This window comes from Mustela erminea, chromosome 20 (assembly GCF_009829155.1).
Source record: "Mustela erminea isolate mMusErm1 chromosome 20, mMusErm1.Pri, whole genome shotgun sequence".
Classification (NCBI taxonomy): Eukaryota; Metazoa; Chordata; class Mammalia; order Carnivora; family Mustelidae; genus Mustela; species Mustela erminea.
Genome location: NC_045633.1, coordinates 36,251,379 through 36,323,197, shown reverse-complemented (window position 1 = coordinate 36,323,197; position 71,819 = coordinate 36,251,379). Strand labels below are relative to the sequence as shown.

The window sequence follows — 71,819 nt, the reverse complement described above, 5'->3', positions numbered from 1 at the left end:
ATCTAACATGGACAGACTGAATAATTATATTTCCATCTTTACTTTGGGAGGAGTTTGTTTATGTATTGCTTTGGTTAAGAATGCTAGAAACCCGGAACGCTCTACGGTGGTATTCACCTTTGTCAGATAAATGTATTTCCTAAGATTCTATTGATTTTTGTCTCACAAGCACACTCATCGAGTGATTGCTCTCAGTCTTAGAGTCAGATAAATTTAGCGTTCAATTTAAGCTTTGGGAATGGTTAAGTCCTTCCGTGAAGAAAATCCACCAAGAAATCATATTGATAATCAGTTGTTTATGTGCTTTATAGTTTACAAAACATTTAAAAAATCCCTGACGTGGTTTGATTCCCTCCCAAACCCTCGAAGTAAGAGACCAAATTTGCCATGAATTTTTTTTAAGGTTCTGCAGCCACGATTCCGTCCGTGTGTGCTTTCCCACCCATTTGTATCCAAATTTGTTGTGGATGTGCAACTCCTGAGAATCGTGTCCCTTCACAGAAGAGACTTTATTAACCCAAACTGAACCAGGAGAGGCTATGTTTCATGCTCTATTTACAGGCGGAGGTCAATTAAATTAAATGAGTGGATATCAAAATGGCTAGCATTTCACTTTTCAACTTCTTGATTCATTCATTCCTCAAGTGTGTATTTTTTTTTTAAGATTTTACTTATTTGCCAGAAAGAGAGAGAGACAGAGCACAAGCAGAGGGAGCAGCAGGCAGAGGGAGAAGCAGGCTCCCCGCAGAGCAGGGAGCCCAATGGGGGACTCGATCCCAGGACCCCAGGATCATGACTGGAGCTGAAGGCAGACACTTAACCGACTGAGCTACTCAGGCGCCCCTCCTGAAATAAGTATCGAGGATCTATTATGTAAGTGGGTGTTTCTTTCCAGCTATAATAGCTAAAATCTTGAGGCCATATTGGTGTGGGCGTGAAGAACCCAGGCTTCGGTACTCACGGATCTGGCCGGGGACCCCTCCTCAGCCATTTGTCTTGTGGCCCTGTACATGCTGCTTTTCCTCTTCTGGGTTTGGCTTCCTTTCCTGTAAAATATGGATAACAAAGGACCCAACACCATTTTGAGCGGGGGACAAGAATTTTAAAAAATACCATATAGGGTACTTAGGACAGCACCTAGTATTTAAAAGGGGCCCAATACATTATGCACTAAAATATTCCTCTACCGTGAAAGCTGCTGTTCAGAAAGTTGACCTCAGCCAGGAAGGGCAGCTTTGGCTGCTCAATAGTCTCTTATCAAGTAAAATAAAATGAGTGCGGCAGCCATGAGCCCCACGTCTCCCCGGGGCCAGGACTAGGCCGAAGGCATTGAGGCTCTCCCCTCGGATGCAAGACTTAAATGGGCACCAAAACACTCAGTAGTCGAGATACAGAATATTGTCATGTTCTAGGTAAGCAAGTAACGGTTAATGCAAAAGTCCATGACGAACAACATGTCAAAGATTTTTAAAGTTTTATTTTATTTTAAGTGATCTCTACCCCCAACATGGGGTTCCCAGTAGGTCCTGCTAACATCTCTCTTTTTTTTCTGGGCCCTCGCCACGTTCTGCTTCATCTGAGAACCGAGTGGTGTGGCCAGAGGAATGGAATCTTCCCACTGGCTTCAGTTACTGAGAACCCAGCTATGAAGCTGGGGGTAGGGTCAGTCCTATTGTCCCCGGTTGGCTGTGACTGGGAGAATTGGCCACAGAAAGAAGGACCAAGAAAAATCAGGATATTGTCGCTCTAGGAAGGGACCATGTGTCTCAGGTGTCACTCAAGTCATTAATTAACTGATTCCATCTTTTCTCTGGTCTCCCCAGTAATCTGTTATTTACCTCAACTACTATAAGTGGATACTTACCATGACTATCAGAAAAGCCCGTGTTCTGATTATTTTGCTTTCATACCCCCAGCGTGGATGTTTGGTTTTAACGGGGTCAGGAAGGAAGAGGTGACCAGTGGGGAGGGGAGCTCTGGATGTCTCTCCACTGTTAGAGCATGTGTAGGGGAGCACGGATATGGCCGCCCACCACACCATCTCTGGGTCTGTGTGTCGTCCTGGGAGCAGTAGGGGTGTGCGTGTGTGTGTGTGTGTGTGTGTATGTGTGTGCTTGGGCACAAACACAAACATGGGTCTACACATAACAGGCAGGCTCATGTTATAGGCAGGAAGTGAGTTTTCCTCAACAGAGCAATCCAGACTGCCTAGCTCAGGGGGAACTCTGCCCTGGGGCACAGCGGCGACTGTCACCAGCACATTCTCACGGAGGTCCTCGCTGAGCGGCTCTGACGACACAGGTGCTGTTCAGAGTGGACCCTTGGGGGTGTGTGTGTGTGTGTGTGTGTGTGTGTGTGATCATATATACAAGGTGTTTTCAGGTGCAATAGCTTAGCTCCTTACGCAAGGCTGGTGTTTTTACTCCCTAACGGAAAAATAAAAATAAAAAAAAAGATACAGGCTTTGATGTGTTGCAGGAAGATGTGACACCAAAGACCAATACGTAGAGAGTGGCTGAGCTCAGACTGGGATCCAGGTCATTCTGGCCCCGAGTTTCAGCTCCTTTTGCTGCGCCTGGCCCCACAGATACTAGACCCAGAGTCAGGAGGCCAGGTCTACTCCCAGATGTGCACCTCGCCGTCCTGCCTCGGGCAGGTGGCATTCCCTGTCCGGGCCTTGTGTTCCAGTGTACACCACGAGCGTCCCTTTCAAGTTCTGTTTTGCCTTACCAGCTCAGCAGCCCTTTCTCACCCGGGAGCTCTCGGACACCCGAGGGACTCCTGGGGGTGACAGTGGACATGGTTTATAAGCCACCTCGCTGGACAAAGTCCTTTCCGGTTCTGCCGTTTCCCGGTCACAGTCCTGAGTGTTCTTGGAAGGAACCAGAGAAGCAGGGAAATGAAGGAACAGGAGGCGGAAAGTGAATGAAGAGAGAAGAGAGACCATGTGGGAGCCCCTGCCGGCAAACGTGATGGAAACCCAAGCCGTTTAGAAGGAGCTGGAGGGCCCACCGTGAACTTTATGGCCAGAAACTTATCACGGTGGCAGTTTCCTGCCTTACTCTCTGAAAACCTTTTTCTTTTTACCCTTTCCTTTCCTTTTTTTTTTTCTTTTCTTTTTTTTTTTTTAAGTGTGGAGAGGGGCAGAGGGAGAGGGAGAGGGAGCGAACCCCCAGCAGACGGCAGGCTCAGCTCGGAGCCCAAGGCAGAGCTCGATCTCCCGACCCTGAGATCATGACCTGAGCTGAAATCAAGCGTCAGTTGCTTAACCCACGGAATCATCCAGGTGTCTCCTTTTTTCCTTTTTTGCGTACAGCTTTCGTACTGTTCTAGAACACTGCCACTGTCCCGTCTGCTGAGTTCGGACTCAGGATAACATTAGGATAAATGTTAAAGTCGGTGTGACTGGGGAGGGCATAATGAGGAGATTAAACCGGTTTAAAAATGGGTTGGTTTCCAGAGCTGCAAGGAGTTGGTAAATAAAAAAAAAGGGGGTGGGTGGGTGGGAAACCCTTTCTTTTTAGTTTTAAAACGAAATCCATAAAGGCTTTTCTTCATAAACTGAAATTATTTTTAAATAGCATTGATGAATAATTTAAAGATCCACTGGGTGAGGCAATTAGTTTTTGTTTTTTTTTTTTTAAAGATTTTATTTATTTATTTGACAGACAGAGATCACAAGTAGGCAGAGAGGCAGGCAGAGAGGATAAGCAGGCTCCCTGCTGAGCAGAGAGCCCGATGCGGGGCTCGATCCCAGGACCCTAGGATCATGACCCGAGCTGAAGGCAGTGGCTTTAACCCACTGAGCCACCCAGGCGCCCCGAGGCAATTAGTTTTAAGTGTGAATTAATTGCTTTCTTGATCATCTTCCATATTACTTTTTTTTTTGGCTTAATATGGACAGATATTTTATCTTCTTTAAAAAAATATTTGGTGTTTTCTAAAGTACTCTGATAGGTGAAAAAGTAAGTTCTGTAGCTTTTATAAAATGTGAAGCACATGATTTTGAGTCTGTGCCCACCCCTGCTTGGGGCACACTAACAAAATCCTGGAGTTTTCTCTTCCCCTCCGGTAACCCAGTAGGCATTACCGCTGACATGGCCATCAGCCTTCTGGGAATGTGACCCTCAGTGAGAAATTGTGGTCCAGTACAAATACCTACACAGACACATTCACACAAAAGTTACAGAGAACAGAAGCTCTTTCTTTTTCTTTTTTTTTTTTTTTTTAAAGATTTATTTATTTATTTATCTGACAGATCACAAGTAGGCAGAGAGGCAGGCAGAGAGAGAGGAGGAAGCAGGCTCCCCGCTGAGCAGAGAGCCCGATGCGGGGCTCGATCCCAGGACCCTGAGATCATGACCTGAGCCAAAGGCAGCGGCTTAACTGACTGAGCCACCCAGGCGCCCCAAAGCTCTTTCTTTTAAAATATATATATATTTAAAGATTTTATTTATTTATTTGAGAGAGAGAGATAAAGTAAGAAAGAGCGTGAAAGGGGAGAAGTTCAGAGGGAGAAGCAGACTCCCCCTGGAGCTGGGAACCCGATGCGGGACTCGATCCCAGGATCGTGACCTGAACCAAAGACAGTTGCTTGACCAACTGGGCCACCCAGGCGCCCCTAGAACAGAAGTCCTTGATTACCGTACTTCAACTCTATTGCATGTCCACTAGTGTTTTCCACTCTACGCAACTTAAAATGCGGTCCAGCATGGTCCCTTCTGGAGGAAGGAGGGAGGTCCCGGGGCTGCGGTGACTGGCTGAGTTCTATTTCTTAACCTGGACGGTAGTTAGAGGGACGTTCACTTTGTAATAATAAGTCACTAGGGGTACGGTCATTGCATATAGTTACCTGTCCTTATGTCTGATTTTGCTATGTAAAGGTTAATAATGTATATTCCAGCAGCTTGAAAGACACTGTACTAGGAGTGCGGAAACCTGAATGAATAGTATCCCAGCTCCCTGACAATCGCTGTTTTGTTCTTTATTCTTTTCTTTTCTTTTCTTTTCTTCCTTCCTTCCTTCCTTCCTTCCTTCCTTTCTTTCTTTCTTTCTTTCTTTCTTTCTTTCTTTCTTTCTTTCTTTTTTTTCTTAAGATTTATTGATTTGAGAGACTGAAAGTGAGAGAGGTCACAGAGGGAGAGAGGGAAGCAGGCTCCCCACTGAGCAGAGAGCCCGATGCGGGACTGGATCCCAGGACCCCGAGATCATGACCTGAGCCGAAGGCAGAGGCTCAACCCACGGAGCCATCCAGGTGCCCACAGGAGTCTCACTTTCTGACCCAAGTGTGTCCCCAACTAGTGGCTTTCCTGAGTCATTGGTCAGGTCAGGCACTTAGGTTGGGGCCTGTGGTTTCTTTGGAAGGGGGCATCCATACACAGAAGAGAGAGCGAGACACTGAGAGACAAAAAGAGGGCATTTTACTGCCATCGACTTCAAACTTTGTGTTTTCTCCCATTCAGAAAGAAATACACTCTCTTTAATCTCTCTGTGCCAATCCGTTTCCTCCAGTGGGTGCCTGTGAGGGAGCCCTGTGTACTTATTTCCCTCATTTTACTGACCTGTTCTGAAATGGTCTTAAAGGACCAGTCGACCTTAGGGTACCGTGTCTGTAGCATGCTGGGAACTGAAGGCTTGGGTTCTAGCCTGGGTCCTGACCTGCAGTCGCTTTGTGGTCTTGGACTGCTTCATCAGTCAGAAGCAATCAATTTTCCTATTTTTGTTCTCCAAGGACACAATGGCATGGGCTTTCATCTCCCAAGTAGCACAGTTTTTATTTAGTGTTGAGAAAAATAACTCAGAACCTGGAAACAAGGCCAATAGGCGAGCGGCATGTCCTTCAAATGTCACGCATGGCTCCAGACCCACCAGAGACGGACAAGGTATTTTGTTCAGCACTCTGCTTACGACAGGTTCAAGGTCCAGACATGTTAGCATGGAGGCTTTTGTCCTGCAGAGATACAAATAATTTCTGTCTGATTGAACCGATGACCCCAAATGTTCACAGTTTATTACCTTGTTGAACTTTAAATGGTTTTGTGTCTAACCCAGAAATCATACCCTAACATTTCTCTGGTTAAATATCCAGCCCTCCCCGTGTTCTCCGAGCGAATCTTCATGTGTTACTGGTTTCTTCATTAATTAATGAATTGAGTCAAACCTTTGACATGTGTTCATTTTATATTTACACAAGAGTCAAAGTTTTCTTTTCTTGAAAATTATGCTTTTTGTAAGTTGCCGTACAGAGATGCCTGGGAGGGTTAACCTGACAGAGTCGATTACGTTGGGTTGCCTGAGACGTGCATCTCAAGGGCCGTGTGAGCCCAGGCTCGTCTAGTCTCGCTTCCAGAATGAATCCCAACTGACGAGAGAACTCTAACTTGGCTTGCTTTCGGTTTCTCTAGATTTCTTCTTTTTTTCCTACCTACAGATGCTGTCTGTCTGTTTAGATTCTCGTTGTTAATCCCGTGGGTGGGCGCCGTGGCTAGCGATCTCTTGCAAGTAGACGAGGGGAATCTAGTCTCTGGAGGTGAGACAGACATTCTCATTTGATAGCCTTTAAAAAAAAACATGTGGTCATTTGTGAGCACAAGTAAATTAAGAATTCCAAGCTTCTTAGAAAGAAGAGTTGAAATCTGGGCCAATGCATTTTAAAAAACTAATTTATTTATTTGAGAGGGAGAGCATGAGTGGGGGTGGGCAGGGGGAGAGGGAGAGAGAGAGGGAGAAAAACTCAGGCAGACTCCCTGCTGAGGGTGAAGCCTGACGTGGGGCTGGATCTCACCAGCCTGAGATCGTGACCTGAGCTGAGATTAAGAGTTTGTCGCTTAACTGACCGAAAGAACCCGGCACCTCCGAACTAGTTGACTTTTGTGTTTCTGGGATTATTTTTCGCCGGAGGTTGGATGACATTGGATGAGGTTGGATGAGGCCACGTGCTCTCTCTGCATCTGGAGGTCTACGTGTCTGTGGTTCAGAACAGGCTTCAGTATCTCATTGTTCAAGTATGAAAGGTTTTCTTACTTCTAGATTAATTGTTACATCTTAAAATCAAGAAGTTGCAATCCAACTCGTTTTCTGAAATTGATGAATCTTATGTAAATTTCCTATTTTCCAAATTTACAGAAAATAAAGAAACCTCACTTTCAAGTACTAGATTTGTAAAAATGTTCCAAATGGTGAGGGCCTCTCCCTGTCACTCTCCCTCTGTGCTCGCTCCCCCCCAAATATATAAATAAATGGCAATGTGAGCTCATAAATGCTTTATTTTATTTTTCTTAAAGATTTTATTTATTTATTTGACAGGGAGAGAGATCACAAGTAGACTGAGAGGCAGGCAGAGAGAGAGAGAGGGAAGCAGGCTCCCTGCTGAGCAGAGAGCCCGATGCGGGACTCGATCCCAAGACCCTGAGATCATGAGCTGAGCCGAAAGCAGAGGCTCAACCCACTGAGCCACCCAGGCGCCCTTCATAAGTGCTTTAATATAAGAATCTAACTTTACGTAGTTAAGATAAATCTTCAGAAAAATTAGACTGGCTTAGTAATTTTGATTTAAAAATAAGAAATAAGTAAACGCCCTTTCCTCAATTTTGTTAGTATTGAGATTTTGCTAAATATTCTCATGAACTTCCTAACCCTTTAATACTGGTTTACTGATCAAATAATCTAACCCTATGCCTACATGACATTTAAGATTCTGAAAAATGTAAATTTTGTTTCACGAACTCGAAACGATAATTTTCACAAATGTTTCCATCACAGTATTTCCGCTCTGTAGTATGTCAGCTTGGACATAACTTTATAACATCATCAGGTAACTGGAAACCCTGAATTACATTACATTGAGTTCATTGATAATTGTCGTTTACCTACATAATTTGTAAGGAAGGATGAATAATTGAAACATGAATTTCTAAGCATAATTTTAAAGTTATATACTTGGCTTATTATTTTTACATGCTAAAGAATGGCACAGGAAACTTGCTTATTTTTATCACATGAAGAAGGAGCAAAGACGCATGTAGGTATAGATAGTTCTGTTATATATTTTTGTGAACTTTGATAGTTTACCATAATGATTATACACAACAGTGGCTTTTTGATTACCTTTCTTCTAGTTTTGTCTGTGAAATTATTTTGGTGAAAGTGAGGTATTTTGATTAAGAGCTATGATTTGTATTGACAGTGGCAGTTCTAACCCTTCCCCTTCAACATCTTCCTGGAGGTGTTAGCGCAAGAAAAAAATCAACAAGAGGAAATAAAAGACATATCGATTAGAAATAAATGTCTTCACTCTCAAATGGCAAGGTTGCCTACATGGAGGATCCAAAGATGCTCCTAAGACTAATAAATGAGTTTAGCAAGGATGGAGGTCACAGGGTCAATATGTAACAATCTGTTGCACTTTCATAGGTATTAGTAATGAACATTTGAAATTAAATTGAAAAAGCACTACCATTTACATTGGCTCCCGAAACTAAGAAATACATGGGTATAAATCTAACAAGTGAAGTTAAACATCTGTTTGCTGGAATTGTAGTACAATGATCGAATAGAATAAAAGAAGAAATAGATAGATGCTAATGGATGGGAAGACTCAGTCTTGTCAGGATGTCACTTCTTCCCAAACTGAATCAGACCCAGAAGGATTAGTGTAGAAGTTGTCAAGCTGATTCTAAAATTAACAGAGAAAGGCAAAGAATATAGAAAAGCCAAATTATATTTTAAAAATAACAAAGTTGGAGGACTCACAGTACACTAATCAGGGGTGCCTGGGTGGCTCAGTGGGTTAGGCGTCTGCCTTCGGCTCAGCTCATGATCCCAGGGTCCTGGGATCGAGTTGAGCATTGGGCTCCCTGCTTAGCAGGGAGTCTGCTTCTCCCTCAGTGCTCAGTCTCTCGTTCTCGCAAATAAATAATAAAATCTTTCAAAAAATTTTAAAAATCTATGTTAATCAAAACAGGGCAGTTTGGCAAAAGTATAGACACATAGATCAATAGGGAGTTCATTGGAAGACCCTTACTTTTGTGGTTAATTGAGGCTGATGAAAGTGGAAAGGCAATACTAAAGAAACCACCATCTCTCCAACAAACGTCGTAATAACCGGACATCCGCATGTGGAAGAATGACCCCCAGTCTATTCCTTGTCTGAAGCGCAAACTGTAAAACTTCTAGAAGAAAACATGGGGGAAATCTTTGTGATCTTGGGCGAGGCAATAATTCTTCGATGTGACGCCTGTCAACTATGAATCCCACAAGAACAAAAAGGGTAAGGCATACTTGGTCGGAAGTAAACACGTTTGCTTTCCGAAGGCACTATAAAAAGAATGAAAATGCCAGGCACGTATTAGCAGAAAACGTCTGCCAAACACATATCTGGTAAAAGACTTGCATCTAGAATATATAAGAACTCTCTAAACTCAACAAAATGGGAAAGAAACAGCCCAAATAGAAAATGGTCAAAAGCATCGAACGGACATTTTACTAATGAAGATATATGGAAAGCAAATATGCATATGAAAAGATTCTCGTCATCATTAGTCTCTAGGGATATGCAAATTGAATCCGTCCAAGATACCACTGTGTAATTATTAGCACAGCTGAAATACCACCACCAACCATAATGGGAACCAACTGAGGAAAAACAACGAAAACCTGATAATATCACGTGCTGGTGCAGGTGTGAAGCAACTGGAACCCTTCTGTGTTGTGGTAAGAATGCAAAATAGTACAGTCACACAAGAAGTATTTTGCAATTAAACATCGACTGACCATAAGACCCAGCAGCCTCATTCCTAGATATACCTGTGTAACTGCAAAACTTAGGTTTACATAAACATTTGTACGTGGATGTTTCTTGAGCCTTTACTCATAATTGCTCAACAAGGGAAAAACCCAAGTATCTTTCAGTCCATGAAGGGATATACAGTTGCACATCTCTACAGTAGAATACGGCTTGGCGGTGGAGAGGAACGAACTATGGAGACACCCAACCCTATGCACGTAGGGACGTGCATTGCATTGAATGAGGGAGGTGAAACTCAAAAGGCTGCAGGCTGGCTTGTAAGATTCCATTTGTAGAACATTCTAGAATAAGCAGAACCGTAGGGGCAGAAAACACATCAGGGGCTGCCAGGGGCTGCGAGTGCAATGATGAAGGGTTAATTGGAACAGGGTGTGACGGGACTTGGGGGTCTGTGTAAAGAACTGTTGTATGTCTTGACCGTGGTGGTGGTTACCCCACCAAGTGCATATCCTGTGTTGGAACTACAGGGCTGTCCACGAAGAAACGGTGTCTCTGACTACACAAGTTACACCTCAGAAAACAGAACCAGTGCTCGAAACCGTACAGGGAGCATGAGTGATGGAGAAGTTGACCTCTGTGTGCGACGTGATGGGATTAGGCTTTTGTTTTCTCGAGAAAAACAGACCGTTGTTGATTTGTCCTGAAATGTCAGTTTGTTCCAGAATACAAGAGCTTAGTGAGTATGTGCAGCAAGATGTACAGGATAGGAAAGCAATGGATTTTATTTGTCTGGGTTTTATCATACCAGAGTCTGAAAAGAGGATACAAAAATGTGTTGAAATTTTGGCAAAGTATGCTCAATTTTGATGGGCTTATTCAGAAGATTATGTAAAAGAAAACAAAAAAAACTCACGAAGGTTCTTCTGCTACTGCTATACTAACTCAGACTTCTATTTGGCATTCTCTCTGTGAAAATAATAAATCGGTTTTACAGCCCTTATCCGTCTAGATAGTCAAGATGCTGGGTCCCACTGGAATAATTTGCTGGCCTTTGTGTTGATGTTACTTTATCTTTGATTATTTATAAAAACTAATAATAAAAAAGAACAGAATGTCTTCACCATAAATAAGCTTGGGTTACCTACAATCACCGTCCCTTTAAAATATATACAAATATCATATTGTCACCTTGATTAAATAGGTAGCCAAATTGTTTCCCTGGGGCTCCCATGAACCTATCTTAATCAAGTTACTGCATCTTTGATTTGGCCTGAGTCTGGCCCACGTTTGAACCCTTAATTGAGAAAAATAAAATGACATTCCCAGGATATTTCTTTAAATCAGAAATACTATTTTAGATTTTCAAGAGGTCCCCTGGAAATCATAAAAGTGTGTGATTTCACCTTCTAAAAACAGATGCTAGAAATAATTAGGGTGTTTTTTGTCTTGCTTTACCCTATAGCTTTCGATCAGTTCAAGATGATCCTAAGAGCTGCCTGGGAAAAACTGTCAGATCAAAAGATGTCCAGCCTTCCCTAGGTTAAGTGTCCATAGCTGAAAGTCTTATCAATTCAAATATTTCAGAGGCTGTACACTTTACAGAAATACCCTGGAGCCTGGTCGATACCCTTACTATCCATACCATGTTCTTACCCTCGGGGGAAACAGCAGTCAAAGTCTGATGAGATAGTTATGCACTCTACCCTAGCAGAGAATTTTCTTCTCCATTCTGATATTATTGATTACTGTAATGAATTAACCATGGTCATTCAGTTTCATAATCAGAGAACCTCTGCCTCCTTCTGATGCTTGCCCAAAGGTCGTACAGCCTAGCTTTTGTGTCTTCAACAGCAAAGGTCAGCCACAGAGCCTCCAGGAAAGGGATTGTACCAAATGCACAACTATCGATAGGTCTAAGAATAGCTTTGGGTACCGGTCTGAGTGGATGTCACCGAAACAGCTTTCAGATTGTATCAGTAGAGCAAGTCGGAATTTCAAGGTCTCTCTAAAGAAGTCTACTGTGTGAGATCCGGTTGCTCACGCACGCCCAGCAGAATGAGAATGAATCATATGGGGCCACACGGACTGATGAGGGAAATTTAATTGGGGTAGTGTGTTTGTAATACTGTTGACGTTGCTTTAATGTTCTATATTTTGCCTATTTTGTGGGCATAGATGAAAACGTGAGAAAGCCTTTTCTCCTATTTTCTTCACTAACCCTCGATTTGGTAGACTATTTTTAAACCCAAGGGAAACTTTTAATGGTCTCTTATTCGTGCCTTATTTCTCAGAGTTCAGAAATAAATACTTTTACTGAGTCTCCTTATTTTTCTTTTTTTACGACCACATAGTTTTTGCATGAATTCATAAGAATCTGGCCTCTTGTTTACCAGACTGTAATTGGACAGATCAAGTGTATAACCGAGGCCATAACTAGATGTCAGATTTGAGGAGGATTCTCTTTCATTTTTTAATTTTTTTTAAAGATTTGATTTATTTGACAGAGAGAGAGCACAAGTGAGACAGAGCACAAGCAGGGGGAGCAGCAGAGGGAGAGGGAGAAGCAGGCTCCCCACCAAGCAGGGAACCAGATGCAGGACTTGATCCGAGGACCCTGAGATCATGACCTGAGCCGAAGGCAGACTCTTAACCTTCTGAGCCACCCAGACGTCCTGAGAAGGATTCTCTTTAATTAAGTGTGACAAACCCACGATTAAGGAAAATTACTGCCATGCTTATTTTAGGGTTGTCCCATGGGGTACTTAGGTTAAGCACTATCTCTGGGTGTGTCTGTGAGGGTGTTTCTGGGTGAGATTAGCATTTGAAGCAGTGGACGCAGTCAACTAGATCTCCTTCCCTGGTGTGAGCCGTACCCCCCATTCTGCGGAGAGCCCGAGTCAAAGAAAAGGCAGAGGAAGGAAGAATTCATCCTCCTTTTGTTCCCAGTCTGCCCACGGGAGCTGGGACACCCGCTTTCAGCCCGGCTCTGGGATTTAACCGTAGACTCCCCCTCACATTCAGACTCAAATGACACCACCAGCTTTTTTGAACTTCTGGATTTAGACCTTGTGATCACGGAACTTCCTTATCTCCATGATTACATGAACCAATTCCTAGAATCAGTCAATCAATCCATCTATCTGTCTATCATCTATCTATCTATCTAATCTATTGGTTCTGTATCTACAGAACCCTGCTAATACAATTACGGACCTGCTAAGTGAAGCAAATGCCAATGTGTACAAATCCCTCCCAAGGAAACCAGTGGGGTATCGGGCGTAGAGTCTCCATGTCACAGTAGGGAAGGAAGACCACCTCCTGGGGGCAGGGGGTCGTCATAGATTCTGGAGGTCTCAAGAAGAGAGCAATTCACCCCAAAATACAGGTGCATACCCCACTGGGTAAAGTCTGGTTGAGACAGTGCCTTGTACTTTCTTTCCTTAGGCTTAGGATAAAAGAGCAAATTAACAGAGGTTTTCAAAAACCCAGTCAAGTGTTTTTTTATTAGAAATCTCCACACAGAAGTTGCACCCTACCGAAGGAGTCTAGATTTGCCGAGCAAATTTAAGGAGTCAGGCATCAGTAATAAACACCTTTTCTGCACATCTGTGAGCAGTCGGGCCAAACATACCGACAGCAGCCTTTCGGGGAATTATTTTTGATACTGGGACAATGGTAGAGAGACTGCTGAGTTATCTAAAAGTTGGAAATAACATCAAAAAGAGGGTGATGTGTCCTTTCAATGTCCTACAGGAGCACAGACCCACACACATTTAGAGGGGTTTATCTTGTTCGATCTGTTCCTCAATATTGATTAAAGTTTAGATTTACTGAAGTTACATGTTAACTTTTATAGATTTTTGTCCAGTAGAGATACAAATGATTCCTGTCCAATGGAACAGATAACTCCAAAGTTTATAGCTTGTCGCCCTCATGGATGGATGTTCAAGGGTTTGTGTCTAGTCCAGAAATTTTATCCTAATAACCGTTTAATTAATTGCCCATAAAGACGTGGTGCCTTTGATGCTATTTGAACCAGTCCCAACATCTCACTTGTTCCCTCAGTAATTAATGAGTAGAATAAAATCTTTGACAAGTGTTCATTTTATATTTGCATGAGTTATGATTTTAAAATTCTGAAAATTATACTTTAACATAAATACAGATCCGTCTTTTCCTTCGTTGTAATCCCAGAAACAGAGGAACGGATCCCAGTGTGAGTGTAATTAAACTGACGTACTTTCAGGCAAAAGCGCAGAAATTTAAAGCCGGTAGCTTTTGCCACAGTCATTGTATGGGTTTGGCTAATTTTTTTGGTAATATGTATTTAAAAAAATCATTCAGGCGTGTCTTGGTGGCTCAGTCGGTTAAGTGTCTGACTTTGGGTTGGGTCATGAGCTCAGGGTCCTGGGATCGAGTCCCAAGTTGGCTTCCCTGCTCAGCAGGGAGCCTGCTTGAGGTTTTCTCTCTCCCTCTCCCTCTGTCCCTCCTTCCACTCTTGTCCCCTCTCTCTCTCTCAAATAAATAAAATCTTAAAAAAAAAATCATTCAGGGGCACTTGGGTGGCTCAGTTGGTTAAGCGCCTAACTCTTGATCTCAGCTCAGGTCTTGATCTCAGCGTTCATGAGATCAAGCCCTATGTTAGGCCCTACACTGGGTGTGGCACCTACCGAAATAATAATAATAATGATGATGATAATAATAATAGTAATTTTAAAAATAAAATAAAATAAACCATTCATAGACTACCTTCACCAACCATCTAGAGGTCTCAAAATGAGATACCACTAATCATAGATGGGGCATGAAGCTTAGGGTTCTTTTGGCTGGACGAGATATCCAAACCATAGTCTGACACTGAGATTTGAAAGGATTCATAGCAAATCCTAAAAATCCCTGTTGAGTAAGTGTCACACAGGCTGAGTGCCCTCTAGAAGTCGGGAGTTCCTCTTCTCCCAGACTCTGTAATTGGACCCCGCGGCCGTTCTGTTCATCTTTTCCAGAACCGAGTTGGCCATACGCTCCTGGACACGTTCTCTTGTTAGCCTGGCTTGACACACGGGGCCCACTTCTCTGGCCTTTCATCATCTTTGACTGATTCCGATTCACTCCTTTTCCCCGGGCCAGACCTTCCAGCGCAGCCCATTGCTCTGAAGGCATCGTGTGGGAAGGCACAGGCGCCCACAAATGCACAAAGAGCTGAGCACGTTATCCCTTGATGAGGATCGCGTACTGGAGGCAGAGTGAGGACAGCTGGGCTCAGGTTCTCCTCCAGTTTGCAAAAATGACCAAATCGACTCAGTCCTACCTGTTCTGTTCTCAATATAGGAAAATAAAGTGGCACCACTTAACTATGAGGTTGAGCGCTCTTGAGGGCACAGTTTTTAGAGAAACTTTAGGTTAAAGTCTGGTCACTTCAGAGGAGCAAATTAAATTGCATTCAAATGCTCAACAAGAAGCCTGCCTTGGTTTAGGAGGAGGCTGTTACGGGTACCCAGGAGGCAGGGCGTAGTGGTTTGGACCAGGCTTATAGCTGCGGAGCGTGGTGAAAAATGTCAGGTTCGATAATACATGTTTTGGAGGTACAGCTGAAGGACGTTGTTGATGAACCTGATGCAGGGCTTGAGAGAAGGAGAGGAATCCAGATGATGTCTAGGTGTGTGGCCCGACACGCAATTGTGGGTGACACACAACGGCAGTGCCCTTTCCTGACACGGGCTGGTGGGAGCACAGGGACGTGAGCAGACGGGAAACACATTTCTGTCTAGGATTGTCCCTTCGAGATGCTGTTGAGACATCCGTGTGGAAGCGTAAGGACAGCCGGAGCTCGGAGGCTCGGTCCCGACGGGGAGAGAAATGCGGGCTGGCCTTCCGTTCGAAGCTGCAGGAGAACCGTTGCGCCCTACGGAAAAGGTGTTGGTAGGAAGAGAAGAGTGTGAGAATAGGGGCCTGGGGATGTGCTACCTGTAGGCTTCTGAGTAAGGAGGGGTCCTGCCTAAGGAAGCCGAGAAGGAGTGACCTCTCAGGTAGTAGGGGAACCAGGAAAAGGTGACATCCCAAAGCCTCGAGAGGAACATAGAACAAGGAGGGGTGTTCAGCACCGTCCGATGCTGCTGAGAGCTGAGCGAGGGGCTGAGGAGAGAGAACTGACCGTTCCCTCGGGCTTTGGCCTGATGTAGGTCGTCGGTGACATTGCGAAGGATCCTATCATTGCTCTGAGATAGGGAGACAAACACAGATTGCTTAATAATACAGGTTTTTGGAATTAGCCAGAAGACGGTAATAGCTACCATCCATTATGACTTGGTATGTCCCAGGTGTTTTATGAAAATTACCTCATCTCATCCTCTAAACAACTCTGTGAGGCTGACAGGGGCTGCCAGAGTCACTTTACTGATGAAGAACTCGAAATGAAAGTATTTCAATGAACTAGAGTCATACCCCGTCAGGGGCAAAGCCAGGATCCACACAGAAGCTGTTTGACTGCAGAGCCATACCTTGCCCGTCTTGATGAAATATTTCTCACAGTGAGTCTGAAGTCCAGGTGTCCTGCTGGCCATCTGAGTGATGTTGGGTGCACTCCACTTCTCTAAGACTCAATTCCCTACGTTTTTCATAAAATGGATTATCTTACAGAGAGAGAGGGTTTGTGAGCATTAATTGAGTTATTGTATGCAAAGCCTGACACGCGGTTACCGTCTGGTGCAACCACCTCATTTCACAGAGAAGGAAGCCCAAGCCCCAGAGAACTTGTCTCAGGCACATGGAGTGTCTGAGGGAAGACCGTGCAGATATCCTGACCATCTCCAGAGCTCTGGGCTTTAAGGACCTTTGACCAGCTCTCTTTCTTGGAAGCTCCCTACCTAGGGACCAAAATACCCTTGGATGTAGTTCCAATGCACTTGACAGCCACTCAAAATCATCCCCGTTCAGGCAACAGATAACTCACCATGTCATTCCCCGCCAGATGCCTTTTGAAGCAGCGCTGTTCCCAAGAGTGCTCCGTCACTAGAGTGACAGTCCCTCATGTTGTACATCTCCCCAAAGCTGACACTCTGCTTTTGTGTTTTCAAATGCCCGAGACAGATCACAGAAAGTGCCAGTGCATTCCAGAAGGCAGGAGAGTACCCTTTAGGCTTTCCTCCGGCTACATGGGAGGAAATGTCTGATGATGTTTGCTTGTTTGTTCATTTATTTATTTCCTTTCCAATCTTCCGCAGCCACGGTTTGGTGAGGGAGAAAGTTCTGAAAGGCAGAGTTGGGTTTTGAATCTTGGAAACTTTTGTGGTGCCTTAGACTCAGAATCACAGACAGCAACCGTAGAAGGGACTCAGAGAGTGGCCTTTATACTTGGGGTTGTCAGGGGACTATGAGACCCTTCAGGAGTCCCAGTGTGGCAAGGGGAGGCTGGGTTAGGACTCTGGCTTCTAACCCAGCCTTTATCTGAATAACTTTGTCTTTATCAGCTTCACACACAGGGCTTACTGTAGACAACTTCTAGGAGAAGGCTTCTCATTTAAAAATCATTGATCTAATCTACCTTTATTATCTTACAGATAGGGAGACTGAGGTCCATATAGGGGAATGGATTTGTCCCATCTACAAGAGCAAGCCCATCCCAGAACTTGTGCTGAGGCTCCTGTCCCCAACATCCCACAGAGTGTGTGTCCCCACTCAGTTGAGATGTACAGGTTGACTTTAACTTTTGACCTAATTTCCAGCATGGGGATCAGTGAAACTTTGCTCTGTAGGATTAAATCATAAAGATTTTTCAGTTTTACAGGCTTGTCAGTCTCTGTCCTTATAGTGCAAAGCAGCCACAGACAATATGTGCATGGTTAAACACCCCTGCGTTCCAGCAAAATGCTCTAAATATAGGCGTTAGGGTTGGTGTGGGCGGTAGCTTGTTGACTGTGCTGTAGCGCAGTAAGAAAGCAAGCAGTGGGGTATGGGTTGGTAGCAAGAGATCACACACACACACACACACACACATGCACAGGCATGCGCACACACACACAAGAAGAATGGATTATTGATTTATTTGAGAGCTCAGGGTGTTGGAGGGATGGACAGCAGACCTAGTCACAAAACAGTGGGACAGCTGATAACAGATCAGGGCAGGACAGATAACAGGGCAGGACAAATTCTGCCTGAAGTCATGGATGGGGTATCTGGAAAGGCTTCCTAAAGAGAACTTTGAGTTGGCCTGGCATCATTTTACTAAACCCAAAAGAGGAAGAACATCTCAGTTGGAGGAAATGAGGGGTTCATCAGTTGGAGGAATTACAGGGGCTGGGGAAGGACTAAGAGGTGTGAGAGGCTGGGGACAGATGGTGAAATTTCTGTGAGACCCATTGAGAAGACTGAACTTTATTCTTACGGACAATTGGGAGCTGTGTAAGGGTGCAGCATGAAAATGAGGCATTTCATGGATTGCTACGGCACCTTGGGGTGAATGGAGCATTGAGGTTTGGGGCAGGGAGATACATGAGGAAGTTATTGAAACCATCCAGGCGAGAGATGATGGGTCAGCGTTCATGGCTGTCTGCACGGTGGCCACTTCCCCACAGACATGCCAGGCAAGAAGGGTCCATGTACCAGAATGTATTTTTTTCCAGAGAAGGTATTTAAATGGCCATCGGGTACATGAAAAGATACTCAACCTCACTGGTCCTCAGGGAAATGCAAATCAAAGCCAGAATGAACTATCAGCTCACACCTGCTGGGATCGCTATTATTAAGAACAAAAACAAAACAAGAGATAAGAGTTTTGGTGAGGATGTGGAGAAAGGGAACCCTGTGCACCATTGGTAGGAGTGTAATTGGTGCAACCACTGTGGAAAACATTATTAGGTTCCTCAGAAATTACAAATAGATCTACTGTATGATCGAGCCATTCTACTGCGGGGTGTACATCTGAAGGAAATGGAGTCACCATCTCCGTGAGATATCAGCAGTCCAGTGTGCATGACGGCCTGTTCACAACAACCCAGATACGGAAACTAAGTGTCCATGGACAATTGGGTGAAGAAAGGGTGGTATATGTGTATAACAGACTATGAAAACCACAAGAAAGAAGGAATTCCTGCTATTTGTATCAGTGTAGATGAAGCGTGAGGGCATTAGGCTGAAAGAAATAAATCCAAGAAGGACAAATGCCATAGGATCTCACGTACCTGTGAAATACAAAGAAGCCAAACTCATAGAAACAGAGAACAGACTGTTGGTTGCCCGGGGTGAGGGGAAATGGATGAATGTGGTCCAAGGGTTCAAAATTCCAGTTACAGATGAGTTAGTTCCGGGGAGGTAACGGGGAGCTCAGTGATTATTGTTAATGATACAGTGTATCATTGCAAGTTGCTAAGAGAGTACTTTTAAGAGTTCTCACTGCCCACACAAAACAATTGTTAACTAAAACTTGGGAGAGGAGGGCCTGGGAGGCTCAGCCCATTAAGGTCTGCCTTCAGCTCAGGTCATGATCTCAGGGTCCTGGGATGGAGCCTTGCATCGGGCTCCCTGCTCAGTGGGGAGTCTGCTTCTCCTTCTCCTTCTCCCTCTGACCCCTGCTTGTGCTCTCTCTCTTTCTCTCTGTTGCTCTCTCTACCATAAATAAATATATAGATAGATAGATAGATAGATAGATAGATAGATAGAGGTGCCTGAGTGGCTCAGTGGTTTAAGCCCCTGCCTTTGGCTCAGGTCATGGTCTCAGGGTCATGGTATCGAGCCCCGCATCAGGGTTTCTGCTCAACAGGGAGCTTGCTTCCCCCCCCCTCTCTCTGTGTCAAATAAATAGCTAAAAATCTTAAATAAATAAATAAATAAATAAATATCTTAAAAAATAAAAATAAAAACATTGAAGTGATAGATATATTCATTAAGCTTATGGTAATCTTTTTGCAATATACACATATATAAAGCCATTATGTTGTATTGCCTAAACCTACACAATGTTACCTGTCAATTACATTGAAGTAGAGCTGGGAAAAAAAAAAAAAGATAAAAGAGAAGGGTCTCTGTATATAACTGGTAAGGCATGTTCGTTGCTTTCTTATTGATTATTGGTTGACTCAGAGCCCGGAGACTTAAATTTAATGCCTAGCTACTTCTCATGAGCCATGTGAGGTTGGGAATGTCATTTAGCCTCTCTGAACTTCAGGCAGTTCCTCTTCTGAGTGACGATTATATACCGACTGCAGAAGATTGTTGTGAAGATTAAGCGGGATAATGTATGAAAGCTCCACTTGAAATCTTTGTTTTTTTAATGTACGAATACATAGCAAAGTGTTTTTCTTCTAACATAAATGGAATTCGCGAAGAGATTAGGCCTGAAGAGAGATTTATCCTTGCGGTGATAGGCACTGTTCTTGAAGTTGTAATCCACTGTGGAAGTCAGGGATCATTTTGACATTTCTCATGGATCCTCAGGATCGTCTCCAAGGCTAGAGAATGGGTTTAAAGATGTCTCCAAGGCTGGAATTTTAATAAAATGTGCGTTCCTTGTAAATGACACTGCTTGCGTGAAAATTTGCTAGATGCTTCATATAGAGATTGTTGCTAACCCGGATGCCCCATGAGGATTGCATTATTTTAAATTTGATTGATGCCATTCTCTTGTGCATTCCTGAAAGAAATACAGTGAGGTCAGGTGACTCCCCGCCAGACTTAAGCGATACTTAGCACGATGGTTATTCAGTAAAGATGTTCTTCTGAAATGTGTAGGAGGCACCCGTGCAACCAGATTCAGTCGCACACGGAAGGGTCTGCATATTCATTTTTCCCAATTGTTACCGAGAGTCCAATTTTAATTTGTTTGCTATTTCTGCTAATACCAAGCCCTACTTAGTATACCCACTGGAAGTCCTTAAGAATATTAACAGGGAATCCTCCTAGAATTGCTACAGAGTTTCTCAATATTTGTGAATTACCCTGACAGGCTTTTAGTTTTAACTCATATTAAGTAGATTTCATTATTAACAAGAATATGTGCAAATTAAAATGAGTCCATTAACATCTTAAATACACAGCATTTTTTTTTTTAAAGAAAGCAAGTGGGGAAAAAATTGAGAGAAGGCGTTTTGCAAAAACAAAGTTGCCAAAAATAGAAAAAAGAAGCCAAAGTTAACCATACTAATAAGGACATACTGAGTATGTTTTTCACCAAGTACTGAGAAATATTATGTAGAAGAAAGTAGATTGGATCAGAAATCTGGGGCCTGGGTTTCAGTTTTCAGTTCCAGTTTTCAAAAAAAACCAATCTGCCAACAGACAGACAATTGGTCTAATTCACCATATAGTCAACTTGTCAAAGGACAATTTCAAAGAATTTACTCAGAATGTATTTATTTTAAGCTGTTGGATGATTTTTAAAAAATGTTTAGAAGATTTCAGTGAAGTTTTAGGAGATAGGCTTTCATTTTGCCTCCAAAACAAGATTTTTTTTTCTTAAGATTTTACTTGAGGGAGAGAGAGAGAGAGAGATCGAACAAGCAGAGGGGAGTGGGAGAGGGAGAAGCAGAATCTCTGCTGAGCAGAGAGCCTGACCCAGGGCTCAATCTCAGGACCCTGAGATCATGACCTGAGCTGAAGGCAAGGCTTTAACCGACTGAGCGCCCAGGCGCCCCAGGAATGAGATTTTAAGGACTGTCCTTTCCGAGCTGCCGGTGGATGGGGTTCGGTTGCAGAATCAATGGCAGGTGCCCTGCGGGGAGGGAGGAGAGCTTGAGCCTTGCCGCCCCAGATCAACCAGGCCTGCCCGTGTTTACCCTATAAGGTGTTCTTTTGGGGGGAGAAAAGGTTCCACTGTTAAAAGCAACAGAAACGCATTTTGAAATCAAACGACTTAAAAAGACAGTCACGCGTTCTTGGGAATGATTGGTTAAGACTTTGGGAGCACTTACTATGTCTGTCCCAGAGAGTGAGTCCTCACTCCTGCCCTTTTGAGGAAGGGGACTGTCATCCTCACCTTACAAGTGAGAACAAGTGCTCCGAGTGGCACCCAGCCGGGCCTCTGACTCTCTGTAGAAAACCACACATTCCAGAATATCTCTAGGAGAGATGCAAATGATCTGGTGAGGCTCTTTTGATCTCATGCATCTGGAGACCATCTCGGGGATTTGGGACCGCCTTTAGGACCACTTTGCAGCTTGACCTTGAGCTGTGATCACCAGAGGCTACAGCTGCCCCCACATAAGCCTGGTCAGACCCCTCACCTGGGCTCTTCCTGTTCCCGAATGGGTCTCCCTGCCTCACCTGCCTCCTTCCCACTCATTCCGGGAAAACACGTATACTGAGAACCACAGCTGTGGTGCAGGAAAGAGCTAGAAGCAGTGCACTGACCAACAAAAACTCTGCAATCGGCAATCACCCAGCCCCTAGGTCACCAGTTCTGCCCGATGAGTGCGTTCTAAGAGAACATCCTGGAGTTCTGGGCTGCACCACTGTGCCTACAGCAACAGCACTGGATCGGACACTTACCGATCCGTGACGAGGGCAGATCTTCTGTTAAATTCTTACCACGAAAGAACAAAAACAGACACAAACAAACACGAGCGCAGAGCCTGCGCACTGGGATCCCCACACTGGGCTTGCCTCAACACGTATAACCTGAGAGCTCTGTGGTCGCAGACAGGACCGAGGTACGGGAGTTGAAGTTACTGCCCGAGGTGCACAGATGGTCACTCCCGACCACTTGTTGCCTCCCCGCCTCTCCTTGCTGAGCCCTTGCCTGTCCATCCCCAGACCCCAGGACCTGCCACCTCTTCCAAACCCCTGACTCTGAGAGCAGCTCAGCTCTTCGGCTCCCGGACGAGTGTGTCTGCAGTTCTGAGTTCGCTTTCCGGAGTGTACTTCTTCCCTCTCCTGCTAGGGCATGAGGCTTCCCTCGTGCTGTTCCTCCAAGCCGTCCCCCAAGGACTGGACGCGTTCCTCTGCCGTTTCGGCCAGCCCGGAGGCCATTTCTTCCCGGTAAGTTCAGTCCTTCCATTTGTTCTTACTGATCGCGCTGGGGGCGTGTTTGCCGTCGTGCTCCAGAATTGTCTTCGTGGGGTAACCACAGCCGTGTGGCGGGGCCGGTGCGTACCCCGTCTGCCTGCTTAGGATCCTTCCCAGCTGTCTTTCATCAACCTGCCAGCCGCTCGGAGCCCAGATGCTCCCCTCCCGGACCCTCCTCCCCTGGCAGCCCACCTTGCCCTTGCCCCAACACAGGGCTAGTTGTCTGGGTCCATCTCCTTAATGCCGGACCCCACCTCCTTGTGGGCTAGCCCTGCTCTAGGGGCTACTAATCATTGCTATTTGGGGCAGAGATTGGGGAAAAGACTGCGGGTCACATTTTCCCCCTACATGAGGATGTACTTCAGCCAACTGCCGGATATCCAAGAAGGCCAGAGGGGTCCATGAGGCTGAGGGCCAGGAGAGGCTGTATGTGCTTCTGGGCACAAGGAGGAGGAGTCAGAGCAGAAGTGCTCCCTGCACCCCCACTTCTCTTCCTCCTCAGGAACACCTGCCTGCCTAGGCCGCTCTGTCTGCCCTGCTAGAGAGCACCGTGGCTCCCTAGAGACGCCCCCATCCTAATCTCTGGGACCTGTGGGTTTGTTAGTTAACATGTCAGAGAGGAATTAAGGGTACAGATGGAATTAAAGTTGTTAATAAGGAGATTATCCTGGATGAGCGGAGGGCCCCTCGTGAACGGTGTCCTTAAAAGTAGAAGAGAGAATTGGAAGAGCCGTCAGGAGAAGGACTCTGCTCCGTGTTGCTGGCTTTGAGGAAGAAGGGGACCTTCAGGCAAGGGACGCAGGCAGCTCGTGGAAGCTTGAAAAGACAAGAAAAGGAACCCCCCCCCCCGCCCCACCGGGAGCTTACAGAAAGCAGCATGCCTTGCCAACATCCTGAGCTTAGCCCGGTGAGCCCCCATGTCAGGCTTCTGACGGACAGAATTGTGAGATGTTACATTGGTCTCCTTTTTAAGCCCCTGAGTTGGTGATAATTTGTCACAGCAGCAGTAGAGAACTAATACGGTCTATAAAGCCTTAAATACTCTCCATTTGTGAGCCTTTGGTCAATCAGAGGAAAAATCCACTTTTTCGAGTTCACCTATTGTTGGTTTTCAGGTTTGAAATGGTACCCTGGGCCGCAAACGTGGGTGTTTCCTTTTCTCACCCATTGTTCAGGCTGGCGGAACTGCTTTCCAGCGGCTTTCAGATGGTGCTATGATTTCCTTCAGCTGTGTAAAAAGTTAAGCTCTGGTCAGTCGGTCAATTTGGTTTTGCCTCTGAAAACTCTTTCAAGAAAGCAATTTTGTATTTGAACCAACTTGGTTACAATTGGGAAAGATAGCCCTGGTTGCTAAGAGAAGCCGCCGGGGTGTTTCCATGGGAACAATTGTTTTAAAATCAGGAGTAACAAGCGCTGAGCAGAAGGAGCTAAGGTAGGGGAGAAAGCTACCCAGTCCCTGGTCCTCATTAGGGAAAACAGCCTGAGGTTTCCTGCTGATTCCAGAAGTCCTGCAGACATTGTCCTGCTACTCTGGCAGCCGTAGTAAATACACGGTTTTCAGATTTAGACAGATTTGGGTCTGAATCCCTGGTCTGCCCCTGCCACCTGTGAGACCCACAGTTAGCCGCAGGACGACTCGGGGACTCCTTTGTGTTGATCATGAAAGGGCGATGACAGTAGCACTTACCTCCTGGAGTGGCTGTGATTGCATGAGACAACATGCCCAATTTGTTTAGCACAGAGCCTGGTGAGTAGTAAGAACTCAGCCCCTCCTGGTGCCGTTACACTTAGACAAGAGGCTGTGGTTTCCAGGGCTCTAGATAGTTCCTCCAAACCAATGTGGAGGAGCAGCTTTATAAAGATTTGCAAACCATCAGGCGGGGATAAGTGGTCCTCCTGTGTGTTACCGGTGGGCAGCTCACCTTGAGCCAGCCGCACCTGAACTAGTCTCTGCCTTGCACGATGAGCGAGGCCAGGGCTCCTATGCTCTCCTGACAAAACCGTCAAAGCTTTGACAAGCTTGCCATCCTCTTCTGTCTTCCTCTGTCTATGGGCCAATAACAAGCAGCTTGAGGGATGGCTTGAGGGATCAGCTTTGAAGGACCCTGCTCTAGGTGGCTCCCCATTTACCCTGGGCAGCTTCTGTGGGATCTCTCTGATTTCACCAAAAGGTGACCATTGAGAAAGACAGGAGACCGTGCAAGTGGGGCCAGGTGCACAGGGACTTTGAAGCCTGGCTGACCAGCTTGCAGGCGAGCCACCACAAAGGGAAAGTGCTCAATGGTGTGGGGGGAGCCAAGTCCATGCTGTGGAGCTGGGAGAGTAGCCAAATGTGGGCTTATATTGGGAGGACTGGGCAGGAGAGGCAGTAAGGCAGGACCGTCGTCAGCAGAAGGACCACCAGGGGACAGGGAGGGGTAGCAATGATGGAGAAGGCAGACCTGGGGCAGCTCTGCCCTGGAGTGGACATGTCCCTGGGTCCACAAATCGAAGGGTGGTGCTAAGACATTGGACAGTCAGCCTCAGCCACCCGAAAGACCCAACTTACCACCAAGCAGAAAGCAGCCTTCCTGTTCGAGCTCGAGGAGAAGCTTGTGGGCCCAGAGTCAGGAAACGTCGTCCCTCTCAGAGTAACTGGTCTGTTCCTGTCTGAGGTCAGGACTGTGGAGTTGCTTAGGGACTCCCTTTCCACAGTGGCTGCTGAAAACCCTCGAGCCACACGCGTGGCCCACACCGAACATGTGTGCAATCACGGAGGCATGCACCTTTGTCTGATTCAGGTCCGATTTATTTTATATTCCTGCTCTGGTTTGCTTTCTCACTTACACCTAAAAAATGTTGGCTCTTGCTTCTGAAGTAAAAAGAAAAAGGATGCTTTGAAATTCCATTTTCCTTCATTTTACTAATAAGTGTTTTTCTCCTTGTAAAATAGTATCATGTGTGGTAAAATTAGTGACCAGTTCTCTCTGTGACTGTAGGAGATCAACAGTGTCCTAACTTACACTGTATCTGTAGTGCAATTTATAATCAGAATAGCACAATCCTTGCTCTAAATGGAAAACTTAGGCAAATGTAAGGAAAGCTCATCTCGAATCCCACCTGTGTTAAAATTTTGGAACATACGTCACCAGAATGGAAACCAGTCTTTGGCCTTGAAGTTCCATGAACTTAACGGTTCAGCTGCTCGGCTGGGGTTGAGGGGGGTGGATATCCCTGCATCCAGCAGTGGTGCCAGAGGCCTGACTGTGTACAGACTGCCCCAGACAAGGTAGACCCCCCAATAAGACTTGAACTAAAACCCATTCAACAATTCAACAATGGGCTATTTCTGTTTAATGGGTATTAAATATAGCCACTCCCTGGTTGTTCAATGTCAGTGAATTCTGGAGTTTTCAAAGGAGTTTATGGGGATGAGTTGCTGAGACTAGGATGGCAGCAAAGGTAAGAAAAAAGAATATCAAGGTGCAGTAATATTGGCGAATTAGATAGCTGTCGCGTTGCCTCGTTTCATGCCCTGGAGAGGTTGGGTATAAATACTATGAATTCCTTAATATGGCTTTGTTCGTTAATTTAGGCTTTGATTAGCATATAATTATGTAGTGCTTCGGAGTCTGAAGAATGTTGGAGGAGAGGCACCTAGCTGGCTCAGTCAGTTGAATATTGGACCTTTGGTTTCCACTCAGGTCATGATCTCAGGGTTGTGGAATCGAGCCCCTCATTGGGCTTCATGATTAGCACAGAGTCTCCTTGAAATTCTACCTAGCCTTCTGCCACTCCCCCACTTCCTAAAATAAATACATACGTCTTTTAAAAAATGCAGAATGTCAGAGGAGACTTTTTCCTACGTCTGGAATCATTACGATCCTCTAGTCATTCAACTCCTCTTAACTAAGTCACGATTTCATGGCTATCATGTCAAGGATTAGTAAGATGACTTATTCATGGTCCTGACCTTCAAGGAGCCCCTTTCTAGTGGAGTGACCAAGCCATGGATGGTAATTCATGTTTTGTCTTCCCGAGGTTTTGGAAGCACAGAGAAAGAATGAATGGAGGCAGGCCAGGAAAGCAGAGGACAGAGTCCCCAAAGGGTGGGAATGTCCCTAGACTGAGAAGGGGCAGTGTGACGGGGGGCAGAACTATCGGGTTAGTGAACAACGCACAGCTCAAAGGTCGTGGTTGGAAAGATCACAGTGAGTTTGAGTTACTCCAAGTGTGGTTGGAGGTTAGATGCAAACAGCAGAGGTGTGGCCCCTTCCTGCCTCCTGTCTGGGATGCCCCACCCCCTCGGTATCGAGCTCCGCACCCAAGTCCTGCTCTTGTGCTCTCAGTATGGGCTCTGTTTTCTGGGCTGCCTACAGCTGAGAGAGCATGCAAGGAATTTGAGCGTTAGTAAGTGCTCAGTAAATGTCTGATGCTTTCCTGATCCCTATCACCAGCCACCATATTTCTATAAAGTTATGTCGCTTGAATTTGTGTGTCTCTTTGAGGGTATGTCTGGAAGCCTAACAGCCAAAGGGAAGTATTTCCACCCTGGACTAAACCTTTTCATTGTAAATAGATCTTAAAAAAAGGAGGGGCAGCACCTAGGTAGGGCAGTTGGTTGAGTGTCTGACTCCCGAATTCAACTCAGGTCATGATCTCCGCGTCGTGAGTTTGAGACCCCACGTCGGACTCTGCACTCTGCGTGGACTTTGCCTGAGTCTCTCTCTCCCTCTCCTTCTGCCCCTTCCCCCCACCCCTCTACAATAAATATATCAATCTTAAAACAAACAAACAAACAAACATAAAAACCCTTTTCATTGTAATCCCAGAAGACCTCTCTGTGTGGCTCAGTAAGAGAGAGCACTTCCCTTTACGACAACTTGCTACAAGAGAAGCTTGACTCCTTTCCTGCTGGGTCCAGGATCTCTGCCCCATACTCAGATCCCAGGACACAAGAGGCAGATGAAAACAGAATGACCCAGGCAGGAGGCCCCCACTGCTGTGAGTTCTGACACGGGAGATGGTGTCCCCCTGGAGAGGGGGGTTTACGGGCGAGCGTGTGGAAGTGGAGTCATTTAGCCAGAAAGACATCCCTTTGGTTCCTTTTGTGGGGATTTGCTGATGTGTCAGGAATTATTGCCCGGCGGGCTTACCAGACCATAGTCCGCAAACCCGCGGTATTTATGTTTTGAAATGTCAGACCTTTTGAGTTTAAAAACAGACTTTAAAGAGTTTGAGAAATTGGCAGTTAATCAGCACCCTGTGCTCAGAATTAAAGCACAGGGTGGTTGGGATTTACTCTGTCCCCATCCACAGATGGCTCTGGCTGGATACGATTATTTTTTTTCTCCGCGGTGCTCAGATACCCATTTGTCCGAGTTTTTTGGTAACTTACTGTTTGGCATTTGGTGGGCATAGTCCAGCATTGCAGTGGGTCTGCTGGTCATTGCTTTTTCATGGGTGTTGCTGTTAAATTCAGAGTGACGCCCACTGGGTTTTTTGACCACGGAGGGATCGGGTTCTCATCATCTGATAGTCGCTGATGGACTCACTGACCGACAGATCTATGGTCTGGATTCTGTCCCCTCGGTCTCCTGATTTCTGCCTGAGCAAAGTACAGGCTCCTCTGCGCTTTAAATAGCCTCGTTGAGGGGCAGCTGGGCGGCTCAGTCGGTTAAACATCCACCTTCGGCTCAGGTCGTGATCTCAGGGTCCTGGGATCGAGCCCCGCATCGGGCTCTGTGCTCGGCAGGGCGCCTGCTTCCTCCTCTCTCTCTCTCTGCCTGCCTCTCTGTCTACTTGTGATCTCTCTCTGTCAAGTAAATAAATAAAATCTTTAAAAAATCGTCTCACTTATAGCATCCAAGCAGTTCTTGTCTATTTCCTCAAATAATGGCAAAAAAGTGTCAATGCTACTATTTTGGAAGGGAGGGCTCTTTGGATTTTTTTCTTCTTGATGGTGAAAGGGGCCCCCTACCCCACACTCCAGAACGTTGGGCAACTTTTCAGATGCGATGGGAGGTGTTCCTTTCAATGCTCGCCTGTTTCCTGCTCCGCGTGGGACACGAGCCTGTAAATGATTCCACTGCTCTGAAAGTCCCATCGGCTTGGAAAATGACCAAGAAATGTCTGCTCAGCTATAGCTGCGCTGTGTTTCTGAACCCTGCTGCTCCAACTGGAGGGAGCGGAGGCGCAGAAGGAAATTGGCTTTTCTCAGATGCCATCTGTCTGGTCTGCTCTGCGAAGTCAGAGGCAGAGACGGACTGAGAAGCCCTCGGTCAGTAGACCTGCTCAGGAACATGCCTGTGGCCGGTCACTGTTCCATGTTTTCTCTTTCCAGTCCCTCCTTCCTAGGTTGTCATTCAGGATTTGGATTTTCAAGACATTCCTTTTACGGTTGTCTGTAAGTCCTAGCTATTTCCTGCCACCCTGTTGACTCTCTGTTCCCAGGGTGACAGACCGGCCCTTCTGCTTGCTCGCTGATGTCTGGCTCTGGTCCGAACATTTCCGGTCCTCACGTCTAGCCAGCCCAGACCACGGCAGGTCCTGCGTCCACCATACGTGTCTGGAATGTCAGATAACTCATCCATGAACAGACATGACCGTGTTGGGCTTCAGACTGATGCCTCTCTGTCAAGGCATAAATTCTGTCTCCTCTAGACCACCTTGTGTTGCAACCTAAGGCATGTCATTGAGACTCCCTGCATCTCTGTGTCCTGATCAGTATCCTGATGGTGCACCAATTCAGGCTTTCCAGGAGACAGATGCCAAGAGGTCGTTAGAAGTATGAGAGCTTTACTCATGAGAGATCGATCGGGGCAGCCAGGGAAGCTTTCGGACCAGTATGGCAGGGCAAGGGAAGATGTCAGACGACGACGCAGGCTTGACGCACGTGCCAGAAGAGGGGGGAGGAGGAACTAAAGGTGGGAAGAGCTTGAGACAGTGGTGCAGCTCCTGGAAGGCCTCGGCCAGTTGAATGGGGAGCTCCAGTGCGGGTTGCCCAGGGAGAAGTCCTGCATTGGAACTCAACTGACCAGGCCCTGGTGCCCCCTCCAAGCTCAGTTCTTGACTGGGGACCCTCTGGGAAGACTGTGGCCTCAGCCAAACATTGCAGCTGGAAGCTGTCATCGGATTACACTCCTCACGGTGAGTGGAAGGGCATCTTCTTCCTGGAAAGGAGAACTGAGTAGCATGTCTTCACAGCTGCCCTCTTATATTTTTTGTCTTGTTTTATTTTTAAACAAAAGTTCAGAGCAAAACTGTCTCTGGCTGTTTTAATTCAGACTACATGTACCTCCTCATGAGCCTCTTAATTGTGTGAACATTTAAGGGCAAGCATGAGGGAAAACATGCCATGTTTCCTGGAGCCCAAGACATGCTTCCCCCTGAGCATCTGACTGCATGGCGCCAAGGTTGGCATCCCAGGCCAACGCTCTGCTCTGAGTTGGCCAAGTTAGAGCCCCAGAAATGAGACCTGGGAGATCTCCGGACACGCGCAGATGGGGGCAAGTTCTGGAGCAGCCTGCCCCTGCGGGGAAGCTGGAAGTCCAGGGAAAAGCTGGCAAGGGGGCTGTTCCTCACTTCCCGGGAAGGGCTTGACTCCCTCCTTGCCAACTCCTCTTCTGGGCTCCCATCCAGACGCCACAGCTGATGATGCCTAAGATCTTCATGGATTCCTGACTTGCCATTTAGGTTTGAGGGAGTCTGATTTTAGAAAAACCCAGTGCACTTCTGGTGTTTTAGATGGTGAGATGGGGTTTAGAAAGAGGCTGCATGGGTCCCAGGCCAGAAGGCACCACCCCCGAGCAGAACAGAGTCAGGTCATCCACTGATGGCACCAGGCATGGTCCATGGTCCCATAGCAGCTGTCTTGCCTTCTGTCCTGAAGCCAAACTCTGAATGTCCTGCTCTGTTCCTTCCTCTCTGCCCAGCTCTTGGCATCCTGCATTGATCTCCCATCTTCAGACCGTGACTGGTTCTCCCTGGTACCACCTGGCACACCAAGCCAGCCCCTACTTCTCTGGTTTGACCTCTGTGCTGTCCTGGTTTCCTGCATGGTGCTTCCTAGTATCCTAGGATACCCTGTCTTCACTTATTTGGCTGCTACCCTGCCATCCGCTCAACTTCGAGGGGACAAGTAGTATTGTGTTGTCTGGTTTGAGGAAAAGCATTCACTTAGAAAGGAGGTAAGACTGGGACATTCAAGATCATAGGTCAGGGCATTGGAAAGGGAGATGGATAAAAAGGGAATACTGGTGATTAGCAATTTGGGATGCACTTTGGAACAGGGACATCTGTCACTCACTTCCATGAAGCAGGACCAGGTTCACTTGGTGGAGTTGGTTTGTTGGAAGGAAGGGGACATCATCTGCCTCTTTGCTGGTTGGTGAGATATGTCACTTGGGTCCCCCTTGAGGGATAAAGGGTTTATTCCTCTGCTGGTAGAGCCCTTAACCTTCTGTTCTCTGTAGAAAATACATTGGCTGAAGAAAGCTACTGCACCCGACATCACATACCCCTTCTGGGGTAACCTGCACCCAGTGATTTTCCAATGCAAGAGTTAAAATCTCCATCCCTTTCTTCAATCCTGGAGAGCTCTGCGGTTCCAGCCCCGCTTGGTCTGGCCGCTTCCCGTTCCCTCCGGCTTGCTGAGAACTCCTTCAGATTCCATGAGGACTCCCTCCTGTCTCTGCCCCTCCCACCTCTCTCCCAGGCTGCTCACCAGCCGTTCACTTCCTAGTCAACCTTCTCTGCATTTCGGCAGCCGCTTCCCGGGAAACCCCACCTCTGACGCCTCTATTTACGATTCTACCGTAGTTTAGACGCGGGGTTTTCGTAGTGATGATCTCCAGCTTGTAGCCACCATCCGTCACTGTGAATTACGGCTGTTAATGGTTCGAATCAAATACTCATCGAAAACCTATGCTATGTAAAGCCCCGCGCTGAGTGATGTCTCTAGGCATTTGCAGATTGCTGCAGCGTATTCTTATGGAGTGGGAGATGATAAAATTAAAATGGACTATTTTGAGCCCGGGGGAGGATGCCAGGCACAGGTGGGGTCCCTGGGGAAGGGAAGGGGTCCAGATGGGGCCTTGCCTCAAAGAGCGGTAAGCGGAGGTTCAAGCGTTGGTATTCCAAGGAGGCAGTTGGAGATGCAGAAAGGATTTGGGTCGGGACTGAGTTCAAGGTGGGAAGACCTAAGTAATTGGAAAGGGAGAAGGCGTAGAAAGGGAATAGTGCTGGATAGCCATTTGGGAAGTGTTGGGAGTTGGGACCTCTGTCATTCACCGCCACGCGGCAGTCCCGGGTTGACTTGGCTGAGCTGGTTTGCTGGAGGAGGTGGGGGGAGCAAGGAACCTCTGAGCGCTCACGGTTCATTGGGAGTGGAAGCCAGGAAACGTGTGGGGGCCCAGACCTCTGGGAACGCGGCCGGCCGCACCGACGCGGACGATTGAGGTCCGGCCAGTGGGCCTGGGCTACTGAGAGGCTCCCGGGCAGGAATAGAAAGGCACGTGCCAACTGGACTGAAGTACAGCTCTGAGCATGGCGTGGGCAGGGCGAGGTGGGTGCCGGGGGACGGGTATCTGGTTCACACTCTGAGACACCGGCGCTGTCTCTGCGGCGAGGCTGAGCTAAACCCGAAGGCAAACACGGCAGAAGAAATGCACGCAGCCTAACTCGGGCAATGCCAAAAATATCTTCCAACTTCGCTTCCCTGGAGTGTTGCTATTTGGGAGCCGGAGCTGGCTTTTTCTCCGGCGCTTCCCTGTGGTTTCCTTGCTCCCGGAGACTCCCTGGCTGGTAGTGAACTTCACCCCTGGATGCCTAGTTGGTTCCATGGGTGGCCTGGCCAGCAGTCCCTCATGGCCCAAAACCGCCCATGGTCATGCTGGTCCATCTCACACAACCATCAAGCTGTCATAGGGACGCAGTGGAGGCAGGTGCGTTGTGCTGATCTGTAGCTGGGTCTCGACCCTACAAGTGGCATTGGAGGGACCGGAAGAATGAGCACGAGTTTCCTCTGTCGGCCCAAGGATCTGAGGGAGCCACACAAAGCTCTGGAGGTTAAAGAAATAATGGTGCCCTTGTAGACATGGGTCTACTTGCTGATGGGTTATGGTGGATGGAGCGGGGGTGGGGTGGGGGGGAGGAGCAGGACTTGTAGACATGTGGGCTCAGAGGGAGCAGAGCCTTGGTGTCTCAGGGCAGGATCCCCCAAGTAGCGGGAAACTGTGGGAGGGTACGGAGCAGATTGGCTTCTAGATCATTCGGGCAGAAATGCAAGGGGTCAAGAGGCAAACCGTTGAGAGGTGTTAAGAATAATCCAGGAGGGAATGATGCGGACCTCGGTGATGCCGGTGTCCATGAACAGGGAAGGTGAATGCAGCATTTGGAGAGAACAAAGAACAAAGCACGGTTTGCAAGGTGCCCACTGCAGTCCATGCCCACTGCAGTCCATGGGCACCTCAGACAGCAGACCAGCAAGGAGTGCCCAGGAAACAGTCTTGCTGCAGAGTCGATCTAGAAGGACCTGTGGCATCAGGACCTATTTTGACCTCTTGCGACAGTGAGCTCCTGCTGGTCCTAAAGATTTTTTTTCCCCTCCATCTAGCTTCGATGTCAGCAAGCCCAGCCAAAGATCAGGATAGAAGGAATGTTTTCTGATTGGTCAGTAAATAGAAGCGAGTCTAGATGAGGGCTCAGAAGCTGGGTGGTTTGGTTGGTTCAATCAAGTGATGGCACCCATTGATGGGTTGATAGCCAGTGATATCTGGCACCATGGTGCCCCTTTCTTCTGCTTGTGGCATTGACATGATTCTTGGTCCCCCAGGCAGGACGGTTCACCTGTAGATCCTGCTCTGGCATCCAAAAGACGAGGACAAGTTCCTTTCTCTTTCTTAGTTTCAGCTCTCATCCCTGCAAACTAGTAATAGTTAGGCTGGGCTGTCATGAAGTTCAAATGAGTCATGATCCCAGCACAGTGTCTGCCTTGTGATAAACTCCGTAAAGTTAGCCAATGCAAGTCTTGTCATATGGCCCTTTGTTCTGGAATGTTTTTGCCTCCTTGTATCCATAGCTTAGCTCCCTGGGCTGTCTGGATTTGGGGGAGCTGCGTCAATGCCCAGTGTCATGGCCGTGAGCACCTGACCACCAGAAAGGCAGCCACCACACCATCCCCCGCCCATCTGCCCTTCTGTCCCTTTCTCCTCTAGGTCCTTGCAGAGTGTCTGGAACAATGGAGGGAACCTATTTGATTACAGTCAAAAGTCTCTCTGGGAAGCTCCAACCCTTTCAGGGTAATTTGGAGTGATTTCATGGAAGTGAGCCTTGGGGAAAATTCAAATGTCAAGCATAATTTGGTACTTGAAACATGAAAGAAAAAGCCTTCTGATTTCTTTTCATCTACGCGTTCCGGTTGCATTCTGTCCAACGTTCCCTCTTCTCTCTCAGGGTCATTACCCCACAGTGGGGGCTAGAGGTGAGGCAGGAACAGCAGCGGACATCTTTTAACTGGCTCTCTGTCGGCGTCTGGAGTGGGCAGTCAGCCTCTCCACTCACCCAGGCATCTCTGCTGACCCCGTTTTCTGAGAGCCGGCAAGCGGGATGCTCTCATGAACAGTAAATCTCAACAGAAAGATCGGCACTTACTTATACATTGTAGATGATGAGCTCAAGTTCTTATGAAATATTAACTCTACACCTATTCTACTGAAGAGAACACAAAACAGGGGAGACCCTCTGTCTTTTTCAAGTTCAAGACGGTGCCTCGCCAAGAAGACACTCCCTGCACCTGGTGCATGAGTTTGAACCGTCTGATTAACCAGACCCTGAAGGCGAGGCAGATCTGTTGTATGTCAGCTGTGTGACCAGCACGTTGCCTCACTATGCCAGCCCCGTGCTGCAGAGACCAGCGATGCTGCGTGTACGCTGAAATAGACACTCCCGGCACCAACCTTCCAAGCAAAGAAGGAATATGGCTGCTGGTTCGCGTGCATCTGTCAAATCTCATGCAGAATGTCTGCTCTGGTCCACACTAAACCCACAACGGTGCAGGGAAGGAGATTCTGGGAAGCATAACATCTCGGCTAAAGTGGGACAGAAGAATTGTGAGACAAGGAGTATCAAAAAGTGTACTGGTCGGGGCACCTCGGTGGTTCAGTCGGTTCAACGTCCGAATCTTGATTTCTGCTCAGGTCATGATCTCAGGGTTGTGAGATTGAGCTCTGCGTTGGGCTCAACGCTGGGCCTGGAGGCTGCTTAAGATTCTCTCCCTCTGCCCCTCTCCCTACTTGTGCACATGCGCTCTCTCTCTCTCTCTCTCTCTCTCTCAAAACAAAGTATATTGGTTAGGTACCTAGCTGGGCAGGACACTCAGTTATCGTAAGTTGTCACTCAGTTATCGTAAGTTGTCACTCCTCTTCTGTTTCCTTCCTTCATCAGCCCTTGCTCTCCTGACTCCTTGACCTTAACTGAGGGGGAGCAGGGAGGGTAGATGGAGAGCAAGATAGGGACCCTGTGTGTGTGTGTGTGTGTGTGTGTGTGTGTGTGCGTGCGTGTGTGTGCGTGTGCGTGTGCGTGTGTGTGCGTGTGACGGAGGAGGAAAGGAGATGGGACACGCCGTTCTGAGACTGAAGAATATATAGTGGAGGAAACCTGTTTTGGATGTCCTGGGCTGCTTTTCTTATATTTTAGTGTGGATCATAGGAAATGTTCCCTAATTTACGGCTCAGATATAAGCGTCTGTCCTAAGGTGGGGTGAGCTGGCCTCTGAGGGAGCTGCCACTACCCTTGCCTACCTCATTCCTCTTATCTTTTTTTCCCTGGGGTTCATGGTAAGAACTTGGCCAGCCTTGGCAAACTGGGTCTTTCAGTTTTGATCAAGAAATTCCTTTTTAGGGGCACCTGGGTGGCTTAGTGGGTTAAGCCTCTGCCTTCCGCTCAGGTCATGATCTCAGGGTCCTGGGATCGAGCCCCGCATCAGGCTCTCTGCTCAGCAGGGAGCCTGCTTCCTCCTCTCTCTCTGCCTGCTTCTCTGCCTACTTGATCTTTATCTGTCAAATAAATAAAACCTTTTAAAAAAATGGGCAGAAGATATGAACAGACACTTCTCCAATGAAGACATCCAAATGGCTATCAGACACATGAAAAAATGTTCATCATCACTAGCCCTTAGGGAGATTCAAATTAAAACTACATTGAGATATCACCTTACACCAGTTAGAATGGCCAAAATTAGCAAGACAGGAAACAACATGTGTTGGAGGGGATGTGGAGAAAGGGGAACCCTCTTACACTGTTGGTGGGAATGCAAGTTGGTGCAGCCTCTTCGAAGAACAGTGTGGAGATTCTTCAAGAAATTAAAAATAGAGCTTCCCTATGACCCTGCAATTGCACTCCTGGGTATTTACCCCAAAGATACAGATGTCATGAAAAGAAGGGCCATCTGTACCCCAATGTTTATAGCAGCAATGGCCACAGTCACCAAACTGTGGAAAGAACCAAGATGCCCTTCAACGGACGAATGGATAAGGAAGATGTGGTCCGTATACACTATGGAGTATGATGCCTCCATCAGAAAGGACGAATACCCAACTTTTGTAGCAACATGGACAGGACTGGATGAGATTATGCTGAGTGAAATAAGTCAAGCAGAGAGAGTCAGTTATCATATGGTTTCACTTATGTGTGGAGCATAACAAATAGCATGGAGGACATGGGGAGATAGAGAGGAGAAGGGAGTTGGGGTAAATTGGAAGGGGCGGTGAACCATGAGAGACTATGGACTCTGTAAAACAATCTGAGGGTTTTGAAGTGGCGGGGGGGGATGGGAGGTCGGGGTACCAGGTGGTGGGTATTATAGAGGGCACGGATTGCATGGAGCACTGGGTGTGGTGAAAAAATAATGAATACTGTTTTTCTGAAAATAAATAAATTAATTAAAAAAAAAAGAAACTCTTTTTTAGGGAGGATGGTTTTTCCACCCATAATAAGATGGGACATTGTCTTTGGAGCAATAAATTGCCTTAAACCCTGGGACACTCAGGAACAGGGAACTTAATTTGTGTGGGAAATCTTGGAGACCATCTCATTACTCTGTCCTGTTGGGATGGGAGTTCTTGGTGCCCGGACATAGAGACGTGGAGTTTGCTTTGTAGGAACTCCTTCCAGGCTGGTATGTGTGGGGAGAGTCCAGTCTTTCATCAGTGAGACAGAAACTAATTAGCATGACCGTTTCCTGGGCCTAGAGGGACTATGGGCTATCAAGGCAGGGATTTCCTTACCTGGTTAGCCTGGGTCTCCATGGTGCTCCTGCCCTGGACCCATTAGTTGATAAGGGTCCAAATCTGTGTATCTTTCTACCTACCACCTGATAAAGGGACATTAAAGTTCTATTGATTACAGGGCATATGCCTGTAAGTTGAGCAGCTTCCCAAAGACCCATATGACTTGGTTGCATGGTTTCTTCAAAGGAAGAATTTTTTCCACTGGTCCATTTCAAGATCACTTCCTCCTGTGTGGGTCTGGTCACTGACCATGGTCCTTATTTCCCTAGCCATAAGGACACTTGGATGGTGAGCTGCTTCATTGCTTGGGCTTGTACTGTATTAGGTCACCACAGGTGTGCACAAAGAGTCCTTCCCCCAGTGCTATGAGCTTCCTCCCTCCTGAACAATGGTTCTCAAAGTGTCCTCTGTCATTTGGGCACAAGCAGCATGAGCGTGACCCAAGAACTTGTTGGAAATGCAAATTCTTGGGCCCCCATCCTGGACTCACTGAATCAGAATTTCTGAGTCCCAGGAAACTAGCTTGACAAGCCCTCCAGGTGATTCGAATGGCATTTACTGTCTAGGAAGCACTGCTATGTGGCTGGGAACAGACTGATTTTCTTGACGGCTGCAACAGCTGCTCATTTTGCTCCCACAGTCCAAGGGACGGACATGTATGTGATGTTAGAGAGATCCAGAACATTCGAACAAGAGAAGCAAGCTTTTCTTACCACTACCATTGTCCAGATTCTTTGCTTTAACGGATAAAAATGTGGAGGTTAAAAAAAAAAAATGTACTAGTGTGTGTGTTTGGGTGGGGGAGCTGCCCCAAAACTCACAATTAGTTGCAGGAATCAGAATGGCTTCTAGTTCTCTGCATTTCTCTGTACTCTATACTTCTGTGTACCTTGGATTGTAGGTGCTCATTGGGTGCATGGATGGATGGATGGATGGTAAGGAAGCTTGTTGACAGGAGACAGAGTGCGTCGGGGTCAGGATCTCACTTACCACCACCATTTTGGATGTATGGCCATGGGATAGTCATTGTATCCCACCCGCAAAGTCTAAAAAAAGTGGGAACAGCAATCCAAGTGCTGCCCAACTCCAGTGGGATGCGGGAAGATTTGCAAATGGTAGCATGGACTCTGCCCAGGAAGCAGCAGCAGCAACAGAAGCAGCCACTGACTCCTTGCCTCCCTGTGTCCAGCTGTCCCGGCCACCTAGCTCGGGCAGGCAGGAGGGAAAGAGCATGTCTCCGTGTTGTCACGTGGGCCACTGAATGCTCACCACAGTGGTGGAGGGGGGCAACGGTCCTTTTCTTTCATTGACTAATTCCGATGACAGCCTTCCCCAATCTGGTTCCAACCCTATCGAAACCAGTTGAAACAACCACTTATGTGATCATCATTTTATCACTTGGCTGCTATTGTAAATAAGGGATGGGGGCCCCCGCGCGGGACCATCTTTACAACAGGTCCATCTAAATGCAAATGCAGATCCCCTGCCAAACAGAGAGGTGAAAGCTTTCCTATTAGCAGGCAGGAGATAGGAGAGTTAATTTAATGCTAAAACATTCCCATGCAGGGCGAGCGGTCCCCCTGTCGAGCAGCTGCCTCATTTTCTCTCCATGACCACTGTGCCCATAATATGATAATTTTTACCTTTTTAAACTTTGCTGAAGGAAAAAGGACAGTCATCTATCTTTGGAAATAGCTCCTTCTGCATTCATTTTATCTACAAAAATGCAGGTATTTGTCTATTTGGTGAATGAAGGGCCTGGAAAGCGCTAGAAGATGAAGATGACTTTGGTCTGTGACGTGTGGGTCTCCACGTCTGCACTTGACTCCGTGAACTCCCCACAGGCAGGCCTGCCGTGTGACGGTGTTCGCTGGGCCCATGCCAGCCAGCTCCTGTTCTCCTGCCAGGGGTCCCTCTCCCTGGCCACGAGGGGAGGAGTTGAGCAGGAGGATACCGACAGCCAAGTCCGTCCACATACGGGTTATCTCAGCTGTGGCTAAGAGGGTCTTTCTTCCTAACCGTCTGGGGTCAGATGCTTTTAAGCTGTGTAACCTTGACAACTCATGTGGCCTCATGGAGGGTTTTAACCACTGAAGGGATGGCAGACAACCCAGTATGCCCCTGGAGTGAGAGAGAAGGAGATGAATGCTCTCTGGGCCCATATCGCAAGGATTTCATGGCCTGCTTCTCTATGTTACCATCACCATCACAGCCCTCTGCCATCCTGGGGCAAGGCTGATGTTAGACCCGTTTTACAGATGGGTAAATGGGCTCTGGTACTTGTCTCACTCAAGGCCGCACAGCTAATGGAGAGGCTACAGTCGATTTGATCTGCAATCCTCACAGGTTCCACACTTGTGAGTTCGCTCCCTCGCTAAGACTTACCTGTAGGCGCCAAGTCAACATTTGTGGCTCTTTCGTGTGCAATTTGTAGATGTGCCCACAACAGCAGAGAACTTGAGTCGCCCAACACACATTCCCAGAGGAGGCTGGATGAGGTCATGTTCTTTTTTTTCCAGCGCTCACATTGTCAACAAGTACCCTTCCCGTGGTCGGTCTGGTGCCACGTTTTTCACAGTTTTGTGTTCCCACATGTGAGAAGGCTGTGATGTGCTCATGGAGAAAATGTGTGTGTTAGATCAGCTTTGTTCAGGCAGGGTGATGGTGCAATGGGCCATGAGTTCCATGTTAATGAATCAACAATAATACGTATTTAGTAAGGTGTCTTGAGACGGACATACACCTAAAACAAGGTCACGTATTGACACGGTTGATAAAAATGACCAGAGAGGCTCAGAGGAACCTAACTGTGTGTTTCCCCTAGGAACACGGGTTCAGTATTTGCTAATGCAGTGTTCATGGGGACTTTATAGTACACGATTACCATGAATCATGAGAATTGATTGTGCTTTGCATCAATTCTGTTTGCCTCTTCTGTCGTCCTTGAAGAAGGAAGTGGGGACACAGTGAGAGGGGTCTGGTCCCTGCCCTGTGGTGCCCTTACTCCCGCTAGAGTCCATTCTTCTCTGTTAGGATCAGACGTGCCCAAGCAGCGGGTCAGCTTTTCCTGTGCAGGGGATGGAGGTCAGGATTTTCTACTTCAAGAGGCAAGTGCTCTGTTTGCTTACCAGCTCAGTGATCTTGGGTAAATTACCTGCTCTGTTTCTTCCTCTATAGGATGAGGTTCTTAATACTGCTTGGCAGAACTGCTTGGGGAATTAGGTAAAATTAATATACATAAAAGTGCTTGGCACAAGGCATAGATCATCACAAAACTTAATGATTATTGAGATAACTGTGAAGATCTTAGTTTGGGGTTGTTTTTGTAATGCTAGAGTTCTAAGCACTGCTTAATCCTAGAAGCTGGTTATTCTGGCCCTTATCTGGGGCCCCCTGTCCCTCTCTGCCTAGCTCTCCTGCATCTGGCCCCTTTCTGATGGCCTCTCCTAGCTTCCCTGTTCCTGGACCTTGCATGGTCTGGGTCCTCTCTCCAGGGACCAGTTCCCACTGGCATTTTGTGGGTTGAAGCAGGTTTGCAGGCCCAACCCAGGCAGACTCTCCCCTCGTTCTGCATTTGTGGGCATGCGGTTGAAGCCACCTAAAGACTCAAGTCCCTGCCCCTCCTCGACCATGTGCTTTGCTTGTCCAAGCCCCAGTTCCGGAATTGCTCTCACTGAGAAGGGAGTGCTGAAGGCCACCTCGGGGAACAGGCAGGAGGATCAATGGTACTAGTGTGCACGTTCCAGCTAAGTGAAAGTGCAAGAAATGCTATACTTCTTATATGAAAAAACAGAAATAAAACTCCATGACCCCAGCTGGCTGAGATCAGTCCGATATCTGGGATGGTTCCTTTATTGGACTGCAAAGAAGCTTGAGGGTTCATATAGTCTTATCAAAATCAGAGTGGGATGTTCCCAAGGGGTAACTGTGACACTTTTGGGGGTGCTGTCCAGCACTGCCCAGCAATGCCCCGAGACCTTGTGTTGGCAGCAGACTTGGCCACAGGGCTGGGTCTCCAGAAAACCCATGTTACTTGTGTCCCACGGCTTGGCCTGAAGCCTTACTGGCCTCTCCAGGGACTTGGGGGATATGGGCATAGATCTTACCCTCTAGCAGGACCCCGTGTTTCTCTTCCCACCCCCTTGGTGGAGGGGCTGGAGGTGAGTGTGGTGGAAGGCAAGACTCCAGCTGATTTCTCACTTCATGAGATCAAGTAAGCATTTGAAAATTCCTCTAGCAGAAGCAGGTCATGAGAATGGCTTTTCTGGAATCAGAAAAGACAGCAAGGAGATTCACAAGGGAGGCCATATGGAGGGGTGTTGGGATAGGCTCACCATGAAGGATGGCTCATTGTTAAGGGAACTTTCTGAAAACTCTGTGCAACTGCCCTTAGAATATCCCTTTCAGATTTAAAGAGATGATTTATTTATTATCTAACAAGTTCAGGTTGAAAAACAGTCCCACGGCTGTCAGCTAATGAGGTTTGTACCTTCCCTCTTGGGGCTTGGGCTACAGCTTTCCCAGCAGTGCTTGGAGGATCATGGAATGTCCCAGCCTGGTGGTGTCAGGTGCCAGATTTCATCCCTGCAACAACCCACGAGTTAGGTACTAGCACTACCCTTATTTTACAGGCGAAGGAACAGTAGCTTGCGAGTTAAGAGACGTGTCTAAAGTCAGATGGATGACTTTGGTAAAGGAGAGTGGCGATTCAAGCTGAGGCAGGCTGAGTCCAAAACTAGTGTTGGAGGTTTCAGAGAGGAGACTTAGGCACAGATCCTGCCCTCAACAGGCTACCAGTCTGCTGGGAGCTTACGGTCTAGTTCACTTGGGTCCATTTTTTTTTTTTTTAGGTCAGGGTAAGGCCACCCCACTCATAGGACTGGGGCCTCCAGAACACCCATGATGCCACTGTGTGACACTTGCTTCCAAGGCATGGTGCACGGAGCCATGGTGGGTCATTAGAGTCTCTGTCTGGAAAGATGGGGTGTTGGGAGCAGGGTCAAGGGCAGTCAGAGTCCTAGAAGTAAGAACAATCAACTCTTCTTTCTGAAAATCCCAGAGCCTGCCTAGACCCTTATCTTTCTACTGGTTTGGTTGTTGACCTTTTCATGGATTCCCTGAAATGCCGCCGCTGCCGCCTCCTCCTCCTCCTCCTCCTCCGCCCCCCCCCCCCCCCCCCCCCTCCTCCTTCGACTTAAACTCACTCAGGTTGTTTCCTACGATTACAATCAGAGCATACTTGAGAAATACGCAAACCCATTCCTTAACCCATTTCATCACCATGTTATGGGCACCCTGGCTCAGCTGAGCGTCCCCCAGACTCAACATAGCTTCAGACTCCTTACCAAGCACAGCACCGACTGCCCACATCTCACGCTTTCTGGGGTCAGCCCTTTGGGTATTCTAAGTTTAGAATCTTAAAACGCATCCAAATTCATCAAGGAGGTTGAATGTCTGAATCCAGGTGGTGTTTCAGGGTAGCCGCTCTAATTTAGGATCCAGCACGTAGACACGTGCACAATGAGCGAGAATCGGAATGGAGTGTCCGTGGTACACGTTAGGATGAAATCAGTGGAGTCGAGAAGGACAGAAACAAAAGTCACGCAAGTACATACAGCTCTGCACCCAGCATTGCCCTGAAAGGACAGTGGACCCTTCATTGCATGAAGTTGGGTGGCTGGGGCACCTGGCTGGCTCAGTCAGTAGACCATGTGACTCTTGATCCTGGGGTGAGGAGTTCAATCCCTGTGTTGGGAGTAGAGCCTATTTGAAAAATAAAAATAAAAATAATAAAAATAAAAATAAAAATAAAAATAAAAATAAAAATAAATAAAGCTGGATGGTTGGAAAGTGTAGAAAGTGTTTGTAGATAGGCCTTTGCAGATATCTTCTGTTTACCCAGCAAAGCCAGGAGATACCAGATGTGTCCCCTTTCCTCATGGTGGTTGATCTCCCTTGTTGATTGAGGGGGCAGTAGTGGCATCTGGGAATGTGCATTTTTTGGACTGATCCCAGGACCACGATTGGAGAAATATGTCAGTACCCTAGATTGCCCTCAGAAAGGGAGCAATTCACGAGGAGAAAAGGAGCCCCACGAGGGCCTCATGCACTCAGAAACCTTTTACCAATCAGGAAAGGAAATTATACAAAAACCAATTTTCCTAAAATCATGGTTGACCTTGCTTTTTGTTCCCCTTCTGAAGATTGAAGTTCCCTTCTCTGTTGCCATTTTCTACGGGATTGTGACATTTTTGTCGAAGATTATTACTTCAAATAAAAAAAAAAAAAAGAAGTATTTCCAGTCCCACTACAGAGACGTGCCAGCAGGATGATGAGGCCCCCGGGGCCCAGCCAGGGAGGACAACAGGATCCGATTAGCACATCCAGTTTTCATTTATCAGAGGGGTCGGCAGCCATTCCAATTTATTTTAAAGCATTTCACACTTTCCGTGGAGAAACAGTATATTACTTCCAGCAAGAATTGGATGCTGGCGATGCAGGCCCCATGTAAGCCTCTTTCAGAGATGCTCAGAGTTTTTCTATTCGCCTGGAGCCAGCGGCTCTGTTTTCTACCCTCTGCTTTTCTTGAAGGGATCAACCACTGATCAGGGCAGGAAATGGGATTTGAAGTGCCATTGATTTACTGGGCTTAGCTTAGCTTTTTTTTTTCCCTTCTTCTTTTCTGTGCCCAGAAAAAAAAAAAAAAAATATATATATATATATATACACACACACACACACACACACACACCCCAGGGAGTCAGGAGTTGGATAGGTTTATCTGAAAAAGCAGTGAGGTTGAGGCACTGTAACAAATTAGAGAGATAAAAGACAGGCTTCAACAATAGGGATGACTTACGGTGGCTGTTCTTTTGGACGTCTTTGCTCCAATTAATACTTTCTACAGCCTTAAGGTAAGATTATAAAGTAGGTAATAAGATCCTTTAAATCCTACTGTTTTGAAAGAATCCTTATTGTCTAATTCCCTTGGATTTTCTGTAATGCTTTCAAGAGGTTTCAAAGCCAAAGTTCCAGAATTGTAGGGCTTCCTCCCCTTCGGTCTGGGAGATAAGTAAAAATAATTGATTCTTCAGGGTCCTTAATTTGTCAGGATTGGAAACTGAATCCTCCAAAGATTGGGGTCCATTTGTTACATAAATGTTTCTGGGATGAAAAAAGCTGAAGGCAGTACTCGTAGGATTTGAGTCAGGCAGAGGAAAAGTCTTAGGATTATTCATGTGTGTCTATGCTCAAAATTGCAAATGGGACTTGTGCACATTAGTAAAATTATTTTTACCTAGTTCCCAGCTTTGCCACTCTGGATGCTAGGCAGGCCATTTCGTACTCTGGCCCAGTTGTCCTCATTATTTTTTTTGGTTCCAACATTCAACTTGGAACCAGAAGCTTAGCAGTTAAGTTCTGGCTCTGCCCCGTTCCACATGATATTGGAGGAGACTTTCACTCCTTCTTAAGGGGAGTTTCTCCAAGTTCAGAATGGGGAAAAGATTGCATCCTGTAGAGGGTTCCTCTTTGCCTGTGCACTCAGTGGCTGTCATTTGTGAGGCTACTCATGCATTCATTGATGCATTCTTAAGCCCCAAGCATGTACTAGGTTCTAAGGTGTAGCTCTGAGTGAGCCATTATGTCTAGCTTTACGCAGCTCAAAGATGAAAGGGTTGACTTGGAAGTCAGCAGTCACATGTGATGGAAAAGGCTCAGATTTCAGAGACAGGTGAAAGTCAGGGGCACAGGCAGCCCCGGGTCACCGAGAGCAGCTTGCAGTGGGCCGTGTGGGGTGGGGGGGTGTTGTGGAAAATGGTACTGGTAGCCTGCCCAACCAGCACCGTCCTCTTTTCTAGCTGACTGGATTCTGCTCCTGTAATCCGCGCCTCGCTAATCCAATCATGGTAATCCCTCTCTTGCTGGTGATTGATTTAGGGGAGGGTTTGTTACGCAATGCTGGTCCCTGAGCATTGAGAAAGTCTGATGGAGGATGCTGAGAAATGTTTTCTGACTCTTAAAGGGAGACGCAAAGGGACATGCGGGTGTGATTCAGCACACACACACACACACACAGAGACAGGGAGAGAACAAGCCTTTTTCTTCTGCTGGGTGTTTGTTGTGACCTTGGGTTTTGCCTAGACTTGTAGACCTGTGGCGGCCAACTCTGACAACCACGAAGCTGAGAAGACAGGCGAAGGATGGTAGAGCAGAAAGATGGAAAAACCAGGATCTTTAAGGCCATTGTAGAGCAGGGGAATTCACCAGACTGAGAACTCCCTCTTCTTATGACTTCCTGTTTTGTAAGAGAACACATCTTTTTTCTGTCTTAAGCCATCTGAGTCAAGGCTTCTATGATTTCGGCTCCTTTAGCCGAAGGTGATACCTTGGTTGATGTCTGTAGCAGCAGCAGGGGACACAGGGGATGAGAGAGGAGAAGCCATCCTAGGCGAAGGGGAGCACATAGGTGAAGGTACTGTGGGTTTGAAAAGAACCCAATTCATTGAAGAAACAGAAAAAAAGTTTTTTTAAGTGAGGCATAGCAAAAAATGAGCCTAGAAAGAGGAACAGGGTTTGGGTCAAGAAAGCGATTGTGTGTCTTGGAACAAAGAAGTAATTTCTGTTTGTGGAAGTACACAGAGCTACACACAAGCCAGGAGTCCCTTCTGTTGCTGGTGTTCATCTCCAAGTCAGGCCACGGGGTTGCGTGACTCCAGGAAATTGTTCACCTACTTTCCATGTGTGTGCCTCTCCCATGAGCATTGATCATCTCCTGGTTTGGGCCAGACCAGAGTGTGAGTATGCCACCAGGCTTCTGCACACAGTGGGCTTGGACCCCACTGGAGATTCTGAGATGAGAGATGGTCCCTAACGTGGTAGCTGTCACGGGAGTCCCAGCGGTCATTCCTTGTTAGTCTCTTCTTCACTCTAGCCAGTGCTCAGCCAACCCCAAGAAGTTAATTGAGGCCACATTCCCATAGCACATCCTTTTAACTCCCAAGGCCTCACTTCTTGGGATTTGCTAGGAACTAATAATGAGTGTGCACACATCATTACATTCAAATCCACAAAAAGGTAAATACTGCTTTCAGTTTGTGACAAAGCCATCACACTCCCGTACGGGGTGCTAGACACAGACCAGCTAGGCTCTTACAGAAAGATCTCAGCTTCCACTCAATTGTCTGAATTTGGGACAAAAGTCAAAATGCTTTCCGTTTTCCTGTCTTTATGTTTCTGCCTGTTTTCAGAAATGGGAAATCTTATATTTTTGTCTTTTGATGACTGCGACTCTGCCGGTGATGACCATTCTCTCATTTGGGAGGTATTTGTGAGGGCGAGGCCCACAGATGGGCCAGTTTCCATGAGGCACGTTTAGTCCACTGTGGGACAAGGGTGGGTGTTAACAAGAGCATAAATAAATCCTCTTCATTGTGAGAAGGTCGAATTCTGATCACGGCGGGGAGCAGTGCCAGGAAGTGTGGAAAGGTCTGCCATTAAGTGGATTGAATACAAATCCCTTCATGTTTCAGAGTCTGGAGGTGATATCCGGGTCAGTCTACACTCCGCAGAACAGCACCCCCTTGAGTTCTGAAGTGAACTGGGGGCAACCCAGGAGCAAAATGGTGGTCATAACCCCCACCCCCAATGGGGTCCATTTGAGAACTTTCAGCCAGATGGCAAACCTACTTCATCCTTGTGGCTTGGGCCCCCCACCCACCTAGCCTGTGACCCAGGGGGTTGTTGACAGCCGTGGTCATGTGAAAAGAGGTCGTGGAGTGGGAAGTCGAGTTTCCAGCCTGTTCAGAGCCCTTCATCTGGTTGCTTTGCCCATGATGGCTCCCCCCCATGATGGCTCCCCTCTCTCTGCCAGGTCAGGTAAGTTCCATATTTGCAAATTCACCCACTCACTGGTGTTTATCTGTGGCCCCCAAATAAATACTTACAGACCGCTGACACTCACAGACACATGCAAGGTGGTGAAACCTGATCTGCACGTTCCTAGCTAAGGCCAAATAAGGCAACCCTCTGCCTCCATGTTTTAGCGCTCACGCTGTAAGCAAGTGTCCTTTACATGGTCTATCTGGCACCACTTCTTTTTTTTTTCATTTTTGTGCTTTTTGTTGGTGGTTTCCCTGACCTCCAAGCAGTATGCTGAAGAACTCTCTAGTGTTCCTAAGTGCGAGAAGGCTGTGATGTGCCTTAAGAAGAAAATGTGTGTGTTAGATAAGCCTTGTGTAGGCATGAGTAATAGTGCCACGAATTTAATGTGAACGAATCAGCGATATATGTCAAATGCATTGTCTTTAAACAGAAACACACGTGAAAATATTTTATTGATTATTTGATGAAAATGTTGAGACCAGAGGCTCCCAGGAACCAAATCCCTATTTTCCTCTAGGAGCAAGATTCAATATTTGTGAGTTCAGCATTCACTAATTCACTAATTCACTAATTCAGCATTCGCAGAGTTAACAGCGTGTGTTTATTGAATTGTGTGTCTTACAATAGACATGTTCTGCTCATGTGGCACATGAACCTGAGTTTCTAGGGCAGTCTTTTTGGGAAGAGCCAGGATGAATGGTGACCCAGCCTCTGTTGGGAGGATTCTTCTGATGCTGCTCTTTATTATATTACAAATCCAATGTTAGCACTGATGACTGGAAAATACCCTCATCTACAGCCCAAATTCTCCTTGATAGTGTTCCTCCTACTCCCAATTCTGCTTTCTGGGGCCTTACGGATTAAGTTGGTTTTGTTTTCTAAAGCATTAGATGCTACAAATATTCAAGATGGTGATTTTACTCTTCTGTCTCGGCCTCTCATCTCTTTCAACTCTGTCTTCCTCCTCCTCCTCCCCATCTTGCTCCTTCTTCTCCACTTCTAGACTCTCGCTTTTTAATCTCTACTCCTCCTCCTGGGCCCGCCGCCTCTCCGCTTTTTCACGTACGCCATGTATGACACGAGTCTCTTCATTGCCTACCACTGGGAGACACAGACCACAATCACTTTAACATGTTGGTGTCATCCAAATACAACTTACATTCCCCGAGTCTCCCTCAAATGTGTCCCTGGATTCCATTTGCTAATTCATGGGAAGTTGGTCCCATTTAAACCAAACTCTTTTAAATACACCTGCTTTGGAAATGGGCCACCCATACCCTCAGGGCAGAAGAAGGACTACGATAACCATGGAAATCATCTGTGCTCATAAGGGATCAGCTGTGGGATTTTACACTCTGGTTGCATGTCTAAGATTATTGAGGCTGGGTCCCCATTAATGAGGTACTATTTATAATTTTCCTTGAAAGCAACTTCTCACTTAAAAATAACTCTAAAATTGTTATTTAAATTCCAGTATCATTAACATATGGTGTCATATTAGTTTCAGGTATCCAGTACACTGATTCAACCCTTCCGTACAACACCCAGTGCTCATCACAACAGGTGGACTCCTTAATCCCCATCACCTGTTTCACCCATCCCCCTGCCTCTGATACCCATCAGTGTGTTCTCTGTAGTTAATGGAGTCAGCTTCTTGCTTTGGAAAAAAAAAAAAAAAAAAGCAATGATTCGATATTTGTATGTAAAGCAAAATGATGAATCACTGCGGTAAATCCAGTTAACAAAAAATAGCTCTAAAAGAGAATTTTGTTATGGAATGAGGTATGTAAAGAAGACTGTCTGGTGTTGTTCGAGAAAGGAAGGGATTATTTAGAATGGGTAGGTGTGTGTGCATCTATGTCACTGAAGGGATTACTGAGCTGGGGGGTAGGGAGAAGGATTAGAAAGTGTGACATATAATAGCAGATGGAAAGAATACTGAACGTGCATTACAGGATCTCCCTTAACGCCAGGCGATATTTTAATGCATCTTCCACTGAATAATTCAAGACTAGAATTCAACTGATAGCTTACCTAGGAAGGTTTATGAATGGGATAAAATAGAATTAGAAGCCTTGATCCCACCAGGGACTATGTATTCTCATTCATAATCATCAGAATTGTTCTTTCTGTTTAAAACAAGAAGGAGAACAAGAAGGAAGACTTCGATGCGTAAGGCGGGGGGGATCCCACTTACCAAGACTTTGAAAGAAATACAGCAAAATCAAATATTTAGATTCTGCCTCAAGACTAGCACACTCTTAGATTTTTGCCTCAGGAGTTTGTCCTCCTTCTGTCTTTCTAGATGGTAGGACTCACGTGTCAGGGAGTCCTCATGTACACGGTAGTGAGTGTTTCACATCCGGGGATCCAGACACCACACTGAATACGTAATTTCTACACGATAGCTGCCCGAGGGCTGTCCTGTGTTCACACTAAATGACTAAGAAACCAGCTTCTCAGCAGCTCGGGTACAGTCTCTTTATCCCGTACTCTGTGGGGCAGCTCCCTTTCAACCACACTGTGCCTGGGAAGAATAGTCTCCGTCTGCAGAAGCAGAAATGACGTGGGAATGAAGTTCAACTGTTCTGGTCAGTCAAACACCAAGAAAGAGTGTTCTAGGGGCGCCTGCGGGGGGGCTCAGTGTGTTAAAAGTCCGACTCCTGGTTTAGGCTTAGTTCATGATCTTAGGGTCCTGGGACAGCCCCACATTGACCCCTACACTCAGCGTGGAATCTGCTTGAGATTTTCTCTTTCCCTCTCCCTTTGCCTTTCCACCCTCACACACAATCTCTCTCTCTCTCAAAATAAATAAATATATCTTTAAAAAAAAAAAAAAAGGAGTGTTCTAAACCTACTGGTGAAAGTAGGAATTCATGGTGCACCTGATTCAAACTCCCTTACCTCTCTCCTACTGGATTCCAAGCGCTGGCTTTCGTCTTTTTCATTTCTTTTTTTTCCCCCACTCATTTCTTGGTTCCTTGGCTGATTGACTAGTTCGTCCACTCCATTTTCAGAACCATTGACTGATGCTGCGTTGTTCTGAGGCCTCTTAGAAATGCCAGGTGCTCTTGAGTCTGTGGGTGCGGGTTTCTGAGCCTGCTGTGAGTGTGCATGGGATGCTTGATAGAGGTGTGGACATTTGCAGATGAACAGCTGCTTCGTGGTAGCTGAAGTAAGAGTCACTTGATAATTTAATTGTTGTGTGTTTTTTTTTGTTTTGTTTTGTTTTTGGTTGGGAGCAGAGAGTAGGCAGTTTGCACAGAGGAAAACAAAAAAATTCATTTTTTTGGATCTATTTATCCAACAATCACAAATCAGAGAAAAATTTTTACTGCTCTAGCTCAAGGTGATGTGTTGTAAAAGATTTCACACTGTCTTATTTCAGATCAAAACATTTGCTTACTCTGGTCCAATGCATAATATGACAATAACTTTGTTGTCTAGAACACTTGTCTGTGATGAGAATTTATTAGCCGTTGTTAAGATTTTATTAGTATTACATTCCAACAGGGTAATGTGATCTATGACCCATATTTCTCTCTTATGTATATAATATGGGGCCGAGCTAATGAGTGGCTCACAGATCCAAGGGGTCAGCCCTCTCTTGATGGCCTTTGGGTTAATTCACAAACATTTGTTTCCCAGCCCCGGGTGCTATACGATTGTACACTTGATGCCAGCCCCTGGCCGTTTCTCTCTTCCTCTCTTGGTGTTCTCCGCGGAGCCTACCTTATGGCTCTGCCATGCGACGTCGAGAAACTTCAAGAGTCAATTTCCGTGGCCAGCTTGCTCGGCCTGGGTCTAGGATCCTCCTTTCCCTCTGTCTTCTCTCTCGCTCGCTCGCTCGCTCGTCCGTCTTCCCTCCTCTCCCTCCCGATTCCTTCTCTTGTCTTGCTTTCCTTTACACACAAATGCTTGCTATGGAATTACCCCTCATACAGTGTTTTATTGCCTTTTAAGAATGAGCTTGGTAGCCCTTAAAATGTACCAAAGGAGGCATCTCAAATGCTCTTTCCTTTGACATTTACGAGATTTGCTTGTATCTGTTCCCTGATGAATAGATGAGTGTTGAACCCCTAGGAACCCTCTTCCCAGGGAACACTAAGCAGACACTCTACAGGCAATCCAGGTGCTGAATTCCTATAATAAGTTGCCTGAAAGCCCAGCAGATGTTAAGGTATCTTTCCTTGGGTTTCTACTAATTGTGAAGAAAAATTAGTCGGTTGACGGGAGTGTGGCTGTCTGAGCCAGGCAAACTTAACGTCAGGAGTGACACACGGGGATGTCATTTCTCATGGAGATGGGAATGCCAGTGTGTGCATTTTCACTTTCAGGTTCAAAGGAGCTGAACTGTGGGTTTTTCTAAAGACTAAATGTGTTCTAAAATGGGACATTTGCAAACTAATGTTTTGTGGAAATAGGAAGAAGAAAAATTCAGAGGGAAGCCATGGGGAGGATAGAATAGATGTCTGTCCTAAAAATGTGTGAAATAGATCTAAGCCTGACAAGGTCATGTTCTCCTGGGCCCAGGGCACCGAGTGGCCAAATGACAAGGATTCTGAGACCATCCCTGGGATGGGGATGGAACAGAAGTTCATAGCTGCCCAAAGTCAGACCTGGCAGACAGCTGGAGGTGTGGTTTGGAATCAGATAGGAGAGAAATGGTCAGGTAAAGTTAGCATGGATTAACCAAGAAAATGTTGGGCAATTTCCCTTTCCTGGCCACAGCTCTAGACCAATGGGAAAAGGAGAGAATGCACAAGTACATGCGGGTTCTTTTTAATTGCCTCATTGGGGGTTCAATCGTGGGTTCGTGAAACGTCACTATATTTTAAAAAGTAAATGGATCAATATACAAATAAATATTATTGAAATCAGAAGAGGACTATTCTAGGGATGTCTGGGTGGCTCAGTTGCTTAAGTGTCGATTCATGGTTTCGACTCGGGCTGTGATCTCAGGGTCGTGAGACTGAGCCCCAGGTTGGGCTCCACACACCGTGGAGAATCTACTGGGGACTCTGTCCCTCTCTCCTTTTACCCCCTCCCTGCTCATGCTCTCTGTCTCTCTATAAAATAAATACATAAACTCTTAAAAAAAAAAAGATTAGGAACACTCTCTACTCACTATGGTAGTGTGTCATTAAAGAAGGATTATAATTAATTCAATTTTATGAACAACAGCTCGAAAATAAATTATTAAAGATGATATGTAGGTCCAGTGACTTCAATGCTCAGACATAGGATCAGGGATCTCCTTTCCTTCAAATTAGGGTGTGCTCAGCGGGAAAGCCAACCACATGATTCATCCCAGGAGGGTCCCATAGCCTGGAATGATCTAGGCTGGGGGGGGGGTGGTTTCACTTGCTGGAAGCAGCCATAACTCAAGGAACAAGGGAGAATTGTGGCCTGGAAATGCAGCCATAGGTCATCTCAGAGGAGTCCTGGGGGTGCGTCTGAGGCCCCGAGCAGAGGGAATCCACAAAGTCTGGAAGCCTTGTGCAATAAACATGGAGGGGAAAGGTTCAGAATGGGGGTGTTACAAGGCAACAAAGCCCAGGAGCAGGAGTCGGGGGTTTCTGGCTGTGCCAAAGGGAAAGTAGAGAGGCTCATCCCAAACCACAAAGCAGATAAAAGAACCAGTGACAATTCAAACTGCGTCTGTAGCCGAAGGGAAGGGAGGTGATGGGCCCTTTGCCTCACTCTTGGGAGAAACCGTTTGGACTCTCTGGTTCAGCTTTGAGCACCAAGTTGAAAAAAAAGGTAAGGCCAGAAGTGGGGGTCCAGGGCTAGCACGAGCCAGGCCCAAGTGACGGAGGCACGCTCTTAGTCGAGGATTGTGAACGGGCTAGTTCTTGGCATGCGAAAACTCCGGAAATCCCAGAAAGACAGACTCCCAGGCAAATGTCACAGTTGAGGATTGTTTGGCCGTGGCCATATTCAGAGGCTCGGGTTTACAGGGTCCCAGGGGTCGGATAGGAGCAGGGGCAGGTAGGCTCCCAAGGGACCGCGACTCAGAAGAAGGACTCTGGTCCCTAGAACAAGATAGGCCCTAAGGCCAGGATCTAAGAAAGCTGGAATTTTGGACTGAGAACACAGACAGGGCCAGAAGTGAGCTAAGACAGGGACCCAAACACAGGCCACGAGAATGAGGAGGACCCTGGGTCTTAGAATCGGGCACGGGGTCATAGTGGGTCCACAGCCTTCGGAACTAAGGAGTGCAGAAGCTTTTCCAGTTCCCTGTGTTTCCAAGCATAGTTGCAAGGACGTTCAGAACTATTAATAATAATTAGTATTAGCAATGTGTGCAAAGCCACCATGCGGATTAGATCCTGGCTGTACGGGCTTCCGTAGACGCTGCTCCTTTCAATTTTATCTCTGATTTTTTACCCTTCCAAAGCTACCCAGAGCTACTCTGCCTCTCTGTTCCTTCCTGTTTATAAACTGGCTGCTTCTTTTCCAAGCTGTTTTATTTTTGGGGGATGACTTGTCCAAAGGAAGCCAATGACAACTGACACACATGTTTTGTCTTGCAACTTCTTTCCCTGGAGCTACAAGATACTCACCCGCACTGTACGTTGTAGCAAGTAAGTTTCCCCACCTGTTTCCTACAGTACCCATAATAAGGGTCACCGTTCTTCTAGCCGGAAGTAGTGGCTTCCTCCCTGCAGGCCTCCTGGATCTCAAGCTAATTCCACGTCTTGGAAAGTTGTGTGATGGCAATATCCCGTTTGTTTGTTTGTATTTGAGAGAGCGAGCAAGCATGAGCAGGGAGGGAAGAGGCAAGGGCCCAAGCAGGCCCCTCGCTGAGCTGGGAGCCCGATGCGGGACTCGATCCCAGGACCCTGGGATCATGACCTGAGCTGAAGGGAGGCACTTCCCTAACAGGCACCCAGGCACCCAGCAGTGTGCTGTTTTCAGGTACCAGTTTGTGTTCCGTCAGAAGAGATTGTGCGATGTTGAAGCAGCACATAAATATGAAATTTCAGTGGAGATCGATTTCTTGCCCACGGCACAGGTTCACCCACAGTGGGCTGGGACGTTTGCTTTTTCCTGTCCCGACTTGAGGCCTAAGACTCAAGGAGGCTCCATCTTCATGCCGCTGTATTTTCCACGTCAGCGAGAAAGGAAGCTGGAGACCTGCGTGCCGGTCCTTAGAGCTTCCGTCCAGAAACAACATGTGAAATTTCTGCTCATGTTTCTTTGATGAAAACAAGGCGTCCAGCTAATTTACATTTCCAGGGGAAATCCTACCATGTACCGTGTCCTTGGGAGACAGAGGGCCAGAGATATTTGGTAAACTGGACTAACAGGGGCTTGAAGTCTACCAGTTGTCCCTTTTGCGGAACTCTGTGTGTATTAACTAATTTAATCCTCCTAACCCTCTGAAGTCCGTATTTCACTCTCTTTAATACACGAGGCGGCTGAGGCACAGAGAGGTTAAGAAACTGGCGTAAGGTCCCACTGCCGTTGTGTGGTAGAATTATGCTTTAAACCCATGATTTTCGCCCTTACAATTCACTGCCTGGAGTTGCTGTTGATTTGGGCCGTATTTCCTGATTTCCGGCCTGGGTACCAAAAAGCTAGCTCCCTCTGTCTGCAAGGGAGAGGTAAAGGACCCTAATCAGGGGCACCAGGGGAGACTGGAGGCAGAGGCTTGGCTGAAGGGACGGGAGGAAGGCACCTATTGCCGGGGCTCCTGGGATCCAACGGGCGCGTTTCTCCTGGTTGGCCGAGCGCACCGCGCCGTTCAGCCTGGAGGTGCTTCTGAAGCCGCGAGACTGAAGGCAGAGGCCAGCCCCGCTGGCGGAGGTGAGGATGTCATTAATTTCAGAGGCTAGCTGCAGTGGTTCCCGGCCGACCAGGTGATGCCAGCAGTTCCCCATGCAGACGTCCGCGCGAGGGGGCCCCTTGATTCTGCAAGACCTCCGCTGCCCTGCTTTGCCTGTGGTAATTGAGCTGCCTGACCTCCCTGGGAGCCTCCCTCCTCCTGCTTCAAGAAAGGGAATTGATTTGTCAAACATACATCCACATTGCTCCAGCCGGCCAGACTCATTCTCCCTGCGAGCTGCGCGTCATACTTTCAAAGTCAAGCACTGAATCGTGCCACGGGCAATACCAAGGGCTCCCTATTTCTCTTCTTCCTGACATCTCCGGCATGTCAAGATAGAAGTGAGCCATTCATTTATTTAACGGAAGGTTGGCTATAAAGAGCATATATTTCAGATAAGTCTAGAACCTCTGTGAGCCACACAGGATCCCCAAGATAAATAGACTTAAGTTTCTTTGTGAAGGGCCCCTGCCAAGTTCAGATCAGATCCCTAGAGCTCCCAGAGTGCGGGCTGTAGAGTGTAACCCCCTCCCCACTACCATTAATTAAATTTTTTGCTTCCTGTCCTACAAAGAACAGCCCTTCCAATTCTACCTCATTGGGATCTAGTGTTGTAAATACTTTTAAAAGATATACTTTTTATGATTGTATTTATTTGAGGGGCACCTGGGTGGCTCAGTGGGTTAAAGCCTCTGCCTTCGGCTCAGGTCATGATCTCAGGGTCCTGGGATCGAGCCCCGCATCGGGCTCCCTGCTCAGCAGGGAGCCTGCTTCCCCCCACCCCCCACCTGCCTCTCTGCCTACTTGTGATCTCTCTCTGTCAAATAAATAAATAAATAAATAAAATCTTTAAGGAAAAGATTTTATTTCTTTGAGACAGAGCACAAGCAGGGGGATTGATGATGAACACTTGGGGGATTCTGGAATGCTGGGAACATCCCATTTCTTGAGCCGGGGGCTGATCACACAGGTCTTCTGAGATGGTAGAAATTCATCAAGGCATTTGGTTTATGATCTGTGCAGATTTCTACCAATTTTTCTTTATTAAAACATTTTTTGGGGCACCTGGGTAGCTCAGTGGGTTAAGCATCTGCCTTCCTCACGGCCTGAGCTGAAGTCAGAGGCTTAACCCACTTTAAAAGAATTACCCTCCTCTTTTTAGCCATAACAACGTGGGCCCATGCCATCAGCGTCCACGACGTAGTCTTCACACGATGGCTTAGAAGAAGGCGTTTCCCTTCTAGGTGCGTGAAACTGTCACAAGAAACACACTATCCTTTATTGCCCATCAGAGGGGATCTGGGCTGCAGTTTTATTCGGGTCTGGGGGACACCTGAATTTGGGTCCTGCAAGATGGAAGTGGACATCCGTGCAATGTGTTGAAGGAAAGAGCCATGAAGGAAAATGGAGAGAGTGAGCAGGAACGGGCTGGGAGCTTTCAGACGGCGGCGCCGCTCTGGCCCCTGGGGAAGGGGAGAGGGAAGGGAGGAGGATGTGAGTAGGAGAGGCTTCGGGCTGCAGGTGGATTGTGTGCAGAGGCCTCGGGCTGCAGGTGGATTGTGTGCAGAGGCCTCGGGCTGCAGGTGGATTGTGTGCAGAGGCCTCGGGCTGCAGGTGGATTGTGTGCAGAGGACACCTGCCTCAGCAGGTAGGAATGGCTGGGCTAAAGGAATACTGGCCCAGGAGCGCGTGTCCTCAGGGCAAATGCAGAGGAGCTCGCCGGGCAGATCCTGTCCCTCCCTGCCCGCTGTGGGTTCTCGCAAAGTAGGATCTGAGCCGTGTACTTCCATGACCACTCAAGGTGGCTGCTTCTCTGGTGGGTGTGTTGATCTCTTCATTTGCGGAGCGGTCCTTCCAAAGCTGTGTCTCATGGTCATGGCCACGGTCAGAGAATAGATAGTCCAACAGACCTGGGATGGAGTTGGACCTCATTCACTCATTTCCCCGCAGAAGGATTACACTTTTTGAGCCACAGTTGACCCATCTCTAAAATGGGGGAGATTGTCCTCCCTCATGAGATTGGGATGAGGATGACGGGAGATTATTTTAAGGAATGAACAGCCTGTGATGGGGAGTTAGTGCTCCATAAAGTTAGTTCTTTTCATCGCTTGTCTTGAAGGATTTTCTCAGTCCCCTTCTCTGAAGACCATTCCTAAAGAATAAGATATGGGCACCCGGGCAGCTTGATCAGTTAAGCATCCGCTCTTGATTTCAGCTCAGGTCATGATGTCAGGGTCCTGGGATCGAGCCCCGTGTTGGGCTTCCAGCTCAGTGCAGAGTCTCCTTGAGGATTCTTTCTCTCCCTCTGCTCCTCCCCACCGCCCCTCCCACTCACACCCTCTGTCTCTCTCAAATAAATAAATAAAATCTTTTAAAAAAAGAAGAAAATAAACTAGATTAAAGAAGAAACCGGTTACACTTAAACCACTTATCGCAACATTACTGAAACAAACTTGTCACATAGTAACAGATCAGCTTCTTTATTAACACGTGAGGTAACAAGTTCTAGCTGTGGGGCGGATCATGAGCCTAATTTGAAGTCATGATGAACATAATTGATATTTTGTGATATCTACACAAGCACAGATGTGATATGAAAGTAGCTGTGGTTTCTCGAGGGACGAGGTCTCAGGAAATGCGCGTTCTGTTACAGTTTGTTGTCCTCTTCCGTAATCGACGGAAGTGCTACATTTCAGTCGGGGGGTAAGGGAAAATTAAAGATGTCATGTTTTTCTTCATCTGGATTTACGATCACGAACCCCGGGTAAAGACCACCTGCCTGAGATGAATGAACAGCACCTGCCCGCTCACTTTGGAGCACTTAATTCCCAGGAGTGGGGACGCTCCCAGGTGTCCCCATTCAGACCCTGCCCTCCTCCGGCAGGTGTTCCTGGGAGCACCTATAAGTCTATAAAGGAGTCTGCAGTGAGGTGACAGGCAGCCTGATGCCTCTTCCCATGGGTGTGGGCACATCCACTCATACCATTCTTTTTCCCCTACAGGCTGGTAGGAGCAAAGGAACCCTGTGCATGTCTGGGTAATTCTCAAACACCCTACAATCACTCTCTCATTTATCTTTATTTATGTTTTAAAGATTTAAAAAAAATCTATTTGAGAGAGAGGGCAAGAGAGACGGAATGAGTGGGGAAGGGGTAGCGGGAGAGGAAGACAGAGAAGCCCCAGCGGGCTCCATGCCCAGTGCAGAGTCTGACGTGGGGCTCGATCTCATGACGATGAAATCATGACCTGAACCGAAATCAAGAGTCAGACGCTTAGCCGACTGCGCCACTGCAGCACCCCTCCGTTTGTCTTTAGAATGGAGCGTTCGTGTTTATTCCCTACTTCTCCCCTGTCTTGTCAAGAAAGGCAGTGGCGTGCATTTCCTGCCATTCTAACTCAGCTGAGCATTCCAGGTCAGGTTTGCTTTTGGAACCCACCCAGTGGGTCTAGTGTGAGTTCAAGGGCTAATTCACCCCAGACATAGCCCCCCAACTTGACTGGAAGATACCTGGGAATCCCATAACTGGGAGAAGCTTTCATCCTGACGTGAAATGCAGTTGTGCAGGCTGATCAGACGTGGCGAGCAGCTGTTGTATTGTGTCAGGACCGAGGGGCTGGGTGCCTTTCGTGTGTTCTATCACTGAATCTTAACAACTCCGTGAAGAACCACTTTTTCGCACGTTTTGAAGAACAACCTGGAGCCAGAGAATTTGATAACGTTTTTTAAAAAAAGATTTTATTTTTAAGTAATCTCCTCTTACTCAGGGCTCAAATCCATGACCTTGAGATCAAGAGTCACTGGCTTCATTGACTGAACCAGCAGGTGCCCCCAATAACATTCTTTTTTATTACGTTTTGTTTTTTCCCCCTGGTAACACTTTTTTTTTTTTTGGTAGAGATTTACTTATTTTTTTGAGAGAGAGAGGGTGAGGGTGCGCCCTCAGGGAAGTGAGTGGCAGCTGCCCGCCTGTGGGGGGACGGACAAAAAGAGAGAGAGAAAGAATCTCCAGCAGACCCCCATTGAGCACAGATCCTGATGCAGGACTCGATCCCAGGACCCTGAGATCAGGACCTGAACCAAAATCGAGAGTTGGACGCTTAACCTGCTGAGCCACCCAGGTACCTCCCCAGTAAAACTCTTAAAGGAACACATTCTGGGTCTGTATATGAAAGGTAGCTCTAACTTAGTACAAATCCTTAAAAAGGATATGCCAGACTTCCTTCACAAAGTCCCCTTAATTAGGCTCAGGTTCTGAAAAAATGAAGTAACAAAAGTGAGGTAAAAATTATGGTATTAAGCATATCAGTTTCATGGCCAGACTGCCCACGTTCAAACCCTCCATTTGCATTTATGGGCTAACTGACCTTGGGGAAGTTATTTAATTCTCTGTGCCTCTGTTTCCCCACCTCTAAACAAATCAGTAATGATAAATGATACCTTAAAGAGTTGTCAAGAATCATAAAAATTGGGATGCCTGGGTGGCTCGGTCATTGAGCATCTGCCTTTGGCTCAGGTCATGATCCCAGGGTCCTGGGATCAAGCTCCCCATCAGGGAGCCCGCCTCTCCCTCTGACCCTCTTCCCTCTCATGGCTCTCTCTCACTCTCTCTCAAATAAATAAGATCTTTAAAAAAATTTTAAAAAACAATTAGAGGAATTAATGTGGCTAGAGCATAGAGAACAATGCTTAGATCTTGGAAGAGGCTCCATAAATGTTAGTTATTCTTATCTTTGTAAAACAAAATCTGACTGTAACAGGCATATGACGACAGTCATCAATGACTCCCTCTCAATTGTGAAACTCTGGATGTGCAGGACACTCCACTCTCCGGTCCCTGCTGACCACCTCAACGTGAAATCCCTCTGCTCCATGACTTTTTGAAATTCGTGTTCCAGCAACCAAACCACCAGTGGACACGCCCACGGTTAAGCAGTGTGACTCCTTCCGGTCGTGCTCCCTACCGCCGTGGACCTGCCTTCTTTCACCTGGCCAACTTCTCATGGTCCCCGAACGCTCAGCTCAGGGGTCTTCTCAAGCATGTGCTGTGAGCAAGTGCCCACCAGACTGACGGGGGAGGGAAGAGATCACACTTAGCAGCAGACCTGTCCTATCACGGTGACCCTCAGTGTAGACCTACCCTCTTCCTCCGACATTGTCTGTTCGCTGACATGAACTAGGCGTGGGGTCTGTCTTCCCTCCAGGCAGGTATTCTCCAGGGTGAGAGATTGCCTCTGTCTTCCTGAGACACCCTTTTAAAAAAAAAAAAATATTTATTTGACACAGAGAGAGAGAGAGATCACAAGTAGGCAGAGAGGCAGGCGGGGGGGGGGGGGGAAGCAGGCTCCCTGCTGAGCAGAAAGCCCGATGCGGGGCTTGATCCTAGGACCCTGAGACCATGACCTGAGCTGAAGGCAGAGGCTTAACCCACTGAGCCACCCAGGCGCCCCTTCCTGAGACACCCTTATCTGCACCTGTCTCATTTGGTCATAGGGGTGGGTCTCCCACTGGAGAAGGTGGCAAGTGTTCTCCACCAGCTTACTCTTTGCTCCTCTTCCGGGGAAGAAGAGAAGGTGATCTGATTGCTGAAGCCCACTGTTGACTTTTCTCCATTGCAAGGAGCTTTGGGCATAAAGGTCATTTCCCATGTGTGGGGCTGTGTACCCGCTTCCAGAACTGCTTGAGGCACTTGGTGTGGGTGCTTACCTGCCCAGCCCATCCTCCTGCTGGAAGTCTGGGCAGAGCACGTGTCCACAGGCTGGCTGTCCTCTCCCTGTTCTGGTCTGTCTTCCTGGGACGATGGATAACAAGATGGGTAATCTACCTGTTAATCAGCTGTGGGTGTGTGGCATGTTTGCATCATGTCCTTTGTGTGCGTATCTATCTGTTGAAGGTTAGTAGGGTGAGTATTTGTCCCCTGTCAATGCCACTCGTCTCTTTATGTCCGGTGGCCTGCCCTGGTGTTGGCCCTACTTGACGCTCAGCCTGTGGTGGCTTATAGGACCAGACTGTCAGAAGTGGGAGGGGCCATGTGGCCACATCCCCCAGTGGGATGCTCTCAGGCATCTGCTCTCAGGTCCATTCAGAGGCTACTTCCTGGCCCCACTGGCCAGGCTGTGGGTTCCTGAGGCTGGTGCAGGCAGCTCAGCCACCATCTTCCAAAAAATCGGTTCTGCTCTACAGGGTAGACACATGGCCCTTGTGTTCCGATGGTCTTACCACCAATGAGCAGGACAGAATCTAACCCAAAGTCTACTGTGGGTCTTGTAACCAAGATACATGTATCTAAAAGAATAATTTTCCGAGCGAAAAACATGATTCTCCCATGGCTGTAGAATGGATGTATGTCAGAGATCTGTCTGCTTGTTTATGAGGAATCCAGGAAAATGGTAAATCTGGCTTGAAGTGGGTTTTCAGTAACTGTGTGTTGAGAAGCATTCCAAGAGGAAGGTGGGCACAAGATTGCTGAGTCAGATGCGGACGTGCTGAGTGTCCTATAGGGCCATTAAAACCCACAGCCTTTGGGGTCATCTTTTCTAATGGATGGGAAGCTGGGAGTTACACAGAGTCCTAGCCTCTGGGATCTCATGCATAATACATAGCCAATGCGACCAGAGATAGATTCCCTGAAATAATGGGTTGCCTACTGAATAATGCCTCAGTATGACACTGGAAGGTCTTGTGCTGCACTCTGCCTGACTTCCAAGTTTTGGGTATTTTTCCTCAGCATCCTTTGAAAAAAAAAATATATATTTCATGTATATTTCATGAGGATATATATTCAAGAACCGTGGCTCTCAACATTCAGTACACATCAGAATCACCTGGGGACATGTTGAAACACAGGTGGCTGGGCTCCAGCATCTGGGTTTTTTGATGTAGTAGGTCTGGGATGGAACTTGAGAATTTTGCATTTCTTACAAGTCCCCCACGTGATACTGCTGCTGCTGCTGCTAGTCTGGGGACATCTTTGTGAACCTGGTTGTAGTTCGTTATCATTTTTCCCACCCTGAGATGTAGGAGAACCTCCCTACCTTTGGCCTCTCCCTATAAGAAGCTTCCCAAATGCTCCAAGAACACCTGAGGTCACACTAGACCTCAGATCTGCCCAGATCCCCCAAGAGCTGCCGGTGGGGGAAGGATCCTGGTACCACAAACGAGCTCTGCTGTATCTTCTGTGTTCTTGAACGCTTTCTTCTGAACACTCAGGTTAGAGCAATTGTCACCTCACTCTGCACTTCTTGTGTCCACTTAATTTCCCCTATTTTGCTTCTGACACATCCAAAATCAGACTCTGATGTCAACTCCAGATACAGCAGTCAGAGCCCACGGAAGCAGCTTCTGATGGGTGCGGGTGCTTACAGCATTCAAGATCTTGGGCTCGAGTCTGGAACAGCACGAGAAAGAAAAGTTGCTGCTGGGGCACCTGGGTGGCTCAGTGGGGGGACATTTCCAGTGGGCAAGTGGCGAGGCGAGCTTGGAGCATAGTGAATAGGAGGGAGAATCTGGAGGTCTGGCTTGGGGCTTGTAGGGAACCAGGGGATGGCGGAGATCTTGGCGATGGATGACCTTGATGTTGGGGGAGGGGGAGGGCAGAGGTCTCCCCGCTCCCAGGACATGAGGGTGGACTCTGCGTGGCCCGAGGAAGCCCCATGGAGGGAGGGAGGAAGGGATTAAGCAAGAAGAGGGCAAGAAGAGGAGGAGACGCATCTCCCTTGGGTCTCCCTTAGGACTGATGGAGCAGAATAGTCTGGTCGCTCTTGTCTGCTACCGACCCACAGATGCTTTTTATTTAAAACTGTGCTAAAATACACCTAACAGAATTTTTCATCTTCACCATGCTTAAGCACACAGTTCAGTGGTGTTAAACTCATTCACCTCATTGTACAACCGTCCCCACCGTCCATCCCTAGGACTCTTTGCCTTTTAAAAATGAAGCTTTGTCTCCACTAAACCCTAATCCCCCACCCCCCGCTCTCCTCAGCTGATGGTAACCTCCTTCCTGCTCTCTGTCTCTGTGAAATTTCAACAGCTCTAGCTAGCTCAGACCAGTGACGTCATGCACTCTTTGTCTTCTTGTGACTGGCTTATGTCACTGAGCACAATGACCTCAATGCCCATCCACGTGGTGGCAGGTGCCAGGGTGTCCTTCCTTTCTGAGGCTGAGTATTGGCCATGTTGTGTGGACAGACTCTATTTTGCTTATTTCTTCAACCATCAGTGGGCATTTGGGCGGCTTCCTTCTTTTGGGTCTTGTCAATAACACTGTTCTGAATACGGGTGTACGGACGTCTCTTTGAGAACCTGCTCCAGTTCTTTTGGATACATACCCAGAAGAGGTATTTCTGGATCACAGAGTCATTCTTTTAAAAAAAAAATTTTTTTTTTTTGAGAAGCCACCACACTGTTTTCCACTGGGATGACCCCAATTTACATTCCCGCCAACAGGGCACGAGAGTCCTGATTTCTCCACATCTTTGCCAACAACCCTTGTTATTTTCTTTCTTTCTTTCTTTCTTTCTTTCTTTCTTTCTTTCTTTCTTTCTTTCTTTCTTTTTTTTAAGAGTAGCTATCCTAATGGGTGTGAGGTGATGCTTTTTGACTGAACATAGTTTGTCCTCTCATTTTGTGTGGTCAAGCCTGTGTGTCATGGTCCAGAGTAGCAAGAAAGCCACTGGGAACTTCCTGGAGCATCTCAGGGTCCCCAGACCCGAGGCGGTTAGGAAATGTGTTTGAACCCAGCAGAAAAGAGGGAGGCCATGGTCACTATTCCTAGAATTCCTTAGAATATGAGATATGCCGATAACCCCGTAGGTGGATTTACTCTCGGAACTTTCCTTCTTACAGAAGGTTGAAAAGGGAATGAATCCATATTGGACAATTGGGCGTAAACTGTATGCACGGACTAGTTAGCATACGGTACATGGTTTCCTCCACTGAATTCAGTTCCACCGGGACAGTCGCCATACCCGGGAATAAACCTGCTTCTCCCCCGGCTCCGAAGTGAACCCTGACCGCTCAGGAAAGGTTTTCATAGAGTAACAAGGTGCTTGAGAACTTGTGTTATCTATCTGCTTCACTTTTTGTTCTGCATGTATAGTGTTTCTAAAAATACATTTCCCAAATTATCCACCTGCACTGTCAGTAAAAGGCTATAAGACCAGCTCAAAGTCGAGGTGTGCGGAGCCTCACACCCAACCCAGACATCATTTCTGATGAGGGATAATGGATAACTCCCCTCTGTTGAGTAGCGAGCGCGGAGAGGTAGGAACCGTTCAATAACACTTTGCAGCTCTTTTAAGAAGTACTTAAAATAAAAGGTCGGGGAGGGGAAGTGAGAAAAAAGAGAACCCCCGCCCTGATGGTTAACTATAGAAACCAGGGTGACCCCGGTCCAGGAATGCAACTGACAAGCCCCTGCGTTCATTCGTCCCCTCCCTCGTTCATTCAGAAGGCCAGTAGAACCAGCCCCGCCGCTCTGCGTGGTCAGATCTCCAGCTCCGGACATAAGCTGGGCTTGCTGGGAACCCACCGGAGAAGTCCCAGCGAGACGGTCTCAGAAGCACGGGGCTTGCTGCAAATTTTCTGATGCCCTGCTCCAGTACAAGTGGGATCCCAGCAGTCTCCACGCTTGGCCTCTGTTCCTCTGAAGGTCTGCGGAGATGCCTGCAACCTAAGGCTAGGCTTTTGGCTTTCACTGGGGGAGCGAAATCAGAATGGGCCAGAACATCGCTGCACTTTTGGGTGGGGGCTGAAGCCATGTTCCTCTCTGTTCTGGACACTGCTCTTGTTTGATTACATTATTTCAGCAGGGTCCTCCCTGGTCGAGGACTTAACTCTTAACTCTTGCCCCTTCTCCGCTGCCCACTTGCCACGCCGAGCAATCCTTGAGATTCTAGAACCTCTTTCTAGAATGCGTGTTTCATCACATCGTGCTCCTGAGGACAAGGCTTCAGCAACGCGCTCTTGGTTACGGAATAAATTCCAGGCTCTGCGGCACATCCCTCCAGGCCCTCCAAGGCCTGCTTCTAGTCCCCTATTGTCCCTTCTCACTCTGGGCTCTGGTAAGACCATCACATGGCCTTGACCCTCTACCTGGCTCTCCTTTCCTCCTGCAACAGTCTCCAGCCTGCTCTACTTCCCTCCTGTGTTGCCTGACTCCTAGTCTGCTTCTCGGCGGGGCTCCCCAGAGCGATAATCCCTACTCCCCCCTTCTCCTCCTCCCCCACCCACCTGTCTGGGTTACAGGCCACTCCTGGGCATCCCTGTAAATCCCACCCATCTCTCTCTTTGCTCCGTCCACCTGCACCCTTCCCTTCAGATGGGAGTATCAGCAGGCTGGATAACCCTGTACCCTTGTGTCCCCAGGGTCTTGAACGGGCCTGGCATTTAGTTCACTTGTAATAAAATGTTGCAGGAGGGGCCCATGTGGCTCAGTTGGTTAAGCATCTGCTTTTCATTCTTGTTATGATCCCAGGGTCCTGGGATCGAGCCCCACATTGGGTTCCCTGCTCAGGAGGAAGCCGGCTTCTCCCTCTCCCACTCCCCCTGCTTATGTTCCCTCTCTCGCTCTCCTTCTGTCAAATAAATAAATAAAATCTTTTAAAAAAGCTGTTGAAGGAATTGAGCCTCCATCCCTCTTCTGGGACACAAATATGCGCCTCCCTATCCCGTTGCTAGGGCTACCCAGAGATGGAAGTGTGGTCTGTCCCTGCTTGGCAGTCAGAGAGGCGGGACCTCACAATCAAGGCCACACTGACTACCGCCATCCCAGGAGCTACGGTCAACAGGAACATGAGGAATGGAAGGTTTGGGGTGGGCCTTGGTCGCCAGCACCCTCATTTCTCTTTGGGGTATTACTTTTCAGTCCTGAATGTGTGGCCCATTTAGGCATGTCTGGGGGCTCCTTCCTCTAGATTCAATGCCCCTCATCCCTGGTGGAGACAGGTGAAGATGCTTTTATCTGATGTAAGCCCGCGAGTTATTTGGGACTTTTTGTTATAGACAGGCAAACTCCAACCAATACACTCCTCTCCGCCCTATCAGGTCACAGGCCGGCTCAACTGAGTCATCTCAGATCATGTCTTCTCCCCCTCCATTTCTGAGATTCAAATTCCTGTGATAGGTTTTCCAATTATCTGAGCTTAGATCACCTCTCATATAAAAGAAGTCCTGGAATAAGCAGCCCATGAATGATAAAGCCATGATAAGGCGACATCAGAGATCCAGGCTCCTTCCAGTCCATGTCCGTGGGCTGCGAGTCTGTCCTCATAACCCAAGATGGCTGCTAGAGCACAGGTCCTCGCATAAGTGTTCCAGGCAACAAAATAGAGGAGATAGAAGCAAAGAGGGCATGCCTCCTCTTTTTAAAAAATATTTCCTGGAAATTTAACACCACTTTTATATTTTACTGGCCCAAACTTAATCATGTCTGCATGTAAGCTGCAAGGGAGGTCGTAGAATGTACTGATCAAGTGGGTGACAACATAGCGGGAAATCACAAGTATGTTGCTGAAGAAGAGAGCAGTATCCGTTGGGGACTAACCAGTAGGCTCTGTGCACCATTTGCTGCTATTACTGGTTTTAGAGGCATCCGGAGTAGGACGATGGCTTCAAGACAAGTTTCAAGTATTACAGCTTATATCCCTGGCCGATGACTGAGCTGGGGCGCAGGGAGCAGGAGCAGCGTGTAAATAACAGGCTTGTGCTGGGCCGTGGTGTGCGCGCACTCTTCGCCTTAAACCTCACTGACCCGATTATCATCTCCATTATCCAGATGACGGAGCTTGTCCGTGATCACAGGGCACTAGAGCTGGGTCTGGATCCAGCCCTAACTCGAAAGCTCATGTCCCTTTCCCTTTTGGGCTTTCGCACCCTGCCTGTGACCACAGAGCCCAGACTCTGGAGTCAGTCAGGGAAGGCACGATCACGACAACGTTCTCAAGAGCTGTGTGATGTGCTGACTTCATCTCAGGGATTGTAATGAACTAGGAGGCTTGTCTCCCAAACCCATTGTTGGACCATTTGCTTTGCCTCTCAAAGTGGTGGCCGCTATCCTACGGACTTATCCTGGTGCCTGGTTTGGAGAGCTCAGGACTCGATGCGGAATGGGCAATGATTTAGGTATTTAGCATGATCTAGAATCTAGTACTTTCCTTCAGATAGGAGTGAAGTTATTCCAAGGGGAAACTGGGCATGAAAAGTCCCATGAAAATAAATCAACGTGTGTACATGTGCGTGCTCCCTGATGAGGACAAGGAACCAGTTCAGAGTGATACTGGGTGACATGAGCATGTGTGTGTGCGTGTGCATGGGTGTGTGTGTCCACATGCTGGACAGAATAAAAGAAATCTTATGGGTAGAACTTACTGAGCTAATGCAGTTTGGAAATGTACTGACTCAAACTGGTTGGAATGGATAGTAATAATTAAAGGGACCCGGCAGCTAAAAGCAAGGTCATGGCTGAGATTTGCCAAGCCAGGCAGAAATGCATTGAAAATCCATATGACAAGAAAGGCACGTGATAGGGATGAAATGATTCTGATATTGGCAGGTTTCCATTGCTCAGCCCAAGTTACCCAGCTGAGACATGCGGGCACCACACAGTGACAGCTGACAGAATAAATGTATCGATGGAATGATCGGCCGTGTCCCTGCTGAGTGACAGAGGGACGCCAGCGAGATGAGAGGTCTATGGCCAATTATCTGAACTGGTCATCATCCAAGCTGGTCATCATTTCCATCCACTGAACCACGCTTCCTTCTCCTGCAGCTTTTTAAGAGCTCTTTGAGAACAAACACAAATCTCCTAGCCCATTAATTTTTACAGTGCGGAGGAAACACCAGAAAACACACTTTGGGAATAGCGTCCTGTAATACAGTCGTTTGCCAGGGGTGGGGTTCAGAGGACAGAGCAGGCAGGGATGTCCTGGTGGGATTTAAGGGGCAAACCAAGGGGCACCTCGGTTGAGCATCCCACTCTTGGTTTGGGCTCAGGTCATGATCTCAGGGTCATGAGACAGAGCTCTGTGTTGGGCTCCTTGCTCAGTGTGGAGTCCGCTTTAGACTTCATCTCTCCCTCTCTCTCTGCCCCGCCCTCCTGTACTCTCTCTCAGATCAATCAATCAGCCAATCAATTAATTGATCTTTAAAAAAAATAATAGGGGGACTGAAGTAGGGAAATCCAGAAAACCAGGCACCCAGGAAACCAGATAGCTGTAGCTTCTTTCTCAGCTAGCATGAGCAGACGGCCATTGACTTTGCCAGTTACAGCATGAGCAGACATCATCTGTGTGGTCATGCGTGGGATGTGAAGTCTGTGGCCTAGACACTGACGGGCTGGGACAGAAGAGGAGGCAGACTGCCCTCGAGGGAAGCCAGCGGGGTCTTCCTTACAGCGGCAGAGCTCCAGACACCTGGTGGGCCCGAAGACCCAGGACAGCCCTGAGGCTGGATGCAGAAGGAGATTCATGGCCAAGTTCTGCCTGTGTGCCTGCAAAGTCCTCTCTGCCTCTGAATGCATTTCATTCACTCGGTGCTCAATGATCAGAAACATTATATAACACGTGTCACAGTTCTTTACAAAACTTTGGAGTAAGAACAGTTTTTTCAATAATTCAGATACTCTCTGTAGTGCCGATAATGATTGATGCTGCCTGGTGAGTGTTCAGGAAGATAATTATAGGGGGGAGTTTAAACGCATCATGTGGAGTTCGTGCTGTAAAAATAGAGCCATCTGTTCGTGATACCCGGTATCATTCATTCATTCATTCATTCATCAGATAACCATGGAATAACACTCCCCATGGTACGGACATGTGGCCAGTTCATTGGAGCTGCTTTGAAATTGAACTCTACGCCTGTTCCGCACTTACGAAGCATACGTGAGCAGATTACTTACAAAAGGATTTTGCCATATGATTTCTCCACATTGGGAACTTCCCTTGGTGGATTTAGCTGTCCTGGGTGCCTGCACGATAATTTACAGTATACAAATGATTTTCCAGAATGTTCACTTGGGTTCTAGGACTGCCCAGCTAGGAGGAAAGGCAAAAGTCACGGCTTGCCTTTCACAGATGGGAGAGGGAGCCCCTTGAAATATTAAGTGATGTGTCCTGCCTTGCAAATGGAATAACATCAGATGCCCAGTCCAGTGTTTGGTCTGTTCTATCCTGTAGTCGGTTAGATGAGGCTGCATCAATTTGACACTTACAGATTACACTTTCATGTGCTTTACCTTGATTATGGGCATGGCGAACTTAGGATACAGGTCCACTATGACCACCACCATCACCATCATCACCGTCACCACTGATAGCCGCATCCTAAGGAATTATCCCCGTCTTATAATTGAGGAGATATTTCAGGCTGTTGGAGGGAAGGATCTTCTTCTAAATGGAATCAGTAGAAAGCAACACATAATGGTTGGAATTAGCTGCAGACGCAATCTGTTCCAAGAGCATTTGCAAGTGTGTTGCTAAGGAGATCTGGGGAGCACCAGAGAATCCCATCACACTAGCTTGCCTGTCAGTCTCATCGGGATGGCCAGAGTGTGCCCAGGATGAGTGTGCCAAGGAAAGCGAGCCTTCACACGACCCATCATCCCTTGTTTGGCCAAGCAAAGGCTCTAAGAATAGACAGTATTTGCATCCAGCCTAGAAAAGAAAGATCAGTGAGCAAGAGCTCGTCAGAACTGTTCTGTCCAGCAACAAGAGTTCTGTTGGCTGGCTGACAAGCTTCTGCTTCCAGGGAAGTCAGAAAACTCAGGCTGCCAAGCTGGGTGCCTTTAGCTTTAAGATTATTGTGTTTTCTGATCAGTTCTAGGCACCCAACGTGGCCCCAGGTAGAAGGATGGCTTCTTTTGGACCTGTGCTTCGGAGACGGAGTGGGATGATTCTTGACTGGCAGGAAGACTGGTGTGATGTCCCCCGAAAGAGTAAAGGGCCCCTGGCTTATCCGCTGACCCTATGAATTTGGTTCAGCAGTTGTTAGGACTTCTGGAAAGCCTAATAAAATAGAGCTTTTGTCCTCAAACTGAGACAGGCTCTAACTGAGACTGCTGGCCCTGTCTCATGCTGTCACGGGGCTGGACCGGCATCGACACTGTCAGCAGGACCCGCCTGGATGTCCTGACCGGGTAGCGGTTAAGGGCATGGGCTTTAGAATGAAGACACCGAGTCTGAATCTCCGTCTTCCCACTTAGTACCAGCAGGATCATTCGCCACTTACGATTGCCTCATCTGAGAAATGGAAATGAGCCTGCTACTCTGTAGGGGTCTGGTGAAGATGAAGTGAGTTAATCCTCTCAAGGAATGGCAGGAATGAATGAAAAATGCCGTTTGTGGAAGGATACGTGTCAAGGGGTTGGGAGCCCTCGATAGTGTTACCCAGTGTGTTATATAGGTAGGGAGTTCGTCTGATTGTCGATGGCCACAGGGCCAGCGAATGGAGAATTTCTTCGAGGATCAAGCAGGTTAGAAGTATGCAAAGGATTCCACGTGAAGGAAGACTGTTGGTAGATGCTTGCACACCTGGGTGTGGGGGAGAGGCTGCTCATGGACAGCAAGGGCTTGGGCTTGGCTGGAACATGAGCCTGCAACCAAGGTCCCAAGTGCCAAGCGGAGTCTAGCCTTGTGCCTGGCCCCACAGATCTCCCCTCCCAGATGTTCCTGGGGAAAGAAGGCAGAGCTAGTGCCGGTGGCCAGGCTTCTGTGAGGTCTCGCGTGAGAGCAGATCCAAGAGTTGATCAAAACAAGATAGAAAGTAAAGGGAGGGGGTTTCGCATGAGGTCAGAGGACGTTCACTGATCTGGGAGCCCGAGACCAAGGTGGGAGGGAGCTGCTTCTGACACCAGGTTCCGGAGAAATGGTAGGATACTCAGGAAGGCTAAAGCCAAGTGTTAGAGACCGAATGTGTGTAGCCCACCAAACGGATAGGTTGAGGCCTAACCCCTAGTGTGATGGTATTTAGGGGTGGGCCTTTAGGAGAGTAGAGGCTCCATGAAAATAAAAGAGGCTCCAGAGACTCCCTTGTCCCCTCCCCCTGACCATGTGAGGCCATGGCGAGAAGACCGCCATTTACAGACCAGACACTGAATTTACGAGGCCTTCATTTTCGACTCCCCAGCCTCCAGAGCTGTGAGGAATACACGTCTGTTGTTTCTAAGCCACCCGCTCTGTGGCCTTCTGTTACAGCAGCCCAAGCTGACCAAGACACCAAGGGAAGTCCCCAGATCATCAGCAGTTGCCAGGAGGTGACCTGTGGGCATCGGGCAGAGCTTGGCAGGATACCCCAACCTGTCCTCCACCCCACTTTTATTCCTGTTTCCTCCCCAGAGAGATATTTTGGTCCCCCAAATAGTTCTAAAGCCGTTGACCACCTTCTTGGAGGAGGCACGTCAAGAGGAAGGCTAGCTCTGATGTCCATGAGGGTGTATGCGGGTCTCCAAACTCCTCAGTGCTCTACCCACAGCTTTGTTCCTGACCGTTTATAGCCCGGGCACCTCCCGTTAGAGACCAGAACCCAGAGCTCTTCCCATCTCTGTGGCAGGTGTGAAAGTGGGCTCAGGTCACACACGCCGCGCTGTTCGCCGTCTGGGTGGACTTGGGGGAGAGAGAGGGGAGGCAGGTGTGTGGGTGTGCTGATTGAAATGACTGTGGGAAGAAGGGGGTTAGTTAGCCCAGGACCAAAAGGATGGAGAATTAGAAAGTAACCAACTAAATGTGGCATCAGTATGCAAAAATGAGAGCGTGCCTGGCGGAGGAAATTACAGGTCTAACAGCTTAATATTCATCACGTATAGGAGAATGCAAGCTTCCTTTTGTACACAGGAGTGTAATTAAATCAAGGAGTTGGACTAAATTTGGCTGCAGGAGAGGCAAGGAAAGTCAGAGCCAGTCCCACGGTGCCTCCGTGCAAGCAGGGTGCCTGGAGCCGGTGCGGACGCCATCTCACGGTCACGGGCGTGGGGGCCAGCCTCCCGCCGAGCAGGGTTGCCTTTGCTCCTCTTTCATTCTCTTCCTCATCTAATACACAAGCCCAGTTGTCCCCAGGCTATTTGAGGACAGAGATACATGAAAAGCACAGATTGAGGCTTCCAGAAAA

General features: G+C 47.4%; 1 long non-coding RNA gene across 1 annotated transcript; it reads left to right on the top strand.

Annotated features, from left to right (window-relative positions):
- Positions 1–24,188: 24,188 nt before the first annotated feature.
- Positions 24,189–69,667, top strand: LOC116581354. The gene is made up of 3 exons (XR_004282024.1): positions 24,189–24,485; positions 68,498–68,599; positions 69,534–69,667. It is a non-coding gene; the product is annotated as an uncharacterized LOC116581354 (long non-coding RNA).
- Positions 69,668–71,819: the final 2,152 nt, after the last annotated feature.